This window comes from Dendrobates tinctorius, unplaced genomic scaffold (assembly GCF_039654945.1).
Source record: "Dendrobates tinctorius isolate UK_male_01 unplaced genomic scaffold, ASM3965494v1 ptg000083l, whole genome shotgun sequence".
Taxonomy (NCBI): domain Eukaryota; kingdom Metazoa; phylum Chordata; class Amphibia; order Anura; family Dendrobatidae; genus Dendrobates; species Dendrobates tinctorius.
Genome location: NW_027361751.1, coordinates 19836479 through 19908567, shown reverse-complemented (window position 1 = coordinate 19908567; position 72089 = coordinate 19836479).

Here is a 72089-nt window from a genome sequence, read left to right as displayed (position 1 = left end):
GATTCTCACATATCCCCCCCCTCTGCTCAGACCACTCTGGTCGAGCAATGACACCCGCCAAACAGTGCACTCGGGACAGGCCATCCTCATTCCTCATCTGTACCCCTGGGCGGTGCTCCACTGTAAAAGTGTAGGCCTGCAGGGCAAGGAACCACCGGGTCACCCGGCTATTCCGTTCCTTGTGCAAGTGCATCCACTTGAGAGGGGCATGGTCAGTGATCAGCCTGAACTTTCTGCCAACCAGGTAATATTTGAGGGCCTCTAGAGCCCACTTAATGGCTAGGCACTCTTTTTCTACTACCGCATACTTTTGCTCATGTTTATTCAACTTCCTGCTGAGATAGAGGACCGGGTATTCCACTTCGTCCCTCACTTGTGACAGTACGGCCCCGATACCGGTTTTAGAGGCATCCGTTTGTACCACAAACTCGCTGCGGAAGTCCGGAGTCACCAGTACGGGTTGAGAGCAAAGTGCCCGTTTTAGGCTATGGAAGGCCTCTTCAGCCGCTAAATTCCATTTAATCATGACGGAGTCTTTCCCTTTGGTAAGATCCGTCAGGGGGGTAGCGATGGCTGCAAAATTGGGTATGAACCGGTGATAATAGCTGGCGATCCCCAGAAAGGCTTGCACCTGCTTCTTGTTGACAGGTTGCGGCCAGTCCTGAACCGCTTGAATCTTATCAACCTGGGGTTTAACAACACCCCTCCCAATTACATACCACAAATACCAGGCTTCTTCTAGCCCGATGTGACATTTCTTGGGGTTCGCGGTTAGACCTGCCTCCCACAGGTCGTCAATCACAGCTTGTACTTTCTGGAGATGAGTCTCCCAGTCCAAGCTGTAAATGACAATGTCATCCAAATAGGCTGAAGCGTACTGCCTATGTGGCCTCAGGACTCGATTGATCAGTCTCTGGAAGGTCGCCGATGCTCCGTGCAGTCCAAACGGCATATACACATACTGAAATAGACCTTTCGGCGTAGCAAATGCCGTCTTTTCTCTGGCAGCCTCCGCCAGAGGGATCTGCCAATACCCCTTTGTTAGGTCTAGGGTCATAATATACCGGGCTTTTCCTAACCGATCTATTAACTCGTCGACCCGGGGCATAGGTTAGGCATCAAATTTTGAGACCGCATTCAGTTTCCTGAAGTCATTGTAGAACCGGATGGTGCTGTCCGGTTTAGGAATTAGCACAATCGGGTTGGACCAAGCTCTGCGATTCCTCAATGACTCCTTACTCTAACATTGCCTTCACTTCTCGGGAAACGACTTCACGGCACGCTTCCGGGATTCGGTAGGGTTTTATGTGAACTGTGACACCAGGTTCCGTTACGATGTCATGTTTCATTAGCGTAGTCTGCCCGGGTTTTTCTGAGAAAAACTTTTGGTTGTGAAGTAGAAACTGCCTGACCTCAGTCTTTTGCCGCTCCGAGAGAGTCTCTGCAACCCGTACCTCCGGTATCGTTTGTGAGCAGACGGGACGGGCCAGCTCCGCTGACAAGGCAGACCGATCTTTCCAGGGTTTTATCAGATTTACATGATAAACCTGCTCAGGTTTCCGTTTACCTGCCTGGTATACTTTGTAGTTTACTTCACCAACTCTTTCCTTAATCTCAAAGGGGCCCTGTCACTTTGCTAGGAACTTACTGTCCACCGTGGGGACCAGGATCAACACCCTATCTCCGGGTGCAAGCGTACAGATCTTGGCGCTCCTATCATAGATTCTTTTTTGGGCTCCCTGAGCCTGCATCATGTGTTCTTTGACGATAGGCATAACAGCCGCAATACGGTCCTGCATTTGGGATATGTGATCTATCACCGTTTTAAACGGAGTGACCTGACCCTCCCAGGATTCTTTGGCGACATCTAACAGTCCGCGAGGACGTCGGGCGTACAATAACTCGAAAGGCGAGAACCCCGTGGAAGACTGGGGCACTTCCCTGATGGCAAAAAGCAAATATGGAAGTAAATAGTCCCAGTTCCTCCCATCCTTGTCTATCGCCTTTCTCAGCATCTGCTTCAGAGTTTTATTGAACCGTTCGACCAACCCGTCTGTTTGAGGGTGATACACGGATGTGCGTAATGGTTTGATTTGTAACAACCGGCAGAGCTCCTTCATTATCCTGGACATAAAGGGGGTCCCCTGGTCGGTGAGTATCTGTTTTGGTATACCGACCTGACTAAACACATGCACCAGTTCCTTGGCAATCGTCTTGGTGGCCGTGTTACGCAAAGGGATGGCCTCCGGGTAACGAGTGGCATAATCCAAGATGACCAGGATATGTTGGTGTCCACGTGCAGACCGTGGAAGGGGCCCAACTAAATCCATCCCAATCCTCTCAAACGGGACTTCAATAATCGGTAGGGGTACCAAAGGGCTACAGAACCGGGGCTTAGGTGCAGAGGCTTGGCAGTCAGGACAAGACTCACAATATACACGAATATCGTGATGCATGCCTGGCCAAACAAAACAGTGTAATATCCTTTCGGTGGTTTTCTGGACTCCCAGGTGACTTCCCATCACATGTCCGTGGGCCAGGTCCAGCACTTATCGCCGGTAGGGTTTTGGCATGACTAAGAGTTGTACCGTGTCTTCCCCCTTTTTCTCTATCTCATATAGCAAATCATTCTCCAGGACCATGTAAGGATATGCCAGCCTAGAGCCAGGTTCTACAGGTACCCCATTTATCACTTTTACATTTGTCCTAGCCTGAGAAAGGGTAGGATCCTTTATTTGCTCGCTTTGGAAGTCATCTTTCTGGACTTCCAAATCCGGCAAACGGGGAGGTGGACAGCTGTCGGCCTCCTCCTCGTCCCTGGTCTCCTCCGTATCACCCGGCATGACTGAAAACGGGAACTGCAGGTCATTTCCAACAGACTCTTCCCCCGAGTCTTCCGGGGAGACCTGTTCCAGGGGTTCGGGACCCGCACGCGCCATGGGAGAAGAATCATGTACACTATTACCCGGGGGCATCAACTGATTCTCCCACAATTGCCAGAAGTGGGGAAAATCCCAGCCCAAGATAACATCATGTAATAACGCAGGGACGAGTCCCACTTTATGTTGCACAGACCCATAGGAAGTAGTAATGCATATGACCGTGGTGAGGTACGAACAGGTGTCTCCATGCACACACGTTACAGAAAATTTGTGTGATGGTCCAGTCGGGGCAGACACCAGACTGGCCTTCACCAGAGTCACCACACTTCCCGAGTCTAACAATGCCACCACATTTTTGCCATCAACAATTAAATCACACAAGTATTTTTCCACATCCTTTTGACCGGCATTCACACTCACTACCCGTGCAACCATAGACATGCGGTTTTTAGAGTCTGTGACGTCGCACTGCATGGGTTCAGTAGTGACCGGACAGTTCGCAGCAATGTGTCCCATCTCTTGGCAGCGGAAACACCTAACGGGCCCCTTGCTTAGACCATAGTTCGTTACTCTCGGCCTTGCAGTGCGGGCAGTCCCGTTTTCCTCCCCCACTGTCTTAGGGATTTTTCCTTCTCCCCTACTCCCTGGAACAGTCTTACCGGTTCCACGTGGAGATGATGAAGAACGAGGTGGGGTAGCATCATCTCGGAGTCCTTCCGCCACGGAGTAACGTTCAACCAGATCCACCAGTTGATCTGCTGTCATAGGATTTCCATGGCTTACCCACTTCCTCGGGGCTGGCGGTAGAGCTCTCAGGTACTTGTCCATGACGACTCTCTGGATTATCTCTGGCGCTGTCAACACCTCGGGTTGTAGCCACTTCTTCGTCACGTGGATCAGGTCGAACATCTGTGACCGTGGAGGTTTATCCGGCTGATAAGTCTATTGATGCACTCTCTGTGCACGGACAGCGGTCGTCACTCCCGGCCGGGCCAAGATCTCGGCTTTCAGTTTGTCAAAGTCCTGTGCGGCTTCAGGTTCTAAGTCATAATAAGCCTTTTGGGCCTCACCGGAAAGAAACAGGGCAATCAGGCCGGCCCATCGTGCCTTCGGCCATTTTTCTCGCACCGCCGTCCGTTCAAACGTGGTCAGGTATGCCTCGACGTCATCTTCGGTCTTCATCTTCTGCCAGTACCGACTCACGTGAATCACTCTCGACTCGGCTTCCAGGTTAACCTCAGGTAAGCTTGCCAGGCGCTGCGCCACCTGCTGGAGAAGTGAACGATCGGTAGCTGTCATGTCCACCAACTCCTTCAGCTGGGCCATCATCACCCGATTAGCTTCTTGCTGGATGGAGGTGGACTGTACCAGCGCTTTCACCACATCCTCCATGCTCATGCTTCCAACGTGATTCCCGTATTCTCCACCACAATGTGATAAAACACTCAGGGATCGCCTTTGCTGGGGTCAAAGGTCATGTGCGTTCAGCATGAAACTCAGGCGCACAGCCGGGATTCGGGTATAACTGACACTGGGTCAGGTTTATTAAAGGTGAAAGCAGTGCATAAAGGAAATAAAACATAAAACAAATCCTTGCCTGTCCGGCACAAACTAAACAAGGTACAACCTAACTACCAACTGGCGGGCTTCTCCCGTCCAGCCAAACCACAGTTGCAGTGTTGCAGTAGGCACTGCTTTCACTCACGTGTGTCTCTCACACAGACAGGCTCTCTGTGTTCCCAGGCTGAGACACTCACACAACCACCTGGCATCCTTTTATATCCGCCTCCCATTATTCATTAGTCACCAGGTGAGATACTGACCAGACTAGGCCACATAGGAAAGGTATCTGGGCGAGATATACCTGCCCTCATCAACTATTCCCACATGATTCTCACATTCTCTTTTTCTCGTTTTGGGTGCTCAGAAAATATGTTTGAGTCCCTGCGGCTGCATGTTGTTAGACAACCGGAACACATGGGGAGATTGCCTAACAAACAGTCTACTAAGTATAGTGAGAAGCAGAGTGAAAGAGACAGGCACAGGCACACATAAATGATGATGGTATCTAGCAAGTATTTTATCTAACCTCAGAGATGGATTTACAGCTGCACAGCTCAGTACTGCTATGTAATGTCCTCCATGGTGCTGATGATTCTGAACTAGTGCTACCCATAACCAAGAGAGCAATAATCCCTCCTATTTCTGTACACTGTGTATAGAAGACACCAAAGGATATAACCTCCACTTGCTGCGTCACAGACAAATGAAAAATAACATAGAGACTCCAGACGGGAAAACTGGTGAAAATACAGGATACAAGTCATATAATAGCTAAAGAAAGTGATAGTCCTCATGTACTTAGGAGTATGGAGTGTACATCCATGATGTTTCACTTACATTTTTGTATTAACTGATGATTCCTAGCCCATAGCTATAAATAAGAAGCATGAATTGCTTAGAAATGCATAAATGAATCTTCATGGATGATTCAGTTAGTGAAGTGAATATAAATATGCAATACATGACTCAATATTCATTTGAATGTTATGATATACTATGGCCGACGCAGGTGATATAATCTTTAGACTCAACTCTCATGAGCTATGATAAATAGCAGATAGATTGTCATTGTCTAAAGCCCCCGTCTCACATAGCGAGATCGTTAACTAGATCGCTGAAAAGTCACAGATTTTTTGACGCAACAGCGATCTCGCTACGTGTGACACATAGTGTCGACCGGGTCCCCGCTGCAATCTCGCTGATCGTGCTCGAATATCCTGGGTCATTTTTTGATCACTGATGTCCTGCTGGCCAGCATGCATTTTTGTGTTTGACGCCGATGAGCGACCTCGTTGGTGACTCAGAACTCATGGACGCAGGCGTTAGTCGTTAGAAAAGCTGCTGTGTGACAAGGTCCCAACGACTGCCGAGGTCATGATACAGTTCGCCGGATCGTTGCTACATCGTTGAGTAGATCTGTCTGTTTGACAGCTTACTAGCGACCATGTAGTGACGCACCAGCGATCTTTACCATGTCGTATCGTTGTCGGGATCGCTGGACCAATAAAAAAGAAGACAGCGCCCCAGACCATGGTGAAAAAATAAGTCTTAAATTTATTCTGCCTCCTGTGGCGATGTTTCGGTCAAGAGACCTTTTTCAAGGATCGCTGGAGCGTCGCTATGTGTAACGGTACCTTAACTGCTAACTGAGAAATGGTTTGACAAAATGAGATAACTTTTTTAAAGATAAACCTGCACTTTAGTGATGTAGGGAAAAACTGGAAAGAGGATTAGATTGATTAGGAAGGTGTTTAGGGCCCCACTAGTGGAATAGACACAATTTATGGATTATCTTTAAATCTCTTTGAATAGTCAAGGGAATAGTAATCATTAGAACGCTGATTGTCCAAGTGTGGGTTATTATCCTTTATCTCCGGAACTGAGATGGATGGGACACATTCTAAAACGCCTACCCTGGCCACCAAGAGACCTTTTTTTCATTCTTGTTGTCCCATGATACAGCGTGGCACATGATATTTGCAATAATGTCACCTGATATTACACAAGTTCATTGTTTTTAGCCTGTATTTTTTCCATTACTGTGGCAACTCAGCTAACTTCCCACTTGTAGCGCTATACGTCCAACAGTTTCATTCATGCTTCAATGGCAGATGGCAAAAATGTGACCCATAAATTGGAGCCAGCCACAACTTTACAAATATTACTAGAGAATATGCATTAGTCACTTACTGGAAAAAAAGGACTACATAGTCATTTGATCAGTCTCAGACCCAGTCACATGAACATGACACTGATGTTTGGCACATGGTACTTTGTGATTAGTGATATATCCTCTGTCTTCATTGCAATCAAGTGTTTATCAGTGTGAGAAAGAAAACCCATCATTTGAAGTAGTAATAAGCATTGTACACATTTATTTATTTTGTCCTTTACATTTGTGCTCTTCCTTGCATATTATTGGACATAATGGTTCCAGATTCATCAAAGCAATTGTGGCCTAAATTGCTTTGAAAAGTTGCAAAATTTTAGCGCAACTCAGAGCTTTGCCAAAAATTTTGACTTTTGGTGCTTTCATGTGAGGTTCCCAAGCTCCGCCAAAATGGGCAGAAATGGGGAGGGACATGGGCGTTACACTACAGCTTGTCTAATTCATGACGAGCGGTGGTGTTCCTTACTCCAAAAATCTTACTATAGTTTCAGACTGTACTAAGATTTGTGGTGAGGTGACCAGAGGCCCATGCCACTAATCAGAGGTGCCGGATTCAATAAGAGGTGTGTGCCTCAAGGAATCAGAAGCATCTGATTCCTACACAATCCCTCATCAAGATGAATGAGAAAATTGAACTGGGGCCATAGATTGAAAATGGAATCTTAACCAAAGGAAACATGGTGATTCATGTTAATTTATAATTTCGCTTTTTTATAAACTCATCAATTTATAAATTTTTATAAACTCATCAATTGCGACTTTTCAAAATGTCACAAAAAAATTGCTCAACTGTAATCCAGTAGCTTAGCTGACTGCAAAATCAAATTTTATTTTTGAGAGATTGAAGAATAATTTGTGTCATTTTAAAGGACCAGAAGACTTTTTTTTCCTCTAAACATGGTACAAAAAAAGTAAAAGGTAAAAAAGGGCATACAGTGGGTACGGAAAGTATTCAGACCCCTTCAAAATTTTCACACTTTGTTTCATTGCAGCCATTTGGTAAATTCAGAAAAGTTCATTTTTTTCTGATTAATGAACACTCTGCACCCCATCTTGACTGAAAAAAAACTGAAATGTAGAAATTTCTGCATGTTTGCAGAGCTATGGTTTTAGTGATAAGTTTTTAAAATGGGTGCGCATACTATATATGAAACCCAAAGCTTGCATAATTGTAAATAATTCCATATCTGAGTTATTTTCATTATATAGGGGACTCGTCAGGGGTGCCCCCTTTCCCCGGCCCTCTTTGCCCTTACAATCGAGGCATTGGCAATATGCATAAGGTCTTCCCCTGATATTAGGGGTATAGATATAGCAGGTCGTGTAGACACCATCGGTTTATATGCTGACGACATGGTGATATTTATGGACAGGGTGGAGGAAACACTACCACAGGTGATTGCCACTATAGATAAATTCAGTAAATACTCGGGCTTATATATAAACTGGAAGAAGTCTGCTCTATTGCTTCTCTCCCATACCCCGATGTCCCATCTTGAGACCCTCTCCTCGCTGACTATTGTATCTAACTTCAAATATCTAGGTATCCACATATCTGAATACAGTAAGCTTGACCCACAACTTAATGTCCACCCGTTGCTAGAACTAGTCAAATTTAAATTTGCAACTTGGAGTAAACTCCCGCTATCCATAGCCGGTCGTATTAATCTGATCAAAATGATATTGCTTCCTAAACTCAGCTATTCCCTTCAACATAGTGCTGTACTGGTACCTAAACCCTTCTTTGCGAATTTAAATTCCCAAATTACATATTTTATATGGGGGAAAACTAGACCCAAACTCAGGTTATACGCCCTACAAAGACCTAAACAAGGGGGTGGAGCGGCACTACCGAACTTCTTCCTATATTATCTGGCTGGACAGGCTGAAGCCCTAAGTAAATGGATGCCTGGTAATTATCTCTCCAATTCTGAAAGTCATCTGCTCCATGCTGCACAGATTGACTGCCCACTGGGTTTCCTAGAGTTGGAAAAAATAGTGTCCCTCGTCTATTGCCCCTTCTTCGGTTAGCACCATCAGTTTGGAGGCAAATTATAAAAAGTTATTAAATTTGAAGACATCATAGCTGAAATGCCCTTATCGAACAACAATTATCTTCCACTGCTGTTAAGCCACCCATCCGCTGAATTCTGGATTCCATACAATGTCTCCTCGGTACGTGATTTGTATGATCATGGGAATTTAATGTCTTTTGAACAACTACGGGCTAAATGTGGTGTCCCGAGATCCCAATTTTTTCGAAATTTACGGCTAAGGTCAGACTTTCAGTCACATATAAGGTGTATGGACGTGAACCGTGCTATTTCGTTTCTACCTTTGTTAGGAATCCTTAACTCGCAGGGTTCTCAGGGCCTTAAATCCTCCTTGTATACATACATACTATCAGTGGGAGCTGAATCGGCCACAAGGTCTATTAAGCGGAAGTGGGAAAGGCTCATCCCTGATGTGCAGGAAGACGAATGGGAAGAGATTCTGGAATCTCCAATCAGGGTGTCCCCATCTATTAATAACAGAATGACCCAGTTATATATAATATACTAATCATATTTGACTCCAACATGACTCTTTAAGATGGGTCGATTCCAATCATCAGAATGTTTGCGATGACACCCATCAGATGCAGATTTTATTCACATGATATGAAAGTGTCCTATCATATCCTACAATACTGGAAAGAGGTGACGTTATTATTGACATCCCTGGTACAAGCTCCTGTTCCTCTTGAACCACTGGTCTGTTTATTTGGGGTATGGGATGAGGAAACTTGGGGTCACTATGTTGGGATTTTTCTACGAGAGAGACTATTTATGGCACGAAAGGTATTGGCATTACGATGGATGGGGGGCTCATGGCCTTCCCTCAGAGCCTGGATTGAATTGGTGAACTCGGTTATCCCATATGAGTGTACACTATATCAGAACTGGGGATGTCCGGGTACATTTGATAAAATTTGGGATAGGTGGAAGTCTTCCCATCTTACTCTACAAATGCATACTGACTCGACATCAATATAAGCAGTCAAGTTTTTTCATTTTGGGGGCATCGCACAGGGGATATTGCAATGTAATGTATTAGACGGCGAAATAGCAGTTGCTGTAGTTGTAGTCGCAATTTATGTACTTTGCATAAGTAATATGTTTCCAAACATGTATAAGATGAAATGTTATTTATAGTTCAGTGTTTCTTTGTTAATAGGTTTATTATTTGTATAATAGTATAAGGACTTGTATAATTTAACTTACATAAATGTTTCATTGTATACGGCTTATTGTCCTTTTGCAAATACTCCGTTGGTTACGCATGTATCACCTTGGATATAAATAAGAGTGTGCATTTTGTTCTATGTTTAATAATATATATATAAGTATACGTGTTCTGTATCGTGCTTAATACTGTATGCAAATGTGTATATTGTACATTTTATTTTGTTTGTTTGGTTAATAAACTAATTGAAATAAAAACAAGAAATGTAGAAATTTTTGCAAATTTATTAAAAAAAACCAAAATATCACATGGTCATAAGTATTCAGACCCTTTGCTCAGACACTCATATTTAACTCACATGCTGTCCATTTCCTTGTGATCCTCCTTGAGATGGTTCTACTCCTTCATTTGGAGTCCAGCTGTGTTTAAGTAAACTGATAGTATGTGACTTGTAAAGGCACACACCTGTCTATATAAGACCTCACAATGCATGTCAGACCAAATAAGAATCATGAGGTCAAAGGAACTGGCCAAGGAGCTCAGAGACAGAATTGTGGCAAGGCACACATCTGGCCAAGGTTACAAAAGAATTTCTGCAGTACCCAAGGTTCCTAAGAGCACAGTGGCCTCCATAATCCTTAAATGGAAGAAGTTTGGTACCACCAGAAGTCTTCCTAGACTTGGCCGTCCAGCCAAATTGAGCAATCGTGGGGGAAGAACCTTGGTGAGAGAGGTAAAGAAGAACCCCAAGATTACTGTGATTGAGCTCCACAGATGCAGTAGAGAGATGGGAGAAAGTTCCACAAAGTTAACTATCACTGCAGCCCTCCACCAGTCGGGCTTTAATGGCAGAGTGGCCCAACGGAAGCCTCTCCTCAGTGCAAGACATATGAAACCCGCATAGAGTTTGCTAAAAAACACATGAAGGACTCCCAGACTATGAGAAATAAGATTCTCTGGTCTGATGGGATGAAGATAGACCTTTTTGGTGATAATTCTAAGTGGTATGTGTGGAGAAAACCAGGCACTGCTCATCACCTGCCTAATACAATCCCAACAGTGAAACATGGTGGTGGCAGCATAATGCTGTGGGGGTGTTTTTCAGCTGCAGGGACAGGACGACTGTTTGCAATTGAAGGAAACATGAGTGCGACCAAGTACAGAGATATCCTGGATGAAAACCTCTTCCAGAGTGCTCTGGACCTCAGACTTGGCCGAAGGTTCACCTTCCAACAAGACAATGACCCTAAGCACACAGCTAAAATTACAAAGAAGTGGCTTCAGAACAACTCTGTAACCATTCTTGGCTGGCCCAGCTAGAGCCCTGACCTAAACCCAATTGAGCATCTCTATAGAGACCTGAAAATGGCTGTCCAACAATGATCACCATCCAACCTGAAGCAACTGGAGAGGATCTGCAAGGAAGAATGGCAGAGGATCCTCAAATCCAGGTGTAAAAAACTTGTTGCATCATTCCCAAGAAGACTCATGGTTGTACTAGCTCAAAAGGGTGCTTCTACTCAATACTGAGCAAAGGGTCTGAATACTTTTGACCAAGTGATATTTCAGATTTTCTTTTTTAATAAATTTGCAAAAAGTTTCTTCATGTCTGTTTTTTTCAGTCAAGATGGGGTGCAGAGTGTACATTAATGAGAAATAAAATGAACTTTTTTGAATTTACTAAATGGCTGCAATGAAACAAAGAGTGAAAAATTTAAAGGGGTCTGAATACTTTCCATACCCACTGTGTATGCTTTTGCATTGAGTTCATCAACCTGAAAAATTAGAAGCAAAAAAACAGCAGCAAGTACCAAAAGTGATAAAAGTCAGTTAAAAATAATGCTTTCTACTGTCTGATTAACACAGTTGAGCTACTAACAAATCTAGTCTACCACTGTTCAACACTCCCAACATTAAGCATTAGCAAAGGATAGGTGATAATTTTAAGATCTATACTGTCCCGACTGCTGAGATATCCTCCAATCCCAAAAATGGGGATATGAAATAGAGTAGTAGAATGCCAATGCTCAATTTATTGTGTAATTAATTATTGCTCCATATATTGGTTATTGTAAAGTTCTCCTTTCGATCAATTTACCTTAGATCAAGGTATGAATTTTGAAGGTTGTTGATATGGTATTTTGCATGATCAATCTCTTCTTTTTTGGTTTCACTTGGACCAGAGGTGCTCCCATTTGGCCCAGGTATTTCTAATTAGGAAGAGACTGCATGAGGCTTTTCAGTTATTTTTACTCTCAGCTTTTAGCTTTAGTTATACCATGTGGAATATGAGTCTTTTAGTCCTATTAGCTTTGTATTGGAGCTGTGTGCTGGCTATTATTGCTGTGATGCTGTGTTTGAGGAATGGTGTGGCCTGGAGCCATGGGGGCTTTGCCTTGCGGCATGGGTGGTGTGGGGCACCAGATCACTTCCCCTGCTGGTGCATCAGTGCATAGCGCAGAGACCCACTGAGCAGTTCGGCAACATGTGGCAGTGGGCTTCATACAGTCTGATTAGAATGTTAAACTAATAACCTCACGTTCATTTTTGTAATTTTTTGCCTAATCATAAAAGATCAATATATACATTTGAGATATGTGGTACATGCCTTTTTCTTATAGGCATGACTCCTTACACTAAGCATTAACACCTATTCAAAGGACAGGTGATAATTCGCAGATTGGTGGGTCCCAACTGATGAGACCTCTTTCAATTCTGAGAAAGGGGTTTTGAAATGCCATATGAGAATGGATCTTTGGTCACCACACACGCAAGCCACTGCTCCATTTATTGTCTATGGGTCTGCTATAAAAAAAACAGAGTGCTGTACTCAACTATCACTCAGGGTCCCATAGACACAATGAATGGAGAAGTAGTGCAGATGTACAATCACGGTTCCATTCTGATGGTACATTTCATAGCCCCGTTCTAGGGATTGGTGAGAATCTCAGCTGTGAAACCCCAACTGATCGACAAGTTGTCACTTATCCTTTGTATTGGTGATAACTTTTAATTCTGGGACTAGCCCCTTATAGGTGTATTCTACTACTGTGATATTCATGACTAGTCATCAATATTAGATCAGTGATAGTCCAGCATCCAATGTACAGGAGATGTACCCAGGAGCAGACACCAAACAGCTTGTTAGTGCATTGGTGTTTTGCTACGTACCCTGTATGCATCCAGGCGCTAACCTAACTGGAAACAACTGATCGGTGCTATTGTCAGACTCTGACAATGCGATTCTCATAACTTGTTCAGTGGAAAACGATTCAGGAAAAATCTGGTGATGTATGTTCAGAAGCATTGTCCTATTTTTTGTTCCCTTTACTTTAATATATAAGATAGTGGCGACTTCCAAGTGGAAGTCGCCAAAAGAATGGTCAAGTCACTTCTTTTAGTTGCTTGGCGGTTTTCAAAGCCTGAAGTAGCTAAACGTTACAAAAATTGGAACATGTGTACAGCAAGTTGTTTTAAAATTGCAGTGGATACACTCGTTGCGTTTTTTTACAAAAAAAAAGCTTTTTCAGGGGAGTTCCAGGCAGAATCTGCCTAAAAAAAAGGATGTAGTGCGCACACACCCTAAACTATCTGAATATGACTCCCATTCTGGTGGAGATCAGAGACAAACATACACTAGGACCAAAATTATAAAAAGCCAAGAAACGAATGTGTATGATGCTATAGAACGAAAAGTTATAGTATTGTATGAAAGCAATGGGGTGGGGGATGGTCAGAGCCGTTCATGGTCCTTACAAAGTCTGGAGCATTTATCCCACAGAGACAGTCTGCTATAAACTAGCTTGTAGACTGTCAGCTGCAGGAAAACATTTAGGACAAAATGTGTAATTAGCTAAGTTTTGTGATCCTCCTGCTCTGCAATTAATGTAATAATCTTGCAATAAAAGAGCAACTTAATTACTGGGTTAATATAACAAAAAAGACATAAATGGCTTTTCAGTGGCAGACTTGAGCTAGTAACTCAATTACCATAGTGGAAACTCAAGATGACGGCAAACTACAAAATAAGCATAAATGTTTGTAATTAGAGGAATGGACCCTTGTCTCTTAGTTTTTCCTTGGAAACCCAGTTAAAGTTGAAATAGTAAGTCTTTAAAATGAAGGGTTGTAGTAGAGAAACCAGCCGTCATTTTTAAGAAGAACTCCTATTATTATAAAACTCAGTTAAGAAATTTTAGGTTAAGGTCCCAGCGATGAGTTTTTAACGCTGCATATATTTGCTGCACAAAAAGTGGAGCATCTTACAGTTCCAGGAAAGTGGATGGGATTTAGAGAAATCGGATGAGCACTGAGTTTTCTTACGCCTCGTAATTTGATCTGCGGTACGTCTTTTCATTGACATATGATATAACAGACTGGTATCCCCACACTGGTGACAATCCTACAGCTGTCAGTTGTACACTATAGCTGATAATTGCTGCATCAGCCACGATCGGGGTTGGCACCGATTATGGCTGTTTAACACCTGAATTGCAGCTGTCAATAATGACTACAGCATCTAGAGGCTTAAGAGAGTGTGGGGGCTTCCTCTTTATCCACATCGGCACACTGAGATCTTGATCGTGTGGTCCTGATGTTTTCCAGGGCAATTTACTGCCAAATAATGGCCTTAAAATCTACCGGATAGATCAGCCTGTTCAGAAGATATCAACATTTAGATGGTAAAAATTAAGTTCTTCATTGCTGTCATGCCACTTTGCATTCATTCCTGAAAAGCACCTGAAGGGTTAATAAGCTACCCGAAAGCAATTTTGAATGCGTTGAAGGGTTCTGTTTTTAAAATGGTATCACTTTTGGGAGTTTCAAATATCTCGGACCCCCAAAGCTGTTTCAAAACTGATAAAGGTCTCTAAAAAATATTTTTTGGAAACTTCCTTGAAAAAATGAGAAATTACTGCTACATTTTTGAGCCTTCTAAAATGTGGACAAAATAAAACAACATTTTATAGATAGTGCTGATGTAAAGGAGACATGAGGGAAATGTTATTTATTAATGTTTTTCTGTGGTGTGACTATCTGGATTAAAGGGATAATCATTTAAAGTTTGAAAATTGAAAATTTTATAACATTTTTGTCACATTTCTGACATTTTTATAAATAAATGCAAAACCTATCAACCTAAATTTACCATTATCATAAAGTATTATGTGTCACAAAAAAAACGCTTTAAAATCAATAGGATATGTTGAAGTGTTCCAAAGTTATTACCCCATAAAGTGACACTGGTCAGATTTAAAAAAAAAAATTGTCCTGGTTCACTAGAGGGTTAAAACACATAAAAAAGTTAATTTCACTTGCGGGTACACTGAGTATTATACCAATAAGAGGAAAAAATAGCAGCATTAATAGCCAGGGCAAAGGCAGTTTAGTGTCCCACCAAGAGTTGCCAACATACGGCAAAGCTTCCAACGGAGAATATTCTTGTAATGCTTCAGCTAATAAAACATGGCACGTTTCTACTTTATGAATCCGACAAAAAAAACCCTTCTGTATGAGATGGGAGGCATACAGTTGTGCTCAAAAGTTTACATACCCTTGCAGAATTTTTGCTTTTTTGGCCTTTTTTCAGAAAATATGAATGATTGATAACACCAAAACTTTTTCTCCACTCATGGTTAGTGGTTGGGTGAAGCCATTTATTGTCAAACGACTGTGTTTTCTCTTTTTAAATTATAATGACAACCCAAAACATCTAAATGACCCTGATCAAAAGTTCACACACCTTGGTAATTTTGGCCTGATAGCATGCACAGAAGTTGACACAAATGGGTTTGAATGGCAACTAAAGGTAACATCCTCACCTGTGACCTGTTTGCTTGTAATCAGTGTGTATGTGTAAGGAGAAGGCCGGTCCCCTCAGTTGGACCCTCTCCTCCTTCCGTGTCACCCTCGTGCCTCTTATGTGTTAACTGCCTTAACTGTAATGTGTTCTCCTTTATCTGTTGTTATCTGCCATGTTGTTATGCACTGTTGCTAGTTCAGGGACAGCAGTGGTTAACAGTAGAGTTGAGCGAAACGGGTCGGTCAAATTAAAATATAGCCGACTTTAGCTAAAGTGGGGTTTCGCCGATCGAAACCCGACCATAGCGTGAGGTCGTCCATGAGGTCGCCGATCAGAGCGCCAAAGTCGTGTTTCAAATAATGCTTCCAGTGCCTTTTCTCAGCCATTGATGGAGGATGCACACTGTGGGCAACGCGATGACATGGGCAGCGGCCACCACCATCTTAGAGAAGGGCATTGAAGTGATTGTCTGGCTTTGTGTGGGTCACAGTTGGTATAAAAGGCTGTGACCGCCGACCGCCATCTTACTTGTGCCGATCTTAGAATAGGGAGAGGTGCTGCTGCTGCTGATTCGGAATAGGGAGAGCGTTAGGCAGGGAAGAAGAAAAACAAAATTGCTTCTGCTGATAGAGCTTTTCACTGTACAGTTACTGTGCAGTGAAAGGAGAGGATTTTTGTTGTGTGCAGCAGGTGGTGGTGATTAGGCTGCCTTTTAAGGCTACCTGCTAGCTGCATTGCTGTGTGCACACTGCTGTTCAAACTGCTTTTTTCAAACCACTCCAACTTTTATTATTTTGTTCTGGTGAGTTACTGAGCGTTAATTTTTTCACACACCGTATAGCGGTGTATGCTCCTCACACACTACCGTGTACCGGCTGGTATCACAGACAAATAGAAGCTATCTGGGTGTGACGCTGGAAAAACAAGCGGAGATTTTCCATTTTTCCAGACCTACACCTTAGAGAGCTGTCCGCTTTTCAAACAGTTTTGTATATCTGTTGTTTGATTACTTTGAAAACTAGACTGAGACAGTGTGTGTCAGTCCATATATAAATAGATGGAGATTGACAATTTTCCATGCACACGCCGTATAGAGCTGTCCGATTCTTAAACAGTATTGTATATCTACCGATCGCATTACAGTCACATCTATACAGAGTCAGCGTGTGTTTGTGTGACACTCCGTAAATACATATACGGATATTGTTAGTTACACAAAAAATGTATACAACTGTACACTTCTGATACAGTTCCATATATCTGCTTGTTGGATTACGGTCAAATACATACTGTGAGAGCGTCTGTGACTAACAAAATATATATGTAGATTTAATTTTTTTAATACACCTTACACAGGTGGACACTCCTCATACAGTACCATCTTTCTGCTGGTATTTTTGGTACATTTTCCCAAACATGAGTTAGTATGGTGGAAGAGGCCGCAGACGTGGGCAGGGGGGCGCAGCTGGTACTGATGGTGGTGGTGCATCAGCTGGTTGTGGCAAAAGCACAATAGCAGCTAAAGCAGGAGGTGTTGAGCCTGCATCATCATCTGGCCCAAGAAGGCCTGTAAGGTTCCTTTTTCTTGGAGTAGGAAAACCACTTTTAAAGCCGGAGCATCAGGAACAGGTTTTGGCGTACATTGCCGAAACAGCCACCAGCTCTATTGCCTCCTCTTCTGAACGTTCTAAACCTGCAAGCACGGACTCATTAGTGCAGGGTTCTGGTCAGGAAAAACACTTTTCCTTGTGTCCTTCACCCCCAAAAGTTAAGGATGCGGCAGCCCACACTTCAGATTACTATATGGAGCTCTTTTCACATACCATGCCTGGGTTATCCAGTCAAATCCAGAATTCCCCAGTCCAAGATGAATCTGACATGGAGTACACTGATGCACAGCCACTGCTAGATAATTCTGCTGGTATATCGACCCAGAGCACTATATTGCCCTCGCAGTCTACTGAGCCAGAATCTGACCCTGATAAACCTCAGGTGGCCCTTCCCGCATACTGTACCACCTTACACGGTGACATAGAGGAAGGTAAAGAGGAAGGTGCTGATGACTTTGAAGAGGAGGTGATGGATGACCCAGTTCTTGACCCAGATTGGCATCCATTGGGGAGGGGAGGGTGGCGCTGGCAATAGTTCAGATAAGGAGAAGGATCCGCAGCAGGCATTGACATCGCAGCAGCGGTTATCTGTCAGGCCCATAGAGGTCCAAATAAAGTGGAACAAAAACTAAAAGAGTTGCAGGACAGCTTGGCCAGACGGTCAACTTAGCACAGCGTGCAAGGCCAGAAAATGTATACCATAGTAGGAAGAGTGCAGTTTGGCACTTCTTTGTCCAAAATCCTACTGATGAGGCATTGGTTACCTGTAAGAAGTGCGGAAGGACCTTTAGCCTAGGTAAACAACTCATAAATTTGAATACCAGTTGCATGCTTAGACATTTAATCAACATACACTTGCAAGTGTGGACGGACTACAAAACCTCAGGTAGCACATGTGCACCTTCTCCAACTGAAGGTAGCCAGCAACACTCCATCGCTTCCCCCACTGTAAGACCACCACCACCGTTAAGCACACCACCAGCACTAAATGTGGAGGTGTCGTCGCAAGGCCAAAGCACTCAGGGAATCACAATGGTTTTGCAACACAACACTCAACCTAGGCCATCAACACCAATACCATCACCAACCCCCTCTCACTCCATCCGGTCCACCACTACTTCCCCCATATGCAGCTCTCCTGTCCAGCTCACCCTACCAGACACTCTGAGTAGGACAAGAAAGTACTCATCCTCTCATTCGCGTACACTGTGCTTGAACGCCAACATTGCCAAACTAATTTCATTAGAGATGATGCCCTACCGTTTGGTTGAAAGCAAAGCTTTCCGCGAGCTCATGGCCTATGCTCTCCCACGCTATGACCTACCCAATCGGCACTTCTTTTCTCGAAAAGCCATTCCTGCTCTCCACCGGCATGTGAAAGACTACATTGTCCATGCACTAAAACAGTCAGTGAGTGGAAAGGTGCACCTCACAACAGATGCATGGACCAGTAGGCATGGCCAGGGCCGTTACGTGTCCATCACTGCGCACTGGGTTAATGTGGTGGATGCAGGCTCCACAGGGGACAGTGGCGGTGGAACAGTGCTGCCTAGCCCATGGTATAGGAAACAAATGGCTGTAGGCTTTCGACCCTCCTCTTCCTCCATCAGTGAAAGCTAATCCACAGAGCGCAGTCGCATGAGCACTCCATCCGCAGCTGGCAGTGTTGCACACGAGGTTTCCCACTATCGAACAGCTAGTGGTAAGCGTCAGCAGGCTGTGTTAAAGATGATGTCTTTGGGCGACAACAGACACACCGCGGAGGTACTGGCCGACTACTTGCAGCGACAAACTGAGTCATGGCTGGGCAGTCTACATCTTGAGGTAGGCAAGGTAGTCAGTGAAAACGGCCGTAATTTTGTGGCAGCCATAGCCCGTGCAAAACTCATACACATACCTTGCCTGGCTCACACTTTGAGCCTGGTGGTGCAGTGCTTCCTTAATAATTATCCAGAGTTAACATCCCTGCTACATAAGGTGCGAAGACTGTGCTCGCACATCCATCGCTCAAACGTCCACTCCACCCGTATGCAGAAGCTGCAGCGATTGCTCCACCTCCCCAAGCACCGCCTAATCATAGACGTTGCAACAAGGTGGAACTTTACCCTGCACATGGTTGAGAGGCTGTGCAAACAGAGGCAGGCTGTAATGTATTTGTGGGAGGATACACGGGCAGGCAGTTTGAGGGAAGACATGGAATTGTCGGGTGTTTCCTTCAGTGTTTTGAGGAATGCACACGGCTGGTAAGCGCAGACGACGCCATCATAAGCATGAGTATTCCACTTATGCGTCTGCTCATGCAAAGTTTGATGCACATTAAGGATCAGGCGTCTGCAGCAGAGGAGGAGGAGGTGACAGTCAGCCATTGTCTGGTCAGGGAACTGTACTGGATGAGGTGGATGAAGAAGAGGAAGAGGGGGAGGAGGAGGATGAAGGGGATGATTATTTTGGTCAGGAGGATGCTTCTCAGGGGGCAAGAGAAAAAGTTGGTGTTCCAAGGTCAGGTACAGTGTTTGTGCGTGTCTATAGGGATGTGAATTTGCCAGAAAGTGCTCCTCCACCCAGCAGTGGCAGTGCAGCATTAACACGTGGAACATTGGCCCACATGTGCGATTATGCCTTGCGGATCCTAAAAAGGGACCCCCGCATTGCCAAAATGATGAGGGATGATGACTTCTGGCTGGCCAGCATCCTCGATCCACGCTACAAAGGCAAATTACACAACATCATGCTACAAGAGAACCTAGAGATAATATTGGCTAACAAACAAGCAACTCTGGTATACCGTTTGTTTGAGGCTTTCCCAGCACACAGCAGCGATGCTGGTTCTCCCACGAGGAGTAGTGGGCACAATGGAAGAGGTGTTCGTGGTGCACACAGCCGAAGTGGCGTTGGAAACAGGGGTTTAATGACTATGTTGTGTAATGATTTCTCAAGTGCCGCTCACACGACTGTTAATACTGCATCGATTAAAAGTGACAGTAGACAGCAGTTGTCAACTATGGTTACAAACTACTTCTCCTCCCATATCGATGTTCTCCCTCACAGGTCATTCCCCTTTGACTATTGGGCCTCTAAACTGGACACCTGGCCTGAATTGGCACACTATGCCTTACAGGAGCTCCCTTGCCCTGCTGCTAGTGTGTTATCTGAAAGAGTCTTCAGTGCTGCTGGATCAATCTTGACAGAAAAAAGGACCCGTCTGTCGACCCAAAATGTTGATGATCTAACCTTCATTAAAATGAACCATGCTTGGGTTTCAAAGGATTTTGTCCCACCTTCCCCTAATGACACATAGGTTGCCAGAAAACTGCCTCGCTTTTGTCCTCCTCTTCCTCGGACTTGCCCAATTCCGCCCTTTGCAGCAGCTGAATGTCCAGCCAACACATCAACATTTGCCATTTTTTAAACCTCCCTAAGTGGGCTGCCCACCCACCCCCCAATGGCTGGGGTCAACACCTGGCGCACCCGGGCAAGTGTAATTGCTCTGAATAGGTGGATGGGCCCACTGATGGCCGATGGCACTGGCACAGGGCCCCTCATAGTACAATACAGTGTCTCTGACGGTGGGTGGGCCCACTCGCTGTCAAACACACCAGCATACTATGAGGGGCCCTGTGCCAGTACCGTCAACCACGAGTGTGCCCCCCTGCTTGGTCATGGCCACAGCACTTGCAACTTGCAATACTTACCTCTCCCTGCTCCACCGCTGTGTAGTCTGGGCAGTTAAATCCTTCACAGGCCACTAGAAATTTGATGTATTGATCGATGATGGTTAAGATGTAGCTATGGCCTGTCCTGCTGGCCTCTACCTTCAGATGATCAATGGCTACTAGAGTTGAGCGAAATGGATCACCGGCTTTCGCTAAAATCAGGTTTCATGAAACGAAACCCGACCATAGCGTGAGGTCGGCCATGAGGTCAGCGACCAGAGTGCCAAAGTCGCATTTCAAATGATGCTTCCAGCGCCCTTTTTCAGCCAATGATGGAGGACACACACTGTGGGCAACGCGATGACATTGGCAGCGGTCACCACCATCTTTGAGAACGGCATGCAAGTGATTGGCTTGCATTGTGTGGCATCACACGGGCTATAAAAGGGCATGCACGCTGACCGCCATCTTACTTCTGCCCATCTTAGCATAGGGAGAGGTTGCTGCTGCTGATTCTGAATAAGGGAGAGCATTAGGCAGGGAAGAAGAAAAAAGAACTGCTTCTGCTGGTAGTGATTTTCACTGTACAACACAACAGTTTGTGTGCAGTGACAGGGGAGGATATATTTTTGTGCATCAGCTCTGTTGGTTATTAGGCTGCCTTATAAGGCTCCCTGATAGCTGCATTGCTGTTTGCACACTGCTGTGCAAACTGCTTTTTTAAAAGCAAAAATACTTTTCTTTCTCTTTTCTGCACAGTTACCAAGCGTTCATTTTTCCACACTTTTGTGTGCAGCAGTCCTGCTTATTAGGCTGCCTGCTGCCATACTTGGGACTGAGAGCATCATTGTCAGCCTCCTAAAATCTCTAGGGAGCTTCCAATTCTCCCCAATACTATATACACACATTGTGCCTGGTCATACACCAGCCAATTTCAGCCTGTTCAATTGAGGTGTAATCTATAGTGGGCCTGAGATAATAGTTCAGCCTCCTAAAATCTCTAGGGAGATTCAGATTCTCCCCAATACTATATACACCTTGTACCTTGTTTTACAGTACCATATAGCTGGTGGTATTTTGGGTACATTTTTCCAAAAATGAGGAAGTATGGTTGAAGAGGCCGTGGAAGTGGGCGGGGGATGCCAGCTGGTACTGATGTCGTAAGTGGAGGCTCCTGGTCAGGAAAACAACACCTTTCCTTGTGTCCTTCACCCCTAGCAAAAGTGAAGGATGTGGATGGCCATACTACAGATTACTCCATGGAGCTCTTTTCACATACCATGCCTGGGTTATCAAGTCAAATCGTGAATTCCCCAGTCCAAGATGAATCTGACATGTAGTGCACTGATGTACAGCCACTGCTAGATTTTTCTGCTGGTACATTCACTCAGAGCACTACATTGTCCTCGCAGTGTACTGAGCCAGAATCTGACCCTGATGAAATTCAGGTTCCCGTTCCCGCATACTATATCACCTTACACGGTGACAAAGAGGAAGGTGCAGATGAAAGTGCAGGTTCCTTGAGCAGGTGGGGGGGCATACTCATGGGCGACGGCACTGGCACAGGGGGCCCACCCGCCATCAGACACACCACCGTACTATGAGGGGCCCTGTGCCAGTGCCGTCGCCAACGAGTGGGACCCCCCTGCTTGCTCAGATCACAGCACTTGCAAAGTTGAAATACTTACCTCTCCCTGCTCCACAACCGTGACGTCTTCCGAGTTTCCTGACAGTGACATTCTGGTCAGAGAGCGTGATGACTTCACGTCTGTACGCCCTCTGCCTAAACAGTTCAAGTGCAGAGAGATGGAAGATGGGGACGACGAGGAGTCCAGACTAGTACAGGGATTCCCTAGCGAGGAGACTTATTTAATTGTTTTAAAGGTTGGGAGCAATTTTTGGGGAGCACTATACTCTGGAGAATGATATATGGGGCCCACCATACGCTGGAGCATTCCAAAGGTGGACATCAGACACTGGAGCAGCATTTACGGGGCCCATTATACACTGGAGCATTAGAAATGGGGCCCATTATATATGGAGCATTATTAGGGCCCATCATACACTGGAGCATCATCCATGAGGCCCATCATATACTGGAGCATTCCAGATTGGGGACATCAGACACTGGAGCAGCATTTACGGGGCTCACTAACACTGGAGCATTAGAAATGGGGCCCATTATATATGGAACATTATAAGGGCCCATATTACACATCATACACTGGCGCATCATCCATGAGGCGCATCATATACTGGAGCATTATGTGGAGCTCATCATAAACTGTATGAAACATTATATGTGAGTGACCAATTATACTGTATGGAGAAATATATGGGGCTCATTATTGTACAATTTAAAATGGATCAGTCATGTCATGTAAGCAGTGAAGTATTTGTCATTGTACTATAACTATATTTCTGTGCCGCATCGGAGCATCATGAGTTGTGGTATGTGTTAAAGTGGCGCACTGACACTCTTTGGCCCAGGGCACACGAAAACCTGGAGCCAGCCCTAGCCCCCCACAACTTTAGCCAAATAACCCCCAGTTTTCAAAGGTAACTATTATTATGAAGTAAATTATGCTTGACAAGCTTCAGTAATAAGAATTGATTTTTTTGGCATTGAAATGGGCACTGTAGGTGTGTTTACTGTCCTCCACTCCCTGCCGACTTTGCTTCGCCATTGACTTGCATTGGGTTTCGTGTTTCAGTCTGCCTCCGACTTTACGCTATAGTCGGCCGATTTCGTTCGACCCGACTTTTGCGAAAGTCGGGTTTCATGAAACCCGACTCGACCCTAAAAATGGCAAAGTCGCTCATCTCTAGTTAACAGTTGTGGGCAGTACTTACAGCCACAAGGTGGAAAGGAAGCTACAGCTTCCTCAGAGCTGCCCGGATCGTTGAACTGGGCAGATGAATATGACACAGGGCACTCCCAGGCCTCCGGCCAGGAGAGAGCTGTTGCCTTGGATTCTGAAGGACTATGAAATAAGGACCAGTGGACTGCACCACGGGTCTCCAGGACTTCATGAGGGCCCCATGCTGGAGGGGTCTTAGGTGCCCAGATTCCAGTGTGTGGATTTTTGTGATCTACGGCTTCTGCAGTCGTTGTGGGTATGAATGTAGCCAGCGTCAGGGAGAGATCAGGACTCTAGTGATGTATTTTTGTCGCTTTATTCTTTATAATGATAACAATACATTTTATTTCTACAGCACCGACATATTCCGCAGCACTTTACATTTAAGAGGGGACTTGTACAGATGATAGACATTATGGCATAACAATAATCACATAGATCATAACAGATACCAACAGGAATGAGGGCCCTGCTCGCAAGCTTACAATCTATGAGGAAAAAGGTAGACACGAAAGGTGGGTGGTAACAATTGCCCTGATTGTATGGTCCAGCCATAATGTTAAGTGTGTAACAGTACAAACACAGAGGGCGAATGGATGCATAAAGCATGTGGGAACATGATGCGGGGAACCTGGTTATGGTAAAACCTTTGGCTGTGCCACACAGGGATAGATTAGGTTAATGTGTTGAGGTGGTAGGCCAGTCTGAATAAATGCGTTTTCAGGGCATGCTTAAAATTGTAGGGAATGGGGACTAATCATATTGACCTGGGAAGTGCATTCCAAAGAATTGGCACAGCACGTGTATAGTCTTGAAGACGGGAGTGGGAGGTTCTGATTATTGAGGATGCTAAGCTCAGGTCATCAGCAGAATGGAGGGCGCGGGAAGGGTGGTATACTGAAACAAGGAGGAGATTTGGGTGGTGCTGAGTTTGTACTGGATTCTGGAGTGGATGGGCAGCCAGTGTAATGACTGGCACAAGGTAGAGGCATCGGTGTAACGATTGGCGATGAATATGATCCTGGCTGCAGCATTCAAGATAGATTGGAGGGGGGAGAGTTTGGTAAGAGGGAGACCGATTAGAAGAGAGTTACAATAGTCAAGACGAGAATGAATAAGAGAAACAGTAAGAGTTTTTGTGGAGTCAAAAGTAAGAAAAGGTTGAACTCTAGGAATGTTTTTGAGGTGCAGATAACAAGAGCGAGCCAGTGATTGGATGTGGGGGGGCAAAAGAAAGCTCTGAGTCAAGTATGACCCCAAGACAGCGGGCATGTTGCTGGGGAGTAATAGTGGAACCACACACGGAAATGGCAATGTTGGGTGTAGGTACATTAGTAGCGGGAGGAAACTCAAGGAGTTCAGTCTTTGACAGGTTCAGTTTCAGATATAGTGAGGACATGATGTTAGACACAGCATTGAGACAATTGCTGGTGTTTTCTAGAAAGGCAGGCGTGATGTCAGGAGAAGAAGCATGTAATTGGGTGTCATCAGCATAGAGATGGTATTGGAAACCAAATCTACTGATTGTTTGACCAATAGGGGTAGTGTACAAAGAGAAGAGGATGGGGCCTAGGACTGATCCTTGAGGAACCCCAACAGTAAAAGGAAGATGAGAGGAGGAGGAACCAGCAAAAGATACAGTAAAGGAACGGTCAGAGAGCTAGGAGGAGAACCAGGAGAGAACGGTGTCCTTGAGGCCAACTGAACGGAGCATATTGAGGAGGAACTGATGATCCACAGTGTCGAATGCTGCAGAGAGATCCAAGAAAATTAGCATGGAGTAATGACCATTTGATTTAGCTGTTAGTAGATCATTAGAGACTTTAGTGAGGGCAGTTTCAGTAGAGTGTAAAGAGCGGAAATCGGATTGGAGAGGGTCAAGAAGAGAGTTATCAAAGAGATAGCGGATAAGACGGGAGTTGACCAGGCGTTCCAGGAGTTTAGAGATGAAGGGAAGATTAGAGACAGATCTATAGTTAGCGGCACAGTTTTGGTTGAGGGATGGATTTTCAAGTAGTGGATGTATGATGGAATGCTTAAATGAGGAGGGAAAGATACCAAAAGAGAGAGAGGTTAAATATTTTAGTTAGGTGATTGTTGACAGCAGGGGAAAGGGACTGGAGGAGATGTGACGGAAATGGGTCACTGATGCCAGTGGTTGGGCGAGAAGATGCAAGGAGCCTGCTTATTTCTTCTTCTGTGACTGGTTCAAAATCAGAGAGTGAGCTAGATGCAGTGGGGGAGGGAGGACAGTGCATGGTATGAGGTGATTGGGAGATAATTTCCTGTCGGATCTGGTCAATTTTTCCTTTGAAGTATCCAATGTAAATTTCACTGCGCTTACTCTCAAAAAAGTTACCATAAATAGGTATCAAGAAAAACGTTGCACCAAAGAGGTACCACGAATAGACCAGACCCTGTCCCTTCCAGATGGCAAATGGTTAGATAACATACAGTGGCTGTGCCGCGGAAGCGCTATGCAGACTGGCCCCATAACTAAACAAGTAAGTGCCTCACTTTACCACTGTCTATTAACAATAGCAGTTTGCATATCTAAACAATTTTTCTGTGGTGCCTAATTGAATCAGCAGGACCTAATTACTACACCTTTCATCCTTATCAGCGGAGATTATATCTCACCACTTTCTGCTGCTAATGGTGAGGGGCCAGTCTGCATAGCGCTCCCGTGGCACAGCCACTGTATGTTATCTAACCATTTGCCATCTGGCAGGGACAGGGTCTGGTCTATTCGTGGTACCTATTTGATGCAACGTTTTTCTTGATACCTATTTATGGTAACTTTTTTGAGAGTAAGCGCAGTGAAATTTACATTGGATCCTTTATTGTTGTTCATATAACAGGACTTGCACAGTGCCTGTCTTCACCTGAAGCTTCTTCAATAGGTGCATCTGTAGTAGGAGCGCCAGTGTGTATGATTGTCTGTTTTTCTTTGAAGTATTTGGCCAGATAGTCAGCTCGAAGCTCCGTGGTTGGGGCCTGTATATTCTGTTACATTAAACAAATTGTTTTCCCTGTTGGATAACGGTTGCCTCTTCTGCCTCTGTTTTGCCCGGACTACTGCGGCTGGAGCAAGAGTAAGGTACTTCGTGAGAAAGGTTGTGTTGCTTCCAACTGGCTATGTGCAAGGGACCAGGGGAGTGCTAGCTGACATTCAGCTTAGTGGACTCTATTCATGTACTGTGCCTTTAAGAACCAGGCTCTGACTACCCTCCCCTGGTCGACCTTGCTACAGTACATTTGGTGTAGTGGCGGCAGGATAGACCCCCGCAGCCTAAAGACCTATGAATCTGAAATGGCCGATGTGCTGCCTGAATTGGAAGGAATGCAGCTGTCGGCTGACAGCGATTCTGAATGTTATGACTGTGAATTTGGGACTTGTGCTTTGTTGCTCACCGTTACAGTATTGCAGGTGGATGATAGAGACTTTGAGCAGTTGACCGCTGCAAAAGAAGTAAAGATGGCGGTTGTCACGTATTTACAAATTGCGCCCGACCGCTATGGAGAAGATGGCGGCCGTTGGAGTGAAAAAGGGGAAATTGTTGCCTTTTGGGGGCGCCACGCAGAGAGTTTGATGCCAGGAGAAAATAGGCTGCACCCCGTTGTGATGGATGCCCGCCCTTACTGGGTGCGGGTGAAGACAGAGCTCCCGCCTCCACAATTGAACTTAGAGGAAGTGACCCCACCCACGAATGGGTGGGACCCAGGAAAGACAGACTACCTGGCATTGAACGAGGTGCCATTATCTGCTGACAGACAGAGACTCAACATGTCACACTGCGACGGTATGGGCCGCCAAGACTGGAGTCGATCCAAGGTCCAGGTGAAGGCAGGCCTGCAGAATGAGGCCTGGTGGACAAAAGACCTAGAGGAGCAGCCATCATCCCAACGACCGCCTTTGCTACCCTTGGAGACCGAGGACTAAGAGGAGGAAGAACCAGCAGTGCCACGAAGGAAGCCCGCAGATTCACAGGAGATGCTGGAGGCGATCCTGCAAGGCATCATGTCGGCCGCAATTGCTGGACCCAGCGGCCGCACCAGCCGGATAACATCGGGCGCGGTGGAGAGTAAAAATTCCCCATCGGACAGTCCTGTCGTGTCGTCAGCCACATACCTGCTTCCCGTTGTCCCGCCGTCCTCACTGGAGCTATTCCGTGAGTCCTCGTCGTTGGCTTTGGCGGCACAGGCCCAAGCACTTCCTCAGGCCGTGCCCACTTGGGCTAACACCTGTGGTGAAGATTTGGAGGAGCCCCATGCAGCTGTAGAGGAAGCCTACGTGCCTACGGAAGCTGAGTGAAATCACAAAGTGATCCGGGAGAAAAGGCGGCGGGAACACTGCATCCGCGAGGAACTCCAGCATCCGGGCAGAGGACAGGCAGCAGGACGGGTAACCCGTGGCCTCGTCATGTACCTTGATCTGCGACGGGGCTACGGCTTCCTGCAGGAGTTAAACATTGGGGCCAAGGTCTGTTTGAATGCCAGGTCCCTCATGTTCTGCGGTCCTCTCCGGCAAGGGGACTATGTGGATTTCATCAAAGAGCAAGGACACACGGGGGCCTTACGCTGTGGCCATAAGAATGACCTCTGACTTGGAAACTAGTCCACCGCAGGGGGCCCCACAGGTGGAATGACCAGCTGCTACGGCTGCAGTTGTCCTGACCGCACCAGAGCAAGCAGTGACTCAGAGCAGTGAGCTGGCAGCAGAGGTGTTTACAGAGCCAGAGGCTCAAGGAGCTGCAGGACCACCACTGGAGGGAGTGTGGAGCCGGAAGAGTAGTGGGGACTCCTCCTCTTCCAGTGGGTCCTCCTCCAACATGTACATCGTAGTGTAGGCCCCCATGCGGCCCACTATGTGACCCCATGGCCGTGTCCAGACTGATGTGGTTCCTTTAAGGAAATGCTGTTAATAGCTGCCGGTTGCACCCCAGCTGTTCTAAGTACTGTTCTACATCCCCAAGAGGGCAGTTAGCCCTGAATGGTGCAGGAAGAAAAATGGTGCCTGATGTGGTCTCATGTTAATAGCCGCAGCTGTTTGTTTTCCCCTCCTCCCAGTTTGGTTTTCACCCATTGGTGCCTCCCTTACTGGATCACGGGACCAAGACCCCATGGGTTTAGTGTTGGTGGACTCCGAATGTGGTTGCTCGAGTGCCAGCCCCTGAACTTTATCCCCATATGTACCCTTGGACTGACCCCATGTTTAAATGCAGCCCACCAATGTCAAAAAGAGCCCATGGTCCACTGAAGTGAGGGAGAGGGAGACTGTCCCCAGAAGGTGCAGGGTCACGTGGACCCCTACACAAGGATGGATTTTTGGGTCTAAAAGAGGCCCACTTCAGAGACTGTGGCCGCCCATGTTAAGGGGATAAACAGCTGTTAAAGTACTGTTTATGAACTTTTGCTTATTGTTTTTGACAATTTTGCCATGGCCGGGGATGGCCATGATTAAGGAGGGAGGGAATGTAAGGAGATGGCCCCATAGTTGCACCCTCTCCTCCTTCTGTGTCCTCTTATGTGTTAACTGCTTTAATTGTAATGTGTTCTCCTTTATCTGCTGTAATCTGCCATGTTGTTCTGCATGGTTGCTAGGTCAGGGACAGCAAGGGTTAACAGTGTGGGCTGTGCTTACAGCCACGATGTGGAAAGGAAGCTACAGCTTCCTCAGAACTTCCCGAATTGTTGAACAGGGCAGACGAATATGACCCAGGGCACACTAAGGCCTACGGACAGGAGAGAACTGTTGCCCTGGATTCTGAAGGAATACGAAATAAGGACTAAAGGACTGCACCAGGGGTCTCCAGGACTTAAGGAGGACCCTATGCTGAAGGGGTCTCAGGCGCCCAGATTTCAGAGTGTGGATTTTTGTGATCTCCGGCTTCTGCAGCCATTGTGGGTCAAGATGTAGCCAGTGTCAGGGAGAGATCAGGACTCCAGTGATGCATTTTTGCCACTTTATTCTTTATATCCTGTTACATTAATCAGGTTCCCCGTTAGAGAACAGTTGCCTCTCCTGCCTCTGTTTTGTCCGGACAACTGTGGCTGGAGCAAGAGCTCAGTGAATTCTATTCATGCACTGTGCCTTTAAGAACCTGGCTCTGACTATCCTCCCCTGGTCGCCCTTGTTACATGTGCATAAGAGCTGAGAGAGTTTCTGGGATCCAGACAGAGTCTTGTATCTTTCATCCAGCCACTGACGTTTCTGGATTGTGAGTCATGGGGAAAGCAAAAGAATTATTAATGAATCTATGGGAAAAGGTAGTTGAACTGTATAAAACAGGAAAGGGATACAAAAAGATATCCAAGAAATTGATAATGCCAGTCAACAGTGTTCAATCTGTGATTAACAAATGGACCTATCATTTCTACCTGTTGTCTGTTCCATTTGCACAACAGCAGGAGAAATTGATTCACATTCAGTGTTGCTTCATATTTGGACAGGATGATTTCATAGAAATGTGATTGATTTGGAGTTACATTGAGCAGTGCATATTGCAGTCATGATATTATCATATTATAAAACACTGTATACTTACAATTGCTCATTTTGCCCTTCTACCCAGTTAATTCTTCTGTTTTCTTTTAGGTCTATGACACCACGTGATTAAAAACTGACTAGCTGAATCCTTCTAAGCTCTAGGTAGCAACAGGAGGTCAATGTTATGTACAGAAATTATGAGTCACTGCAAAAGTCCCAAGCAGGGGCAAGGAGGGAGCAGCTAGATCAGAAGTTGAAGAGGGGATGATAAATGCAAGGACTATAGACTTTTTCATCCTTACTCCCCATACGGCGAGATGGAGTCCCAGACCAAGGAAAATTGACAGTCATCTTGTGTTTCTTCCATTTTCTAATAATTGTGCCAACAGTTGTTGCCTTCTCACCAAGCTGCTTGCTTATTGTCCTGTAGCCCATCCCAGCCTTGTGCAGGTCTACAGTTTTGCCCCTGATTTCCTTAGACTGCTCTTTGGCTTTGGTCATGGTGGAGATGTTGGAGAGTGATTGATTGAGTCTGTGGACAGGTGTCTTTTATACAGGTAACAAGCTCAAGCAGGTGCAATTAATATGGTAATGAGTGCAGAGTAGGAGGGCATGTTAAAGAAAAACTAACAGGTCTGTGAGAGCCATAATTCATGCTCATTGGTAGGTGATCAAATACTTATTTCATGTAATAAAATGCAAATTATTTAAAAATTACACAATGTGATTTTCTGTGTTTTATTTTTAAATTTTGTCTCTCACTGGTGAAGTGCACCTACAATAAAAATTACAGACCTCTCCATTCTTTGTAGGGGGGAAAACTTGCAAAATGAGCATTGTATCCAATACTTATTTTCCCCACTGTACATATATATTATTGCTATTATTAGCCTCCTTTATATTCAGACATAGCTTGGGGAAGGCATTTTTGCAGGGGGGGCATTTATGTACATTTAATCAAAGTACATTTGATCAAAGTATGAGGCAGTTATAACATGACAGTTAGACAGGGCAGGAGACAGGTAAGACATTTACATACATCTATTCCCTGTACATTTGGATTACAACAAATATATACCTTATGAATTTGTATAATTTATATCCTGGCCGCTGCATTCATACACATCCACCACCCTGGCATTAACTCTTTACACTCCATCCATATCAGCCCCTCAGTCCTTTCCTCTCCTATGTATAGCACTTACGCTCTTTTCACATTGCTAAATTGCGCAGATCCATTCTGTCCCACCATTCAACATCAGAGACGCTCTCACAAATCACTTAACCATCTGCTCACTCTTACTATCCTCATCCTAGTCGCAGGAGACATTGCTCCCAACCCTGGTCCCCCATGTTACAGAAAGTCAAACCCCCCAACTGCTACACTCAGAAACCGCTCTGTTTTTATTAATGTTCCCTGCATGTCTTCTGTCTCTCTTAATTGTGCCCTTTGGAATACTATCTGTTATGATCTATGTGATTATGGTTATGCTGTAATGTCTATCGCCTGTACATGTCCCCTATGAAATGTAAAATGCTGCGGAATATATCGGCGCTATAGAAATAAAATTATTATTATTGTTATTATTGTATTAACATGTGTTTCCAATGGAGTTGTCAGAAACTTAAGAGCTTTTCCTTTCCAGCATATAGACACTATTCTAATTTCTCTGATGGACAAGCAATAGGTGTATATTACATGCTTATAACATCTGCTAAACTCAAATTTCATTGAACCCAATGATTTCTCACTCTTGTATCTCTTCCAGTTTACAACTAGGCAAAAGTCAAACACCAACTTTAATCCCAAAAACAGAAAGCCAAAAATCAAAGATATTTTTAGCCTCTGTGGTCTGCTCATGAAACCACATGTTTACAAGTGCTAGAGATGTGAAAGATGAGAAGAGGAGCATGGAATTAGACATTAAACTGGACATTAGTAGCCAGAGTTTTCCTTGACAAAAACTAGCAATACGTAAGCCTATCTCAGTGGCTTCTAAAATGTTGTAAATCTACAGATGTGCATTGCCTTACCGGGAATTTTGGGAGGGATTTCAATTTTTCATGATACAAATTCAATATACTCTCATGCAGACACACATAGAGCCTGAATCATCAAAGCTTTCAACCAGAATTCTGCTGTTAAAGGTTTGAAAAGTCGCAAATTTAGGCGCAACTTGGAAACTGGTGACTTTTCAAGCTAGCTTCTCCCAGCTACGATGAAATGGGTTGCCACAGCTCATCTAATACATCATGAGCTGTGGAGCTCTCTACACCAGAAATGTCACTCCAGTACCTGACTAAAATAAGTTTTCTGGCTTAGCACACGGTGGTGCATGCCACTCGTCAGGTGCTCCAGATTCATGAGAAGATCCATAGAATAAACAATACCACTCAAAGTAGGTCTAAATTCTTTTCTAGCTGGAATCTCGCTTTGGATATAACTCAGCTCCCCTGGACCTAGCACTAAGTGCTCTGTCTTCCATCTGCAGACGGCAGCACTTTCTCCTCCCCTGACAACCTGCCACACGCACCCCTGTAATGTCGTTCACCCAAGCCATTTTGTCTGGCTCTCCAACTCTTTCTCTCTGTGTCTGCTGGCGTACTCTCCTATATAGTTATTGTGTACTAGCACGATGCTTTGCTATATCGTTGGGTTCTGCCACATTGACTCTGTGTGCTCTTCTGACAAACTTTGCTCACCACTGTGTTCTACTTTATTGTCACAGTGTACATGTAGGGGGGAGTGGAAGGGTCTATAAAGATGCTGTGTTAAGAAGGGGTTATATAATGATGTTTGCTGATTTAATGTATGATAAAATGTTTTATTGTATTCCTATGGTCGGTTTTGTGTTTCGGTTCTCCTCTAGATTTTGCCTAAAGGCCGTCCCTGAAAATGCGGGAAATCTGTCCACTAGGGGAACCCCATCGGATAGTTAATACTATTGGGATTAGCCCATAGTCTGGGAAGGGAAAGATGAGACTTTTTAAGAAAAGGTTTACAGGTTAGGGGAGTTCTGGAGGTGTATAGGAGGAAAGAGTCAAGTAAGGTGTCAGGGAGAAGATGAAAAACTAGACAAGTCAGTTTCAACAGGTGCAAAGAGAAGCAAATGCAGCATATCGGAACATGTGTCTTCAGTCCAGGTTTCAGTCCGTGAGAACACGTCCAAAATTTCGTCTGGTCGCTGAAACAGTCCTGAGCTTGAGATCCGTAACATGTATTAAGAGCCATACCCCTGTCACCCCGTGAGGAAGATGTTGGCCAGGTCACAGATAAAGTGAAGGATGGTGGTCAACAGGGAAGCTGTTATGCCAGAAGAAGGGTCCCTAGTGCTGGCTAGGCCAGTTTGGCTAGGAACAAGTCGGGCAGAAAGGATACGAAGACAGATAGGCCAGGAAACAAAAAGAACATCACTAAAATGGGACTCTGTTTTATTCTACATGCTGCAGCCTTGGGTAGCCGAATTGCACAGTAAAGCTGAAACTGTTAACCAGGACCCAAGATCTCCTGTCTTGTCTGAAACTACAGCCAGACCTGATCTCATGTATGGGGAGGTAGAAAGAACTCTGGAAGGAACAATGAATAAGGAACAAACTCTACAACATGACACCCTACACCTGTCAGGCTACTGCATAGAAGAGGGGTTTCAGGGCAACCAGGACTCAGTTCTTGCTCACAGCAAACCGGCCCTGTCCTCTACTTCATATATTCTGACATACTCAACTCTTCTATATCACTGGACTGTACAACATCGAAATAGTGTGATCTTGGACCTAGTCAACTCTACTACAGTACATCTCTATATACAGTGGTGTAAAAAAGTGTATGCCCCCTTCCTAATTTCTTATTCTTTTGCATGTTTTTCACACTTAAATATTTCAGATCACCAAACAAATTTTAATTTTAGACAAAGATAACACAATCAAACACAAAATGCTGTTTTTAAAAGAAGATATTTATTATTAATAGAAAATGAGATCCAAACCTACAGGACCCTGTGTGAAAAAGTGATTTCCCCCTAAAACCTAATGGCTGGTTGGGCCACCCTTAGCAGTAATAACTGAAATCAAGCATTTGCGTTTACTTGCAGTGAGTTTTTTTACAATGCTCTGGAGGAATTTTGGCCCACTGTTCTTTGCAGAATTGATGTAATTCAGCCACATCGGAGGGTTTACGAGCATGAACCACCTTTTTATGGTCATGCCACAGCATCTCAACCGGATTAAGGTCAGGACTTTGACTAGGCCACTCCAAAGTTTTAATTTAGTTTTTCTTAAATCACTTGGTGGTGGACTTGCTGGTGTGTTTTGAATCATTGTCCTGCTTCATAACTAGAGATCAACAAATTTGTTCGGATTCGGTTCCGAATACAATCGGAATCAAATATTGGTTTTGCAATAATCATCGAACACAGCCAAACGTCATTAGAGTCAATGCAGGTAGAATTTACCGAATATGTTAGGAACCAATCATAAGACATACATTTGGCACGAATATTGTTCGAAAATATGTCAAAATCAGATTCGGGTACAAAATCAGAACAAATTCGCTCATCTCTATTCATAACCCAAGTGTGCTTCAGCTTGAGGTCATAAACAGATGGCTAGACATTATACTTCAGAATTTTTTGGTAGATAGCAGAATTCATTGTTCTATTTACCACAGCAGGTCTTCCAGGTCCTGAAGCAGGAAAAGAGCCCTAGACCATCACACTACCACCACCATATTTTACTGTTGGAGTGATGTTGCTTTTCTGAAATGGTGTGTTACTTCTATTTCAGATGATGTAATGGTACATCAACCTTCCAAAAAGTTCAACTTTTGTTTCTTCAGTCCACAGAGTATTCTCCCAAAAGTCTTGGGGTTCAAGATGCTTTCTGGCAAAATTGAGACAAGCCTTTATGTTCCTATTGCTCAGCAGTGGTTTTCTTCTTGGAACTGAAAATTGCCACGCAGGCCATTTTTTCCCAGTCTCTTTGCTATGGTGGAGTCATGTACACTGACCTTTCACTGAGGCAAGTGGGGCCTGCAGTTCTTTGGATGTTGTTATGGGGTCTTTTGTGACCTCTTGGATAAGTTGTTGGTGCGCTCTTTTGGTCTACCGGCCACTCCTGGGAGAGTTTACAACTGTTCCATGTTTTTGAGCCATATGTGGATAGTGGATCTCACTGTGGTTCACTGAAGTCCCAAAGCTTTAGAAATGCCTTTATAACCTTTTCCAGACTGATCTTGATTACTTTGTTTCTCATTTGTTCCAGAATTTATTTGGATCACGGCATGATGTCTAGCTTTTGAGGATCATTGGATTTACTTTACTTTGTAAGTAGGTCCTATTTAAGTGACTTCTGGATTGACAAAAGGTGTTGCAGGAATCAGGCCTGGGTGTGGCTAAGGAATTTGAACTCAGCTTCCCAAAAATGTGATAAAACACAGTTAATTTGTTTGGGTTTACTTGTGTTATCTTTGTCTAATACTGGAATTTGTTTGGTGATCTGAAATATTTAAGTGTGACAAACATGCAAAGGAATTTGAAATCAGGATGGGGCAAGCAGTTTTTCAGACCACTGTATATTTAGATGACTCAGGGGAACAGCAGGCTTAAAAATAGAGCAACCTGGTGACAGGTCCTCTTTACGTTTCAAGAAACTAGTGATAAACCTGCATGTTACAACTGTCCAGTGGATGTAAAAAAATGTTTTGTTTTGATTTTTTTTAATAAAAATAATCATAATATTGAAAATTAGATTTAGCTAAACTCAATACTAGGTACTTAAAACTTTCAATATTTTGAAATCAATAAGGAAAGGTACATAGCTCATTTTTATTATTTATAATGAAAACTGACAGCAGGACCATCCAAAGGATCCTTTGTGGACCGCCCCACATCTGTAAAGAATATGTGCACCTTGGCTTTTTTTATCTTTTATCTTTAGGTACTATCACACTTAGCGATGCACCAGCGATCCCGACCAGCGATATGAAGTGGTCAGGATTGCTGGTGCATCGCTAAGTGGTCACTAGTGAGCTGCCACACAGGCAGATCTCACCAGCGACATAGCAGCGGTCGGGGGTCGTTACTTACCTGTCAGACGAGGCGATGAAGACATCCTCCCACCGGCGTCCACGCGTCGCTCGTCGGCGCCACAGGAAGCTGACGACGAGAAACGGCCCAGGACGTTCTCGCACGATCAGCGATAATCAGCGGGGGAGTTGGTCGGAGGTAAGTATCACACATAGCGATATCGCTAGCAATATCGCTGCTACGTCACAAAAACCAGTGACATTATAGCGATATTGCTAGCGATATTGCTTAGTGTGACGGGGCCTTTAGTCTTTGATCAATCAAGGCCATGACGTCTTGTACATCAGCTGTTAATTGGAGTAGACCCTAGTGGCAAGTCTTTGGCTCTAGAGTCACCTCCAAATGGGATTGTCTTCTGCTGGACATTTGAAGCACATTCTCTATATCTCGGATGGGCCAAATTGACCATACATTGAGTGCCATACCAAAACCAAACTAAAATGAGTCAAAGTGTCTCCCATCTGTCATAAACCAGCAGATCTGACTCTGTCTTCTGTTTAGGATTCCATTTTATCTATGTGACAGCTCCAATTTACCAGAGAAGGACAAGAATTTCTTAGCCGTAATATTATCAGGGAAGTTCGTAGTTCAGCACAAATAGAATTCTAACATTTATATTCAGGGTTGTACTTTCATGTTTGCAGATAATTCTGTTCTATTTTCCCAAAAGTCTCCCAGAAAGTCAGCACTTTAAAACAAATTAACCTAGAGGGGAACTGCTTGCCATTAGTTATCGAGCAATAAAGGCAAAGTGAACACAGATTGTCTCAGCTAATGTGGGAATGTTCCACTGGAAAATATCTCCAGGAAATCTTTATTTGGGTTCAAAACACTGTCCAAAGAAAATCTTTCTTGCAGATATATACAGCATGTGTATAAAGCTGGAGACATATGCTGTATATATAGCACTAGAACAGATTTTTCTATTTAATACTCAGACGTTTTATACTGTTTGCATTGTAACTTTGGCATGTTTTTATATTTTCATGCTATGGCATTTTTATGCGGTTACATTCTTGCTTTTCACAAAGGCATGAATATAGCACAAAAAGAATTTATCTTTTTGCTACTTACACATATTATACAGAATTATTCTCTTGTTGAATCTATTTTTTAGGCTTTATTACTTATTTCTTGGGATATATTAATATCCCATTGTGGACATAATCATGGCAGTATCCATCTTGCCTATGTAGCAGCTATCTGGACCTAAATGTGGCTCGTTGACTTCTACGGGGGAGTTTTCGAGCATGCTTTGTGTCCTGTGCAGAGAGGGGAAGGACGGAGAGGAGGTGAGCTGTCCCTAGGAATCTATTGTTTATAGAGATGAGCAGAAAAGATTCAAACTACCCTGTTTTTGCCTCCAGAGCAGTGTCCCATGGCAGCTGGACCAATGTTCACTCCTGCTCGGACAATCCTCTGACCAATGTAAGTAGGTCACTTAGATGCAAATATATATATAAATATATTCCAACAATGTGAAAAACATATAGCCAGCTCACCATAAAGGAGTTCCTCTTGATGCAGTAATCGGTGTTCACCCTATACTTTGCAGGGAGTATGCCCCGACAAATAAAAATATGAGGAAATTGGGATCCAGCAAAAGGATGAAAGTTCACCAGATTTGTAAAAACTTCTTCTTTATTAATAAATTATGTCATAAAAAGTATAAGGAACTCCAATCAATTAGTAGCATTCCAGCAAGGGACTACATGTTTCAGCACTATGTGCCTTCCTCACGGTCCTATCATCGATCCTTTTGCTGGATCCCAATTTCCTCATACTTTTATATATATATATTAATATATATATACAGTATACTGTATATATATATATATATATATATATATATATATATATATATAAAGCTCATTGGGTGTATGTTTGTGTGTGTGTGTGTATGTTTGTATGAGTGCATGTCCGGGATTGGCATCTGCACAGTCGCAGCTACAGCCACAAAATTTGGACAGTCACACGTCTGGACCCCGAGAGCGTCATAGGCTATGTTGTGAGGCGAAATTTTAACCCCAATTCACCAAATAATTGGCCTATTATTCTTATAATTTCTATGGTGTTATCGTCCTTCTGTAAAGTTGGAAATAACACAATTTATTACCGTGCCAACACAGACCACCCTCTGACACAGACTGCAGGGGGAACCCAGTATCACACAGGATAGGATTAGATACATGGCTCAGCAGTCAGTATCACACTGGAGAGGATTAGATACACTGCTCAGCAGTCAGTATCACACAGGAGTGGATTAGACACACGGCTCAGCAGTCAGTATCACACAGGATAGGATTAGATACACAGCTCAGCAGTCAGTATCACACAGGATAGGAATAGATACACGGCTCAGCAGACAGTATCACACAGGATAGGATTAGATACACAGCTCAGCACACAGTATCACACAGAATAGTATTAGATACACGGCTCAGCAGACCATATCACACAGAATAGGATTAGATACACGGCTCAGCAGTCAGTACCACACAGGATAGGATTAGATACACTACTCAGCAGTCAGTACCACACAGGATAGGATTAGATACACAGCTCAGCAGTCAGTATCACACAGGAGAGGATTAGACACACAGCTCAGCAGTCAGTATCACACAGGAGAGGATTAGACACATGGCTCAGCAGTCAGTATCACACAGGATAGGATTAGATACACAGCTCAGCAGTCAGTATCACACAGGATAGGATTAGATACACTGCTCAGCAGTCAGTATCTCACAGGATAGGATTAGATACACTACTCAGCAGCCAGTATGACACAGGATAGGATTAGATACACTACTCAGCTGTCAGTGCCACACAGGATAGGATTAGATACACAGCTCAGCAGTCAGTATCACACATGAGAGGATTAGACACATGGCTCAGCAGTCAGTATCACACAGGATAGGATTAGACACACAGCTCAGCAGTCAGTATCACACAGGATAGGATTAGATACACTGCTCAGCAGTCAGTATCACACAGGATAGGATTAGATACATGGCTGAGCAGTCAGTAACACACGATAGGATTAGATACACAGTTCAGCAGAAAGTATCACACAGGAGAGGATTAGGTACACAGCTCAGCAGACATTATCACACAGGATAGGGTTAGATACACAGCTCAGAAACAGGATGTGCCAAAGGAGAGGACATTTTCATTCCAAGAATTCCACTCATTCCATCTGATTTGTTTTTTGATTTTAAACGCCTCCAGTTTCCAGTTCAACTGCTATTTGCAATGTCCATTAACAATGCTCAGGGACAGTCCTTGAAAGTAGTAGGGATCGATTTGCAATCTACATGCTTTTCTCATGGTCAACTTTACATGGTCTGTTCAAGAGTTGGAACTGCCAAAAATCTGTTCATCTTAGCACCGAAAGGAAAAACCAAAAATCTTGAATGAGTTGAAAATAAAATACTATCAATACTTGGGTAATCATTTCATTAATCTGTGTTGCAAATCTGTAGTGTTGAATATAAGATGTGAAATATTTTCTGTGCAATATAATTATTATAATTTGTTATGACACAGTTGGTTACTATGCCCAGGCAACGCCGGGCTCTTCAGCTAGTGTATATATTATATATATATATATATATATATATATATATATATATATATATATTACTGTTGTGCTCAAAAGTTTACATACCCTGGAAGAATTTTAGCTTTCTTGACCTTTCCTCAGAGAATATCAATGATAACACCAAAACTTTTTATCCACTCATGGTTAGTGGTTGATGAAGCCATTTATTGTCAAAGTACTGTGTTTTCTCTTTTAAAATTATACCAAAACCCAAAACCTCCAAATGACCCTGATCAAAAGTTTACATACCCCATTTCTTAATACCGTGTATTGCCCCCTTGTAGGGGAGAGTTTCCACTGTGTAACCGGACCGGAACCAAGGAGACAGTCACCAAGGTTTCTAGGGGAACTGTTTCCGGGGGACATAATTAGAGGATGGACCAGGGACAGTTCTAGGAGTGGGGGCAGAGCAGGTATAAAAGAAACTCAGAACACCAGCAGGGGGCACTCAGCAGAGCGGGAGAGAAGGAGCAGGAAGCCTACGTGGCGCCAGAGAGCCGGAGGGAGTGAGCGTCGACCAGAGAGATTGAAGGGGGACTCACCACAATCAGGGAGCAGACGGCACCGAGCAGCCCAGCAGAGGGACGCCAACTGGACAACCGCACTCCTGCTCCTGGCACTTAGACCCACGGCCATCTGCGGCTGCCACAGCCCGACTCCAGCCTGCGGCTGCGGCCTGCCCACTGCCATCTCCGTCCGCTGCTGCCCGACTTCAGCCCGCAGCCCGCGGTTGCGGCCTGCCTACCGCCATCCGCTGTGGTTGCGGCCTGCCTGCCGCCATCCGCGGCTACCACTGCCTGACTCCAGCCCGTGGTTGCGTCATGCCTGCCGCCATCTGCGGCCACCACTGCCCGACTCCAGCCTGTGGCTGCAGCCTGCCTGCCGCCATCCACGGCCGCCGCTGCCCGACCCTAGCCTGTGGCTGCGGCTTGTAGATCCAGGCCCCCAGCCACCTCCATCCCGCCTCCGTTGGGAGGCCCAACACTGAGGAACTCTTCAGGGGCCTGCTGTGCCCTCGCTCCACCTGGGCATAGGAACGCCAGAAGCTTACATCAACTCCTCGTCGGCTGGGCCCAGCAGCTGAGACGCCGAATAGACACCTACAACCACTCTGCCGGAAGTCAGAGAAGGATAAGTGATAAGTCGTAGTTGATTAATCATAGTTCTTGGACTTGTAGTCGGCCATACAGCGGCCTTATAGTTACCGGTTCTGACCAGGTAGTTAATTTCGTGTTACCTGTGTATTAATGTTGGGATCCCTGCGAGGATAACTGTTGTCAGCTTGCTAGTTACTCAAAATAGCCCCTATATAAAAGTTGCATTTAAGCTCACTCCGGCTCCCGTCTCGTCACTGCATCCCTGCGAATACTACACCCTCTAATATCAATGACAGCTTGAAGTCTTTTGTGGCAGTTGTGGATGAGGTTCTTTATTTTCTCAGATGGTAAAGCTGCCCACTCTCCTTGAGAAAAAGCCTCCAGTTCATGCAAATTTCTAGGCTGTCTAGCATGAACTGCACGCTTGAGATCTCCCTAGTGTTTTGGTGTTATCTTTCTGACAAACTCGTTAATATTTTTTTAAATTCCCTAGATGTATTTGAATGCTACTCATCAGCCTGGTTGGGTTGGCTTTTGTACATTTAACACTGACAATTCTGCTCTCTGCCTTGGGGTAGATTGTGTTGGAGTCCGGCATTGTTTTTTTTACTTCATCACCAAATGTCCTCAGCATCACAAAGTCTGAACATCTTATCTGTATGAGCATGCAGCTTTTAGGTGTAATTTCCTACGCTGTCTGGTTTTTAATCTGTGTGTTGCACATACTGATCACTGATCACTGGATTTATATCATTTTTCCCTTTTTTACTTTGATTCTGCCAGAATGCAGTAAAGGTTAATGCACACTCTCGAGTGTAGAAGTGTCATCTTTCCAGGGTCTCCTGGCACAAACTTGAAGTGTTCTTGTAAACATGTTGGCTCCCAGGGCTCCACTGGGACTTAAGTCATTGCCCGAGGTGTCAGTAAGTAGATTTATTCTTATTCCTACAGGAAAGATGTATATCTTTGTACCGTGTTAGCCAGTAGATAGAAAAATATTCAGGATTGAGAGTCCTCAGTGGTAGATACCTTTTAATGGCTAACTGAAAAGATGGTAACACATTGCAAGCTTTCGAGACTACTCAGGTCTCTTCATCAGGCTAGACTAATACAAAATCTGAAGTCACATATTTATGCACAATACAGCCTAGAAAAAAGGCAATAGATAAGACAAGTGACGTGAAGCAGAACTATCAATATGGGAGAGGAAGAAACATAAATATAAACATTGGACCAGTTCATAGAAAAGGAGTCCGGATGTTTTATGGTCCTCTGATTGGGGTCTAGTTCTGTGTTGTGATGCCCCCACAAGTTTTTAAAAGGAAATTCCTTAATTGATGTAAAAAGACATAAATCCATGCGACACATTCATTCCAGCACTGAGAGTGTCAAAGTTCATCATAAATTTGTACTCCCAAACTCGTCTCGTTAGCCATTAAAAGGTATCAACCACTGGGGACTCTCAATCCTGAATATTTTTCTTATTCCTATAGATTTAAATATGCACGCTCAACAGGCATATACAGTATGTGCACATTTAGAAGAGAATCCTTAAGGAGAACCTGACAGATTCAGGCCACCCCGTACCTCAGAATCAGAGTCTGGCTGAGTAATTGTATTCAGGTTTGTCTTACCCTGAAAGGCTGTGGTGTTTCACAGAACAGAGAACACATTATAAGGAGAGTCCTAGCCTGTCCGGATCTGCCCTCAGTTGGCTTAGCTTTGGCCATATTAAGTTGATTGATGAGACTCTCTCACATGATAGAGACCTGTCAATCAACATTGTGGGGTGGCGCGTGAGGCAGGGATAAGCCATCTGAGAGGAGCACCGTACCGATCAGATCTCACCCTGTAATCCCCTGACGACTTTTGAAACTGTTTTTGAAGCATTTCAGTGAAAAATACCTGAAGTGAAGACCTCCTGGAGCACCAGAAAAATGACACAGAAACCTCTGAAGAGCAGCCGATAATTTGTTACACACTAGCAATGAGCGAACATGCTTGATAACATCTTATCCGAGCATACTACGTTACGGTGTAATCCAAGTATTTTGGGTGTGCTCGTATATTATGTTCAAGTCCCCGCAGCTGCATGTCTCGCGGCTGTTAGACAGACACAACACAAGTAAGGATTGCTTGTTTGTTAGGGAATCCCCACATGTGTTGAGGCTGTCAAACAGTCGCAAATCATGCAGCTGCGGGGACTCGAACATAATATACCAGCACACCCAAGATACTCGGATAACACATAAGAAGTTATCCGAGCACGTTCACTCATCACTACTGAGTACACACACATATAGGAGGCAGAAATGGAGCTTGACTTGTTAAAAGTATGTGGTTACGTCAAAAAAAGTTAGAAAACTTGCAGCAATTGGCTTACTATGCCACAAGGCACCAACAATCCAGAAGGCAACCTAATTTGGGGCTTTTCAGCCAATTGGTTGCGACTATGGTCTATTTATTTATTTTACTCACCTATACAAGGCCAGCGTCAGCACCCGGCGTACCCGGGCAAGTGCCCAGGCCCTGGCGAGACGGGAGGGCCCACTAGGCACCTGAACAAGTTTTTGTTTTTTTTTATTTATGAGTCCGGGGTCAGTCCCCCGCCCTCCGCAAAACATCATACTCACTACTATCTTTTTTCCTGTGAGAGTGCACGGTCCACATGTTACCGCTCATTAAGGTCATGAATATGGCCCCCTCTCCACTCCTATAGGCGTGGTGCCCATATTCATGACCTTAATGAGCGGTACCACGTGACCGCACACTTTCACAGGAAAAAGTTACCAGCGCCTGGACTGAGGTGAGCGGCATTAAGAATGAGTGGCGGCGGGGCCGGGGGGAGAATGACCGGGGGAGCCGGGGGGAATGAGCCCAGCCCCCGGGGGAGATGAGAGTGAGTCGGGGGAAAATGAGCCCAGCCCCCGGAGGAGATGAGAGTGAGCCGGTGGGGGTAAATGAGCCCAGCAGGGGAGATGAGAATGAGTGGGGGGAATGAGCCCAGCGGGGGAGATGAGAGTGAGCAGGGGGAGGGAAATGAGCCCAGGGGGAATGAGAATGAGCCCAGCGGAGATGAGAATGAGCCCAGCAGGGGAGATGAATCCATTATTCTCTATGGGGCATTATATGGGGCCCATTCTATATGTATGGAGCATTTTATGGGGCCCATTATCCTGTTTGGAGCATTATATGGGGCCCATTATCCCTTTTGGAGCATTATATGGTGCCTATTATCCTGTTAGGAGCATTTAATGGGGCCCATTATCCTGTATGGGGCATTATATGGGGCCCATTATCCTGAATGGAGCATTAAATCGGGCCAATTATCCTGTATGGAGCAATATATGGGGCCCATTATCCTGTTTCGAGCATTATATAGGGCCCATTATCCTGTTTGGAGCATTATATGGTGCCCATTATCCTATATGGAGCATTATATGGGGCACATTATCCTGTTTGGAGCATTATATGGGGCCCATTATCCTGTTTGGATCATTATATGGGGCCCATTATCCAGAATGGAGCATTATATGGGGCCCATTATCCTGTTTGGAGCATTATATGGGGTCCATTATCCTGTTTGGAGCATTATATGGTTTCCATTATTCTGTATGGAGCATTATATGAGGCCCATTAATTGTGGTACGTGGTGTTAAAGGGGCCCACTGAGACACTTTCACCTGGGGCCCACAAAAACCTGGAGCCGGCCCTGCACTTATATAGCATGTTAATTAATCAGCGTTTTACACACATCATCCTCATTGTCACCATTTGGGCTCACAATCTAAAATCCCTATCAGTATGTCTTCAGAATGTTTGTATGTATGTCTTTAGTCTATTTTTTTGTGAACCAATTTTTAAATAACTTGACTAATGAAATGTGTTCTATGTGCAAAAATTATGAATATACGAGCAGAAGTTCCCTATTGCTGATTGGTGGGCCTCCAGGATAATTTATTTTGCTGGTCCTGAAGAAATCAGTCAGTATGACTACAATAATTCAACTGCAAAAAAATAAATTGCACAATTTAACTAATTTATTGTTATTTTTTTAATTAAAAAGGAACCTATCATGTCCCAAAATGCTATTAATAGCAGGTAAGCAATTAATCTGCAGGTTAGTATAGCATTCCAAAGTTGTGCGGCCAACATACTAAAACCCTGGTTTCATGGGTGTGTCAGAGGCTGCAGACAGTCGCACTGCATCTAGCTGCAGAAGGTCTCTGCGTTTGGCCTTGAAGACTCCTTCTTAACCCTTCTGAATCTTTAACCCAGTGGCAACCTTTCTCCGGCTCTAATTGACACACATGGACCTGGGTGTTTTTACACTCCCAGCCTGCTGCTGGGAGTGGCCAGTGATATTTCCATTTCCCCCTGTTGAGGCTTGAAGCTATAGCAGTCGGCTATCTTCCTATTTGGTGTTGCTGGAGGACGTCTGTGTTACATCTCTGAGTCTACTTAAAATAAGGGTTCCCATTTTTCGTCTACCCCAGCTGTCTTTCGGAATAGTGGGGATTGACTAGTACTCATCTTATCATTCCCTAAGCAGGGCTTATTGCCAGGGTCAGGCAGGGATTAGGTTCCTGCTCAGTGATAGGTGCAAAACCTATACAAGGACGATAGGGCAGACAGGGTGACTTTAGATCTGCCTATGGGGTCTCCACTCCCCTCCTTCCCTAGTGGTGAGCTAGCTTCCCCTCATCCCTTTGTGTTGCACTTAAGGTACTGTCACACTTAGCAATGTACCAGCGATCCCGACCAGCGATATGACGCGGTCAGGATCGCTGGTACATCGCTAAGTGGTCGCTAGTGAGCTGCCACATAGGCAGATCTCACTAGCGACATCGCTGGGGATGGGGGTCACTACTTACCTGTCACACCAGGCGATCCTGCGTCCTCCCGCCTGGCTCCACGCGTCGCTCGTCCTCACAGCAGGAAGCGCAGCAGGAAGCTGACGACGAGAACGTTCAGGACCGCTTCTCGCGCGATCAGCGATTACCAGCGGGGGAGTCGGTTGTAGGTAAGTATCAGACATAGAGATATCGCTAACAATATCGCTATAACGTCACTAGTTATAGCGATATTGCTAGCGATATCTCTTAGTGTGACAGGCCCTTTAGTCTTCTCTATACTGTGTGACACCTGGCTACTGGGAGGAGTTAAGCTTACTCTTCCCAGCAGCCTCCGGCTTTCAGTCATACAGCAAGGAGTGGCTTCAATCACTGCTCAGTACACAGTGAGCAGCGGCTGTAATCACACCCTGGCACTTAGAGTCACAGCCATCTCAGCAGTGTATTATTGCAGAGACAGCTGTCAGTCAGTGCCAGGACATGGTTAGAGTTGCCACTCATTATGTACTGAGTGGTGACTGAAAGCACACCGGCAACGCCTCTATGACTGAAAGTCAGAGGCTGCCCAGAGGAAGAAACATCATTTCCTCCCAGTAGCCGGGCTCTCACTGCATCACCCACATGGCTCTGGAACACTATTAACCTGTGGATTAACCGCATATCAGCAGGTTAATAGCGTTTGGGGATATGATGGTACATTTCCGTGTAAAACTATTTAGTAATGATAATTCACAAGGTGTTAACTAAACAATCTAACTTGCAATCTAAAGGACACTCGTGATTCCCACACAAAAAGATAAAAATAACAGCAATAGTCAGGAGCAACATATCTGCTATTGCAAATCGCAAAGTTTAGTGACATGAGATATGGACTAGTTCCCGTTGCTGATTGCATTACATTTTTTTTTCTTTAGTTTCTGCTTGTTTTGGGTGTCCAATGTGTCAAGAAAGAACACTCTGTATCACTTTGTACCTCGGCATTTCTTAGAATCTGAAGTCGTCTTGCTTCACAAACCAAAGTTCGCGTCCGAGGGTGCTTATTTAGCAAGCAAAGAAAACAGTTGATTCTTAAGTCTTTTTTTTTTGTTTTCTCTTTTGACCTTGGGTTTTATTTCAGTTTGGAGGCATGGTAAAACGTATTGGGATTTCTACAAACTGAGGAGAATTAATACCCTGATCATAGTCAGCCAAGCTTCTAAATTAAACGTGATTCATGAGCATTTGTGGAGATAATAAAAATTCACCAGCATGAAGTTCATTACCATGCCAATGGACCGTAATTGTGTATCAAGTTTGATTTACCACGTCCTGTCCCTCCTGCCAGATTATATGAAAGAGCCTTAGCGTTTGTATTGTCGGAGGCTACGCCAATGTTTTAAGATTGCTTTTCTTTTTCACTTTTTCTTAGGAGACATTTCTAAATGCGTAGAATGTAAGCTGAATCAAGAGTCAATAATTAAGGATGATAAACAGAACTTTTAGGTCCCGAGATTCTTATTTTATGTGGAGAAATGCAGATTGGGAAGTTTACTCGCGTAAACTAGATTTGACAGATATATGAGCTAGTAAGGAAAAAACTGCCAGATCTGGTTTTCATCTCCTTCCACATTTATGTGAGGATGCTCGTTGTGAATATAGACTGTCTATGGAACTTAGGGCCAATGTCAGCTCAGAGATAAGGTCCTGAGAGAGTCGTAGTGGAGGTGTCGTACTGATCTGACACAATCCAGAGACATTTCTATCTGGAGGGCACATGTGAGAGCACATATAATGCTTGAGATAATGCGGAATCCAGCGTGCTACAATCAAAGACTATGGTCAGACCGGAATGACGATGCTTTATATCATCCCGTATATCTTGCGGATCCAACTTGCAGCAAACATGTGAATAAATACTATACTTAAGTAAGCGAATTTGATTCATTCCAACAGATTTGCAAACGATGCCATTTACATGCCAGAAATTCGAGATAATGATTTTTCCACTGAGTGCTCCAAAAAAAAAAAAAGTCTGAACTGGAATGGAGATGTTTCGCGGTATAAACGTTCGCTCGCTCTCATTGTAGCATTTCTCTCTTTTGTTTTTCAGATTTACTTTTGTTACAATGTAAATATCATAGCTGAAGAAAATGAAGAGGGTTAAGCTATTGTTACAATGCAAATATGGAAACTTTTCTAAACTTTGACACAATGTAAATATGGGTTTACTGAAAAGTGAATAGTTTAGCTGACCATAGAGGGGGAATTTTCCAGGTTCTTATTTATTTACTTATACACTACTGCAGTATTAAGCCCCCGTTACACACTGCGATATCGCTAGCAATATTGCTTTAAAGTCACCGATTTTGTGACGTTGCAGCGATATTGCTAGCAATATCGCTGCATGTGATACTTACCTCCGACCGGCTCCCCCGCTGGTAATCGCTGGTCGCGCGAGAAGCTCCTGGATCATTTCTCGTCGGGCGCTTCCTGTGGCGCTTCCTGCTGTGACGACGAGCGGGAGGACGCAGGATCGCCGCGTCTGACAGGTAAGTAGCGATGCCCGTCCCCAGCGATGTCGCTGGTGAGATCTGCCTGAGTGGCAGCTCACTAGCGACCACCTAGCGATGCACCAGTGATCCTGACTGCGTCATATCGCTAGTTGGGATTGCTGGTGCATCTCTAGGTGTAACGGTACCCTTATACTGGGAGTCCATTCACATCAGTCCTGGACCCCAGAGGGGCTCTAAATCACCCACAAGTATGTAACAATGGTTGCTGAAAAGTGAAGGGACCTAAGCTTTTACTGTGGAGGAAACGTACATATAGAATCATTTATTACAAACACAAATCAGTATATAACACACAATCATCAGTGTATAACACACACATTTATTTATTTATTTTACTCACTTATATAGCGCCATTAATTCCACAGCACTTTACAAACATTATCGACACTGTCCCCATCGGGGCTCACAATCTAGATTCCTTATCAGTATGTATTTGAAGTATAGGAGGAACCCGGAGGAAACTCACGCAAACACGAGGAGAACATACAAACTCCTTTCAGATGTTGTCCTTGGTGGGATTTAAACCCAGGACCCCAGCGCTGCAAGGCTGCAGTGCTAACCACTGAGCCACCGTGCTGCTCTCACATCAGTATACAGGGCTGCCAATAGGAATTTCGGGGCCCCATACTGGCTAAATTTTCGGAGCCCCCTTGAGACTCCGCCCAGGCTCCAACCCTTGAACTGTCCACAGCCCCACCACTCTCTCTTAGAAAAACCTCCACTTCTCACCAATCCAACATTAAGGCCGGGGTCACACTTGTGAGTGCATTCAAACAAAAAAGGAAGCACACTGTAGCGCCATAACATGCAAACATGAAATATGAAAAATATGAAAAATGAATTGCATTACTGCATTGGAAGTATGAAAAATTGAGAAAGTTTAGTGCATAAAACGGCCAATTTATGTGTACCTGGAAGCCACGGTAAGGCATTTCTCGTTTTCCAGGACCCTATCTATGCCAATCCTCACTTAGACTGACATCTTCATCTGAATGGGGACCTTGTGAGTGCAATGCGAGAAACTCACATCAATACCCGGCACTGCCACCGGTACTCGGACCAGAGCGTTCAGCTACATAGAAATACATGCAGCCGCACACTCCGGTCCCAAGTGCTGGCGGCAGGGCCAGGTATTGAGGCGCGAGTTTCTCGCATTGCACTCGCAAGTGTGACCCTGGCCTAACAGTTATTATTAGGGATGGGCGAATCTACTCGTTAGGACTCGTTACTCTGCGAGTAGTAGGGGACTCGCAGGAGTCGGTACTCTGCGAGTTTCCAAGCGATTACTCGCACAGTAACGAGTCCAATGCAAATGCTAGCGTTTTCCAAGCGATCTGTAACATCGCTTGGAGAACTGATTGACAGGTTGGTCACACTCGTCAAACATAGTGTTTGACAAGTGTGACCAACTTTTTACTACTGAGGCCGCCTATGCAGCATCAGTAGTAAAAGATAAAATGTAAAAAAAAATAAAAATATTGTTATTCTTACCCTCCGACGTCCCGCGCAGCCTTCCCGCCTCTCCACGCATCCGTTCCCAGTAATCCTTTGTGAAAATGCCCGCGATGACGTCCGTTCTCGCGGGATCGCGATGTCTCGCGGTCATTTGCGATGACGTCGCGCGAATGACCGCGAGACTTCGCGATCCCGCGAGAACGGACGCCATCGCGGGCATTTTCGCAAAGGACTACTGGGAACGGATGCGTGGAGAGGCGGGAAGGCTGCGCGGGACGTCGGAGGGTGAGAATAACAATATTTTTTATTTTTAAATTCTATTTTTTACAGGGATATGGTGCCCAAAGCCCGGAGGACAGTCTCCTCTCCTCCGGACCGTGGGTACCATCCGCAATTGTTCTGCTTACTTTCCGCATGGTGTGCACAGCCACATGCGGGAAGTAAGCGGAACAAAAAAAATGGCAGCACAGGAATCGCTGCAATACTCGCATCCCCATTCATTAACATTGGACTCGCTAGACTCGCAACGAGTAGCGAGTTTCCGAGTCGGACTCGTTAGAGTCTAGCGATTCCGAGTATTTCAGGATTCGCCCATCCCAAGTTATTATCTCACAAATTGACAATGGTCATAATTGTAAAAATTGGCTCAGTCATTAAGGTCTAAAATTGGATCTGTCATTAAGGGGTTAAAGAACCATTCAGGTATCTACAAATTACGTCTTTGTCCAACCTCTCTGTCAGGGATCCACTCAAAAATGGCAAAAAAAAACCACTTATAAAACAATCAAAACATTGGTCCTATGAATTTGTTTGGGATAATGACTTGCTGGAGCTATATTCAGGCTTCTGAACATCTTTTAAACGTTTTCAAAGATACCACACCTTTAAAATAAGAGATCTGTCCATTCTTCTGATGGTTTACACTAAGAAAACACTCAGTAGAGGGAACTTGTCATGTCCCCAAACGCTATTAGTCGGCAGATATGGGGTTAATCCACAGGTTAGGCTATGTCCCCACGATCAGGATATAGCAAAGTTTTGTACGCAGAGTATTTTCGCTGCATCCAAAACGCTATGTTCTAATCATGCAGGTAAATCCACGTGTTAAGTGAACCAAGCGGATTTACTGCATCAAATGAATGGCTATGGGTGAGAGTATGCAGACTAGCGTCTCCACTGCAGATAATCGACATGCTGCGGCTCGAAATCCCATGCCACGGGTGAGTTTACCCAGCGGTAACTAACAGCCGACTCAGCACTGATAAAGATGGCCCTCTATGACTGAAATCCAGCAGCTCCCGGGAGAATAAAGTTCATTTCCTCCCAGAAGCTGGGCTTTCAGAACAGCGACTGGACAGCTAGAATGATATCAACCAGCAGATTAACCCCATATCTGCAGATTAATATTATTTGAGGATATGAGAGGTTCCCTTTAAAATATAAGTCAATGGGAAAGCTAAAAAGATGTCAAAATCAAGAAGTCTTTTCAAGCGTAACTCAGTGCTTTCGTTTAAAAAAAAAAAAAGCTACTGTTTTCTTATTCCCTATAAAGTTATTTTTTTAAGTCGATCGAATGTCAGTAAGATGCCCCCCCACACACACATAAAGAAAAAACTCCAGCAAGAATAAAGTGTTGAAAAAGAGCTCAGGTAAAGTCCAGAAACTACTAATATAAAGGAGGTTTTAGATTTGCAAAACTCAAGAGAAAAGTAATGATTCCTGAAGAGTTTTCTTCTAGAAAAACAGATTTTTTTTCCTCTCGTAGGACATGTTCACACAGAGGGTTTTTGGCAGTGTTTTACAACACAAACTGTAAAACTGGTGTTTTTTTAAGGTTTTCTACTGCAAAAACTGAGAAAAAACACCTCAGTATGAGCCGACCTTAGAGTTAAGGCCCCGTCACACACAACGAGATGGCTAGCGAGATCGCTGATTTTGTGACGCATCAGCGATCTCGCTGTGTGTGAAACACATCAGCGACTGGCCCCCCCGCCGGGTATTGCTGATCGTGCAGGAGTGTCCTGGGTCATTTTTTGATCGTTGGTCTCCCGCTGGCCAGCACGCATCGCTGCATGTGGCAGCAGGAGACCAATGATCAGCGAGATCCCAGCGCTGTAAGCAGACGCTGGGAGCTGGTATCCAAGGTAAATATTGGGTAACTAAGCACGTGTGTCACTTAGCTACCCGCTGTGTACCTTGGATACCAGCTCCCAGCACAAGCACGCAGGTATTTAAGGTACACAGCAGGTGACTAAGCAACGCATGTGCTTAGTTACCCGATATTTACCTTGAATACCTGCGTGCTCGCGCTGGGATCTGGTATCCAAGGTACACAGCGGGTAACTAAGTGAAGCGCGCACTTAGTTACCCGATATTTACCTTGGATACCAACGTCCTCACTGGTTCTGATCGCTGCTGAGATCTGCCTGTTTGACGGCTCACCAGCGATCATGTAGCGATGCACCAGCGATCCTGACCAGGTCGCATCGTGGTCGGGATCGCTGGTGCATCATTTAGTGTAACGGGACCCTTAGTCTCCGCAGAGTAGATTTCTATATGAACTACCCACAAGTCGCCCCCTTAATCTCCAGTGGGTAATCTGCGCTGCTGGTCATTACGGTGGAATTTTTTTAACCTGTAACATGTCACCTAGTGAACAATCTTCCTGGACACTGCAGTGGGTGGCCGTACACAGTGGTATGGGGCATTCCACACGCAGACCCCACAGCAAGCACCACAGGCTCAGCCCCAGATTTTTTTGCTTCAGATTCTAGTACACTTACACCTCAGTGTGAACATGGCCTTAGGTAAACTAAGATGTGGTAAATTGCTAGAAATAACTCCACTTCTCAGGGCAATGGGAACAGAGCCCTGAGGAATGATCCTGCCAGCAGATTCCCCCTGCTGTACTCAGGAAAGGTGGGCAGCACAGGGGCACAGGAGGGACATGTGCTGTACCAGGGCAGAATGATTGGAGCCCCTGTGCCCCCAGGGCCCGGAGGGTGGCATCAGCAGTGGGCACAAGGGCTCTCATCCCCGCCTCCGGCACTCACTGGGGGATAGAATGTAAACCCGAAAGGACAGGGTCCTCTCTCCCCTCTATATCAGTCTGTGATTGTTAGTTTGTTTACTGTAAGTGATATCTGTAGTTTGTATGTAACCCATTCTCATGTACAGCACCATGGAATCAATGGCGCTATGTAAATAAATATTAATAATAATAAGTGCCCCCTGCAGCCAACTATTCAGGAGTAAGTTGGAAAGTTGCGCCCCCCATACCTGCTGATATAGCCATCGCCATCCCCATCACAGGTCTGGAAGAGGCGCCTCATCCTCTCCTCGCCGGTGCTGGAGATGTTGCTGCTAATGTGGCGCCCTGCATCTTTATCGCCACAAAAGGGTTAAATATGTACTGTTTTGTATGTGTCTTGTGAGCAATGGGAGTTATGCTTTCTCTGCTAGAGACCACAACACACAATTTGCCTCACTCCCTCACTTGTCTGAAGCTGAGAGCTTTGCAGACACACCCTAACTGGGAGGGGGAGGAGCAGAGCTGTTGTTTCAGTGAAGAAGAAGGAGGAAGAATGTTTGGAAGTCATGTTAAGACATGTGCTCTGTCCAGGAGTACAACTAAAAAGAAGCATCAGGGACCAGTCCCTAGACCATCCATCCTTTCAGAGCAGGGTGGTAAGCTGAGAGACTGTGTGGGATTATACAACCAGCAGAACAGTGTTTTCCCTCAGAAATACTGCAATAACCTAGGATCAGTGAAGGATAGTGCAAGTGGGAACTTGAGCTGCTTCACACAGGATTCACGCTGCAAGTTGCTGAAGGAGAAATACACAGTGAGTAGAGGCAATACTGGGAAGTTCTAAGCTACGGGAAGCCTTGGTTCCAGAAGGGATTAGAATAGCAGGAAGTTACACTGAGTCACAGCAGGGAAAGATAACTCCCATTCTGCAGAGCAGACTGTAACTTGGTGAGAGTTGTAATATTTCCTCTGAACTGCAGTAAATGATAAAGTGACTTTCTTTGTCTCCTGCCTGATTACTCCGTGCCTTCTACTTTCATCACAATCTCTGGGGGTCTGCCCTGATTGGAGAGGGTTTAACATCTGCACTACAATCACCATCTACTCCCCCAGGGATCATCTGCAGTGCCGGCTATACTACAGTCGAACACTCCAACTGGCGTCATGAATCACTACATAAACTTTATCCCCATCCAATTCTACCCCTTTTACATGACCGCCTGGGGCCACGGACCGGGTCACTGCCACTGTGACATTTCCCATTGAAGTTAATGGGCCTGGTGCCGAGTATCCCACGGCCCCTCGGGTGTCAATACCGTTGCAGCTGCTGCTCCAGGTGACTTCCACAACCGCCGCCATAGTGCATAGTTGGGTGTACACAGACTGCCCACTGTTGGATGAGGAACAGCCCTGAGCTAGCTGTGGACACAGCCACCGGTTCCCTGCACAGCTCTCCTCTCTCCCGGGGGCTGTTCCTTCCCCGCTCCCCTGCCACACCATGCTCTCATTCCCTGTGCTGAGTGCACTCCTTCACTGAGGTGAATAGTGAGGAGGGAGAAGTTAATGGTGGGTCCATGAGGTTAGGATGTGACCTGAAGAGACGGGGCCCGATGCGGGCCCCCTCTGTTCATCGGGTCCCATACACCAGTCAGGGCAGTAATGCCCTGATGGCGGCCCTCTCAGTATATAATACACACATCAGTATATAGCACACACATCAGTATGTAACACACACATATCAGTTTATAATAGACACATTGTAAAGCAGCCCTAAACCATGATGGCTCTTCCACGGGGTTTCAACGATACACCTGTTTCATACATTTAACATTGATGGTCCGAATATAGACTGTGATGTTAGGACTGGTCATTGGTCTCTCAACATCCCCAAAGACATACAGTATGTGCTGTCTCGGTGTTATAATTTGGGAACCATTGTTTTAAAAGTGAAAAACTTGTTTAAAGTGCTGGAAAATAAGTATCAGGATTGTGCTCTCTCCTTTATTTTTATCTAGTTCTTTGAGCAGTAGAATGGGAACCCGTAGTGGAGTACACCAGAGGGGTTGCAGCAAGTCAAGAGGGCACTTATATTATAAAATGGTTAGTGCCGCCACTCACTAAGTGTAAATAATACGACTCCTACTTTTCGCCTCTTGGTAGATGATCACAAGTCCTCATGTAACCCCACGCTCTTCTTTTTTTCTGGTTTTGGTTCAATAACAAGCAAAGATGTAAAGAATATGAAAACTGAATGCTATTGTGCTGGGTAAACTATTTTCCCAGTACTTAAAGTAAGAAATTCTATCCCAAGAGCTCTTGTGTAATAGTGACATTCAGAAGCTTTATGTTTGGTCCTTAGAGATCACATCCACACTGATATTTGTCAGTGACAAGTTCTACTATTGATATGAAATATGAGTAATAGTCATAAGTAAAAATCCAACATTCCTTGGCTGGTTGGACCTTCTTGGTCACAAATAATTGGTTTGCTCCCATAGCCACATGCATTATAGAAATGAACTTTATTATAATGTCTATAATTATAGGTCCTGTTGGCCCAATTATCATTGTGTCCATGGCATAATGTCTTTTCCAGTCTGATAATCTGACAGTAATCTGATAAATAACTCCTAATCAGAAGATAATAATTCTTTTATGCAAGCTTAAAAAATCTCTATGATTATCTCTAAGTTTATTTTATTCAATCTCTTCACATCGTTATCTCCTATGAATAATTAATAAATGCAGGCCAGGATTTTCACACCATTCAATAACATGTAATTTTTGGTCACTTATAGGTGCTAAAACGCAAGGGGCGCACCTACCATGAGGCACTCTGCCTCAGGCGGCGCTCTGTCCATGAGGAGAGGGGGCGGCAGATTCTGCAGTTGTAGTAACTGAACTTGTATCAGAGACACAGGTTCAGTCACTACTCTATCGCCTTGCGGGCTCAGGGGCTATCCCTGCCTTTCCCGCACTGCACTGATACACCGCCACGCTCCCCCCCATGCACCCTATCCTTGCCCTCCCAGACAGACCCACCACAACCTGAAGAGCTGCACACCACATATATGGCTGTGCACACAGGACCTATGATGAGGTCACAGGAGGGGAGGAGACGGGGGTCACATGATCAGGAGCCTTGGTGTCTGCAGGACTCTGCTGTGCTGGTTGTCATGGTGCTGGATGAGAGGAAGTTTATGTGTGGGGTCAGGAGGGGTTTACAGGGTGGATGTAGCAGAGCCATGTGGGGACAAGGTGTACGGAGCAGAGGTGTGTGGAGCAGAACCGTGTGTATGAGGTGTACGGAGCAGAGCTGTGTGTGTACTTGGTGTACGGAGCGGAGCCGTGTGTGTACTTGGTGTACGGAGCTGAGCCGCGTGTGTAGGAGGTGTACGGAGTGGAGCTGTGTGTGTACAAAGTGTACGGATCGGAGCTGTGCGTGTACAAAGTGTATGGAGCGGAGCCATGTGTGTACTTGGTGTACGGAGCAGAGCCGCGTGTGTACGAGGTGTGGAGAACGGAGCCGCGTGTGTACAAGGTGTACGGAGCGGAGCCATGTGTGTACTTGTTGTACGGAGCGGAGCTGTGTGTGTACAAGGTGTACGGAGTGGAGCCACGTGTGTACAAGGTGTATGGAGTGGAGCCACGTGTGTACTTGGTGTACGGAGCGGAGCCATGTGTGTACGAGGTGTGGGGAGCAGAGCTGCGAGTGTACAAGGTGTACGGAGTGGAGCAATGTGTGTGTACTTGGTGTATGGAGTGGAGCCCCGTGTCTACGAGGTGTACGGAGTGGAGCCGTGTGTACTTGGTGTACGGAGAGGAGCCGTGTGTGTACGAGGTGTGGGGAGTGGAGCTGCGTGTGTATAAGGTGTACGGAGGGCAGCCGTGTGTGTACTCGGTGTACGGAGCGGAGCCGCGTGTGTACAAAGTGTACGGAGCGGAGCCATGTATGTACTTGGTGTACGGAGCAGAGCCGTGTGTGTATGAGGTGTAATGAGCGGAGCCGTGTGTGTACTTGGTGTATGGAGCGAAGCCGCATGTGTACAAAGTGTACGGAGCAGAGCCGTGTGTGTACTTGGTGTACAGAGCGGAGCCGTGTGTGTACGAGGTGTGGGGAGCGGAGCCGCATGTGTACAAGGTGTGCGGACGGGAGCCGCATGTGTACAAGGTGTGGGGACGGGAGCCGCATGTGTACAAGGTGTGGGGAGAGGAGCAGCATGTGTACAAGGTGTGGGGAGAGGAGCAGCATGTGTACAAGGTGTGGGGAGAGGAGCAGCATGTGTACAAGGTGTGGGGAGCGGAGCCATGTGTGTACGGGGTGTACGGAGCAGAGCCGTGTGTGTGCCGTATGGAGCAGAGCCATGATGTAATTTTTATTTTTTGAGGATACTGTTTTGAATGGGTGGGCGGTCCTGTTAATGTGCAGAGCGACACTGTCGCTTTTTTTCTTCATCTGGTGTAGTTTAGAATTTGGGATAAAATTAAGTAATGTTTTCTGCAAGCGGTGTTATAGATAACTGTGTTATTCCCTGCAGAGATGAGCCCTGGCTGGAAAAAGTGACAGCGGTCTGTGCTGGATGAAAGATGAAAAGCAAAGGTGAAGGACTTCACCTAGAGACGTCACTGGTAGAGTTGAGCGACTTTTGGTTTTTTATGGTCGAGTTTTGTTTCGTGAAACCCGACTTTTCCAAAAGTCGGGTCGAGCAAGATCGGCCGATTATAGGGAAAAGTCGGGGTCGTCCCGAAACACGAAACCCAATGTAAGTCAATGGGGAATAAAAGTCGGCAGTGAGAGGAGGACAGGAAACACACCTACAGTGCTCATTTGAATGCCAAAAGCATCAATTCTTCTTACCTAAGCTGGTCAACCTTAATTAACTTCATAATACAAGTTACGCACTGAAAAATGGGGGTTATTTGGCTAAAGTTGTGGGGGGTAGGGCTGGCTCCAGGTTTTCATGTGCCCTGGGCGAAAGAGCGCCCCTTTAACACTTAATACCACAACTCATCATGCTCCGATACGGCAGAGAAATAGCGGTATAGTACAATGAAAAATACTTCACTTTTTACATCTCATGACGAGGCCCATCTATTTCTCCATACAGAATCATTGGTCCCATATAATGTTTGAAACAGTATATGATGAGCTCCACATAATGCTACAGTATTTGTTGGTCCCCATGGATGAAGCTCCACTGTCTTATGGGCCCAAATAATGCTCCAAACATAGTGGGCCCCATTTCTAATGCTCTAGTGTATAATGGGCCCTGTAAATGCTGCTCCAGTGTCTGATGTCCACCTTTGGATTGTTCCAGTGTATGGTGAGCCCCATCTATCATTCTCCAGAGTATAGTGCTCCCCAAAAATTGCTGTCCCAACATTGAAAACAATCAAATAAGTCTCCTCGCTAGGGAATCCCTGTACTAGTCTGGACTCCTCGTCGTCCCCATCTTCCATCTCACTGCACAGTATTTCAACCTTGCAAGTGCTGTGATCCTGAGCAAGCCCCCCCCCCCACTCGTTGGCGACGGCACTGGTACAGGGCCCCTGATAGTATGGTGGTGTGTCTGATGGTGGGTGGGCCGAACCTGCACTTTCATCTGCAGCTTCCTCTTTGTCACCGTGTAAGATGGAACTGTATATGGGAAGGGTAACCTGAGTTTCATCAGGGTCAGATTCAGGCCGGGTAGCGTGCGAGGGGAATGTAGTGGTCTGGGTCAATATACCAGCAGATTCATCGAGCAGTGGCTGGGCATCAGTGCACTTGTGTCGCCCCCAGGAGTACGGTCGCCACAGTGGCATTACCTTCCTCCTAGGGAGTGTGATGTCATGTTTGGGAGCAACGAAAGATCTCTCTAGCAGGTTAACTGATTGGGCGGCGTTATTCCCACGAGTCATGACCCTCCAAACAGCGTTCATGAAGGCAAAGTGTTTGTTTTACGTGGGCAGTATGGTTGCAAAGCTGAACCTTAAAGGAATGTCCAGAAGGGCACCACCAGGAGTGGAGCCAACGGCGTAATTTGACTCAACAAGGGCAACCTCAACCATGCCAGCTACAGAACAGATGCACACATTGCAAGCTTAATTCCGTTAACGAACGAGACTCCGTCATGCCCCGCGGTCCGAGTCCGGCTTACTAGAGGGACACGTGAGGCTCTGGCACATGAGATTGGCCAATAACTGGTGTGTCATGCCCTTACATGTCCGTGGCTGCATGTGCGCTACACTGAAAAGGCCAGCGTTTGTCGCTTACAGGTGCAGATAACCCGCTGAACAACGTTAGTGATGGGGATCACTGATTACAATTATTACTCGCGAATAGAGTTGAGCGATACCGTCCGATACTTCAAAGTATCGTATCGGATGGTATCGGCCGATCTTTAAAAAAAGTATCGGTATCGCCGATTCCGATACCGGAAGTCCCATTCAAGTCTATGGGACTTCCGGTATCGGAATAAGAAAAACCCTTTCCTGCCCTTGTACAGCCTCTCTGGGGTCTGTACGGGCCTTTCGGGGGGCTGTGCCGGCCTGCCAGGGGGTCTGTGCAGGCTCCGGTGGTCTGTGCCGGCCTGCCGGTGGTCTGTGCAGGCTCCGGGGGGCTGTGCCGGCCTGCCGGGGGGCTGTGCCGGCCTGCCGGGGGGCTGTGCAGGCTCCGGGGGGCTGTGCCGGCCTGCCGGGGGGCTGTGCCGGCCTGCCGGTGGTCTGTGCAGGCTCCGGGGGTCTGTGCAGGCATCGTCCGATGGGACTACAAGTCCCATCGGGCGATGCCTGCTACCATGACAGTGATTGACACATTAGCCAATGATGGGACAGTAGTAGTCCCATCATCCGGCTAATGTGTTAAATGTAAAAAAAAAAAAAAAAAAAAAAAAATTACATGCTACATACATACAACATGCATACTACATACATGCTACATTCATACTACATACTACATACATGCTACATTCATACTACATAAATACTACATGCAACATACATACTACATATATACTACATGCATGCTACATACATACTGCATGCTACATACATACCACATACATACTACATGCATGCTACATGCTACATACATAACACATATATACTACATGCATGCTACATACATACTACATGCTACATACTACATATATACTACATGCATGCTACATACTACATGCTACATACATACTACATACATACTACATACATACTACATATATACTACATGCATGCTACATACATACTACATGCTACATACTACATGCATGCTACATACATACTACATGCTACATACTACATATATACTACATGCATGCTACATACATACTACATACATACTACATATATACTACATGCATGCTACATACTACATGCTACATACATACTACATATATACTACATTCATACTACATACTACATATATACTACATACATACTACATACATACTACATACATACTACATACATACTACATACATACTACATGCATGCTACATACATACCACATACATACTACATGCTACATACATACCACATATATACTACATACATACAATACATTCATACAATACATACATAGACATACAGTACATATAACATAGAGTAACATACTTACCAATACTTGTCACATTGTTCCCCGAAGCCATTGTCTATTCCGGGATAAATATTAACATAACAAACCACAAAAATACTCACCCACGATCCGAAGCAGTCCACGAGTGTGTCCCACGACGATCTTGGGTAGAGAACTGCAGCATCAGATGATGCTGCCGTTCTCTACGGGCTGCAGGAATCCAATGACGGAAGGTAGGTATCCTTCCGCACTGTATTCCTCCGCCACTTAAAAAAAAAAAAGTCCCTAGTCTCACTTTATGCCATTGCTGTGTGGGAAATTCCCACACAGCAATGGCATAAAGTGAGACTAGGGACTTTTTTTTTTTTAAGTGGCGGAGGAATACAGTGCGGAAGGATACCTACCTTCCGTCATTGGATTCCTACAGCCCGTAGAGAACGGCAGCATCATCTGATGCTGCAGTTCTCTACCCAAGATCGTCGTGGGACACACTCGTGGACTGCTTCGGATCGTGGGTGAGTATTTTTGTGGTTTGTTATGTTAATATTTATCCCGGAATAGACAATGGCTTCGGGGAACAATGTGACAAGTATTGGTAAGTATGTTACTCTATGTTATATGTACTGTATGTCTATGTATGTATTGTATGAATGTATTGTATGTATGTAGTATATATGTGGTATGTATGTAGCATGTAGTATGTATGTGGTATGTATGTAGCATGCATGTAGTATGTATGTAGCATGCATGTAGCATGCATGTAGTATGTATGTAGTATGTATGTAGCATGTATGTAGCATGCAGTATGTATGTAGTATATATGTAGCATGTATGTAGTATGTATGTAGCATGCATGTAGTATATATGTAGTATGTATGTAGCATGCATGTAGTATGTATGTAGCATGTAGTATATATGTAGCATGCAGCATGTATGTAGTATGTATGTAGTATGTATGTAGTATATATGTAGTATGCATGTAGTATGTATGTAGTATGTATGTAGCATGCAGTATGTATGTAGCATGTATGTAGTATATATGTAGTATGTATGTAGCATGCATGTAGTATGTATGTAGTATGTATGTAGCATGCAGTATGTAGCATGTATGTAGTATGTATGTAGTATGTATGTATGTAGTATGTATGTAGCATGTATGTAGTATGTATGTAGTATATATGTAGCATGCATGTAGTATGTATGTAGCATGCATGTAGTATTTTTTTTTTTTTTTTTTTTTTTTTTTACATTTAACACATTAGCCGGATGATGGGACTACTACTGTCCCATCATTGGCTAATGTGTCAATCACTGTCATGGTAGCAGGCATCGCCCGATGGGACTTGTAGTCCCATCGGACGATGCTTGCACAGACCCCCGGACATCAGCACAGCCCCCCGGCAGGCCGGCACAGCCCCCCGGCAGGCCGGTACAGACCCCCACAGGGTGCACAGACCACCGGCAGGCCGGCACAGCCCCCCGGCAGGCCGGTACAGACCCCGGGCAGTCCACACAGCCCCCCGGCAGGCCGGCACAGCCCCCCGGCAGGCCGGCAGAGACCCCCGGAAGGCCCGAAATGACGGCGCATCATGATGCGCACACACCGCGCATCATGATGACGTCAGGCCGTCAATCAACTGAACTTCCGATTCCGATGCCGAATTCCGATATTGAAAAAATATCGGAAGTCGGTATCGGAATTCCGATACAGCAAGTATCGGCCGATACCCGATACTTGCGGTATCGGAATGCTCAACACTACTCGCGAACGATGATTTCCCAGTAAGTGCAGGTCAACCGCAATTCCGGAATTAGGCCTAACCGTCATTCCTGAAAAAAATGAAAAACTTGCGTGTGCAAACCACAGGTGCTGTAGCTTGCTTAACAGCTCGCCAGCCATTCTCACGCCCAGTATGGATTACACGTGATTGCACAAAGGTTAGAAAGGGTACCGTATCCCCGGATAACATGTATGGATAGCGTACACATTCAAAAGATATGTCTATACATCAGGAGGAAGGCTCAGACGGTGTAAGGCCCAGTATGGCTTGCAAGTGATTGCACAAAGGTGAGAAAGGGTACCGTATCCCCGGATAACATGTATGGATAGCGTACACATTCAAAAGATATGTCTATACATCAGGAGGCAGGCTTAGACGGTGTCAGGCCCAGTATGGCTTGCAAGTGACTGCACAAAGGTGAGAGAGGGTACTGTATCCCCGGATAACATGTATGGATAGCGTACACATTCAAAAGATATGTCTATACATCAGGAGGCAGGCTCAGACGGTGTCAGGCACAGTATGGATTTGACGGCCCAGACTACACAGCGGAGGAGCAGGGAGAGGTAAAGATTGCAAATGCTGGGGCCCTGCCCAAGCAAGGGGGGCCCACTCGTGGGCGTCGGTACTGGCACTGGGCCCCTCATAGTACGGCGGTGTGTCTAAATGGTGGTAATTTAGGAAGGCTAGGTGGTGGTACGTGCCCTGCAGGCAAAGTCACAGGTCGAGCCCCCTGAGCTGCCATTTGTGTACTGATGTCCTGGAAGTTTTGTCCACACTGGGTCTCCAATCCAGTCAATCTGCTTTCCTGTGCTGCAACTCGAGCGTCTAAGTCCTGCAGGTTTTGCCCAAAAACCCGTTGACTACGTTCCACGCTTTCAACTTTCTTTTGCAGAACATTCATATCCTGCTGCAGGGAACGGAGCATGGTGTACACCTGTTCCATCTTGCTGTCTGACATAGCTCCTGCAAACCCCTCTTTTTGGGCTGGAGTATCCTGTAACAACTATAGTGGATACTACAGGGGTTTCTTGGCAAGAAGCACAATCACAGCAGAGTCCAGAGTTAAGTGAATCGAGTTTATATAAGAACACAGCAAAACCATGCGTGCACAGTGTGAACAAGGCAAACACAAAAGTCAATAAACTGCCGCTAGGGGTCAGCGGCCAGTTGCAGGGTATACGCCTTTCAAAGTATCGAATGCTTGGAGCATAGTTTAGAAACAAAGTCCAGAACGTTATAACCGGCCACTATGGAAACAGATGCCGTTATCAGTACGGTATAGTTCTCAGAAAGTCTATCCAGTGGGTACCCTAACCCTGGTCCGGTTAGGGCACGGCAGGGCCGCTGAGTCAGCCGGAATCGCAGAACCACAAGTAGCAAGCACACGGTAGATTCTTTAGGACGGAGCAAACAGTAATTCTCACCGATCAGGTGGCAGCAGGTAACGGGACAGCAGAGCAGCGGAGACAGCCAGCGGCTGTGGAGCGGGCAGCAGCAGAGGTGTGCAGTAAAGTCTCTTGAAGCAACCACGAATGGAACAACCTCAGCAAGCTACAGCAGCTGTGAAGCCAGGACAACCCAGTACTCAAAGGAACACAGGCAGAATACTCCAGCATTGATTAATGACTGGGGTGGAGTCTTAAAGGCAGCAGACAGGAACACATGAAGGCCAGACCACCATCTTGGAGAAGGGCAAAATTCCAGAACATAGCAAAAGTGTCCAGAGTCCTGACACCTTTATAGCGTGGATCCAGGATGCTGGCCAACCAGTAGTCGTCATCGTTCATCATTTTGGCAATGCGGGGGTCCCTTTTTAGGATCCGCAAGGCATAATCTGACATGTGGGCCAATGTTCCCGGTGTCAATGATGCACTGCGAGTGCTGGTTGGAGGAGCACTTTCTGGCAAATCCACATCCCTCCAGTCACGCACAAACCCTGTACCAGACCTTGCCACGCCAACATTTTCACTTGCCCCACGAGATGCATCCTCCTCCCCTAAGTAATCATCCCCATCATCATCCTCCTCCTCCTCTTCTTCCTCCAACTCGTCCAGGAGAGGTCCCTGAGCAGACAATGGCTGAATGTCATCAAGGATTCCCTCCACCTCTTCGTCAACATTGGCTGCAGACGCCTGCTCCTTAAGGTGCGTCAAAGTTTGCATGAGCAGACGCATAAGTGGGATGCTCATGCTTAGGATGGCGTCGTCTGCGCTTATCAGCCATGTGCATTCCTCAAAACACTGAAGGACTTTACAGAGGTCTTTCAGCTTCGACCACTGCACACCTGTCAACTCCAGGTCTGCTCTCAAAGTGCCTGGCCGTGTATCCTCCCACAAATGCATTATGGCCTGCCTCTGCTCGCACAGCCGCTCCACCATGTGCAGGGTGGAGTTCCACCTTGTTGCAATGTCGATAATGAGGCGGTGGTTGGGAAGGTGGAGCAATCGCTGCAGCTTCTGCATACGAACGGAGTGTACAGGCGACCGGCGGATGTGCGCGCACAGTCTTCGCACCTTATGGAGCAGGGCTGTTAACTCCGGATAATTTTTGAGGAAGCACTGCACCACCAGGTTCAAGGTGTGAGCCAAGCAAGGTATGTGGCTGAGTTTTGAAAGGGCTATGGCTGCCACAAAATTACGGCCGTTATCACTAACTACCTTACCTGCCTCAAGATGTACACTGCCCAGCCATGACTCAGTTTGTCGCTTCAAGTACTCGGCCAGCACCTCGGCGGTGTGTCTGTCGCCCAAACACATCATCTGCAACACAGCCTGCTGACGCTTTCCACTAGCTGCTCGATAGGGGGACACCTCGTGTGCAACAGTGGCAGCTGCAGATGGAGTGCTCGTACGACTGCGCTCTGTGGACGAGCTTTCGCTTCTGGAGGAGGAGGAGGAGGAGGGTGGAACGCCTACAGCCAACTGTTTCCTATACCGTGGGCTAGGCAGCACTGTCCCACCACCGCTGTCCCCTGGGGACCCTGCATCCACCACATTAACCCAGTGCGCAGTGATGGACACGTAACGGCCCTGGCCATGCCGCCTGGACCATGCATCAGTTGTGAGGTGCACCTTTCCACTCACTGACTGCTTGAGTGCATGGACAATGCGGTCTTTCACATGATGGTGGAGGGCTGGGATGGCTTTGCGAGAGAAGAAGTGGCGACTGGGTAGGTCATAGCGTGGTACTGCATAGGCCATGAGTTCGCGGAAAGATGCGCTTTCCACCAACCGAAAGGGCATCATCTCAAACGAGATTAGTTTGGCAATGTGGGCGTTCAAACCCAGTGTACGCGGATGAGAGACTGAGTACTTTCTTGACCTACTCATAGTGTCTGGGAGGGTGAGCTGGACTTGAGAGCTGCATATGGTGGAAGTAGCGGTGGACAGGGCGGACTGAGAGAGGGTTGATGATGGTGATGGAGTTGGTGTTCTTTCTGATGGCCTAGATTCAGTATTTCGTTGATATAACAGTGGGATTCCCTGACTGCTGTGGCCTTGCAACGACACCTCAACATTTGCTGCTGTGCTAACCGGTGGGCTTACAGTGGGGGAAACAATGTAGCGTTGCTGACTACCTTCTTTGTGATCAGTTGCACATGTGGCACTTGAGGTTTGGTGTTGTGTCCACGCTTGCAAGTGCGTGCTGGTTAAATGTCTAAGCATGCAACTGGTATTCAAATTTTTCAGATTTTTCCCTCGGCTAAAGGTCTTTGCGCACTTCTTACAGATAACCTTGGCCTGATCATGAGGATTTTGTTCAAAAAAGTGCCACACTGCACTCTTCCTACTTTGGCAGACATTTTGCGGCCTAGCACGCTGTGATCTTTTGACCCTCTGGACAAGCTGTCCAGCAACTCTTTTGATTTTTGGAACCTGTCTTTTGAGTGCTCTGGGCCTGCCAGATAACAGCTGTTGCGATGTTGATGTCTGCTGTGGATGCTCCTCATCTGAGCTATTGGAAGCAGCACCCTCTTCCCCCAATGGATGCCAATCTGGGTCAACAACTGGGTCATCCATCACCTCCCCTTCAATGTCATGTGCACCTTCCTCTGTGTCACCATGTATGGTTGTACTGTGTGCGGGAAGGGGCACCTGAGTCTCATCAGGGTCAGAATCTGACTCTGTACACTGCGAGGACAATGTAGTGCTCTGAGTGAATGTACCAGCAGAATCATCTATCAGTGGCTGTGCATCAGTGCACTCCATGTCAGATTCATCTTGGCCTGGGTAATTCACCATTTCACTTGATAATCCAGGCATGGTATGTGAAAACAGCTCCATGGAGTAATCAGTAGTATGGCCTGCGTCATCCTTCAATCTTGGTTGTGGTGAAGGACACAAGGAAAGGTGTGGTTCATGAACATGAGCCTCCAATGACGACTCAGTACTTTTACTTTTTACAACTTCAGAAGAGGAGGCGATAGAGCTGGAGGCTGAGTCAGCAATGTAAGACAAAACTTTGTCCTGATGCTCTGGCGTTAAAAGCGGTTTGCCAACTCCTAGAAAACTAAGCCTTCGAAGCCTTATGGAGCCAGACGATGACGCAGGCTCAACACCTCCTGCATTCGGTCCTATTTTGCTTTTGACACTACCATCAGATCCACAACCAACACCATCATTACCAGCTGCTAAACCCCGCCCAATTCCACGGCCTCTTCCACCAGCCTTCCTCATTTTTGGTAGAAATGTAGACAAAATCCTACAAACTATATAGTAATGTAAAACAAGGTACAAGGTGTCTATAGGACAGGGGAGATTTAGATTTTCTGCAGACACTTATGGACACTGGACACTTGGATTGTGTGAGGCCCACTGAATATCATAGCGCTATGTCACAGGCTCGATGGCACAGGTGTGAAAAAAGTGACTACAGGATAAGGGAGATTTTGAATTTCTGGGAGATTTTGAATTTCTGCAGACACTTGTGGACACTGGACACTTGGATTGTGTGAGGCCCACTGAATATCACAGCGCTATGTCACAGGCTCGATGGCACAGGTGTGAAAAAAGTGACTACAGGATAAGGGAGATTTTAAATTTCTGCAGACACTGGACACTTGGATTGTGTGAGGCCCACTGAATATCACAGCGCTATGTCACAGGCTCGATGGCACAGGTGTGAAAAAAGTGACTACAGGATAAGGGAGATTTTAAATTTCTGCAGACACTTGTGGACACTGGACACTTGGATTGTGTGAGGCCCACTGAATATCAGAGCGCTATGTCACAGGCTCGATGGCACAGGTGTGAAAAAAGTGAATTGTAGAATTGGGCAGAATAGGAATCTCCCTAGAGTGTAGGTCTGTAAGAACAGAACAAGTCCTCCACTTATCCTTCCACAGTGACACACAGATAGCTTCACTGTGGCTGTGATAACAGCCGTTACACGGTACTGTGTGAGGAGCGTACACCGCTGTATGGTGTGAATAAATGCACGCTCAGTACCTTAGCAGGACAAAAAAAAAAAATTGGGATTGCTTTTAAAAAAGCAGTTTGCAGAGCAGTGGGGAAACAGCAATGCAGCTGTCAGGAAGCCTTAGAAGGCAGCCTAACAACCAACACCGCTGATCCACCCCAATATAGCCTCCCCTTGCACTGCACACACAGTGACTGGTGTGTTGCACAGGAAAAATCACTAGCAGCAGAAGCAGTTTTTTTGTCTTCTTCCCTGCCTAACGCTCTCCCTACAGAATCAGCAACCTCTCCCTATGCTAAGATCGGCAGAAGTAAGATGGCGGTCGGCGTGCACGCCCTTTTATAACCCCTGTGACGCCCACCAAAGCAAGCCAATCACTTGCATGCCCTTCTGAAAGATGGTGGCGACCCCTGCCTATGTCATCACGTTGCCCACAATGTCCGTGGATCCTGATTGGCTGAAAAAGAGCGCTAAACAAACTTTTGAAATGCGACTTTGGCGCGTAAGTCGCCGACCTCGTGGCCGACCTCATCCTAGGGTCGGGTTTCGTTTCATGAAACCCGACTTTGCCAAAAGTCGGCGACTTTTGAAATTGTTCCACCCGTTTCGCTCAACTCTAGTCACTGGTGAGTTAATTTGTTACCTGTACACTAACACTATACACTGCATACTATATACAGTGGTCTGGTGTATAGTGTCACCGGTGATCACTGTATTACCTGTACACTGACAGTATATACAGAGCTCCTGTGTATAATGTCACCGGTGATCACTATATTACCTGTACACTGACATTGTATACAGAGCTCCTGTGTATAATGTCACTGGTGATCACTGTATTACCTGTACACTGACATTGCATGCAGAGATCCTGTGTATAATGTCACTGGTGATCACTGTATTACCTGTATACTGACATTGTATACAGAGATCCTGTGTATAATGTCACTGGTGATCACTGTATTACCTGTACACTGACACTATATACAGAGCTCCTGTGTATAATGTCACTGGTGATCACTGTATTACCTGTACACTGACACTATATACAGAGCTCCTGTTTATAATGTCACTGGTGATCACTGTATTACCTGTACACTGACAATATATACAGAGCTCCTGTGTGTAATGTCACCGGTGATCACTGTATTACCTGTACACTGACACTATATACAGAGCTCCTGTTTATAATGTCACCAGTGATCACTGTATTACCTGTACACTGACACTATATACAGAGCTCCTGTTTATAATGTCACCAGTGATCACTGTATTACCTGTACACTGACATTGTATACAGAGATCCTGTGTATAATGTCACTGGTGATCACTGTATTACCTGTACACTGAAATTATATACAGAGCTCCTGTGTATAATATCACCAGTGATCACTGTATTACCTGTACACTGACATTGCATACAGAGATCCTGTGTATAATGTCACTGGTGATAACGATATTACCTGTACACTGACACTATATACAGAGCTCCTGTGTATAATGTCACTGGTGATCGCTGTATTATCTGTACACTGACGCTATATACAGAGCTCCTGTGTATAATGTCACCGGTGATCACTGTATTACCTGTACACTGACACTATATACAGAGCTCCTGTGTATGTCACTGGTGATCACTGTATTACTTGTACACTATACACTATATACAGAGCTCCTGTGTATAATGTCACCGTCTCCACTTGTTATCGGCGCCATCTTGTGACTGCAACTTCTGTCTGCGGGAAGTCAGAAGTAGTAGAAACCCTCTATCAGGCCACGTTCACACGTTCAGTATTTTACCTCAGTATTTGTAGCTAAAACACGGAGTGAGACAATCAGAGGAAAAGTATAATAGAAACATGTCATCACTTCTGGATTTCTCACCCACTCTCGATTTTGCTTACAAATACTGAGGTAAAATACTGACCAAATACTGAACGTGTGAATGTGGCTTTAGGCTGGTTGCACACATCCTGATATTTCCGGTACCAGAAAAACCAGTACTGGAGATATCCGTGTCCGTGTGTGTAATACGTGTGGCAACTGTGTGCCGCATCAGTACCACACAGATGGCCGCTGGGGAAGAATCGCTACAGTAAGCACTGGTACCTGGCCTGGGGCTCACCTAAAATGAAGCAAGTTGATCTCACTTTGCCTCAGGGGGCATTGAGTCCCTGAAGAAGTGTAACGATCGATGTTTCAAATATATTCCTATTTAAAAGTGTATGTATTTTACATGTGCATCAGGTTAGGCTAGTAAACCAGATTTATTTGTACTGATCTTACTATGGGGGGGGGGGATTTTACATTTCACCTCAGGCAGCGGAGAGGCTAGGTCCACCCCTGCTAAAACGCTTACAGAAACCATGTAAGAAGCTTCATTGGAGAAATGAAAGGGAACCTATCTGCACATTTTTACTGTACAGATAGGTTCGTGTGCCCCAATAAGAATTATACCTTTTTTTGTAGAGCTCTGATGTGCCAGTTATGAGAAATCTAAAGCAGAAGCCGTATGTAAATCAGGCTGGAAGTGCACTGGGGCGTGACTCAGTCCCAGCGCATTGATACGCCCTCAGTGCACCTTCAGTATGAAATGCTTCTATGCTAGATTTCTTATGACTGGCAATTCAGATCTCTGCCAAAAATATCATTTTTATTGGCCTATATAGCCATATCATTCTTTCTCTGTGTAAAAATGTGTTTATAGGTTCACTTTAAAGAGGATCCATGAACTTTCCTGATCTGTTTATTTAAAGGGAACCTGTCTTGAGATTCTTGCTGCCCGAACCACGAGCATGAATCCATACCTGGCTTTGTTATTGCAGCCAAATATCTATTCCAAGAGGCCCGACCCTGGTGGCTTTTTCCTCCTCCATTCCTTTTGACTTGCAGTTCTCCCTTCTCTCTGTATATAATCTGTCAATCAAGGGAAGTAGGATGGAAAGAAGGCACCAGGGATCGGCCTCTTGGACAAGTCTTCTCAGACACATAGTTCTCGACCAACTTTTCAAAGTATGATTTCTTTGGAGTGCCGTTTTCGGGGTAAACCATAAACAACTACTGTGTTGTGGTGTTCCTTTTAGAAGCGCATGAATGCATTGACAGTTGGCTGTTACCCTTCCCTTTGTCAGCAGAGTGTCTCTGAAACAAAGTAGCATAAGGCCATGTTCACACATTCAGTATTTGGTCAGTATTTCACATCAGTATTTGTAAGCCAAAACCAGGAGTGGGTGATAAATACAGACATGGTGACGTGTTTCTATTATCCTTTTCCTCGGATTGTTCCACTCCTGGTTTTGTCCCACAAATACTGAGGTAAAATACTGACCAAACACTGAACGTGTGAACATGGCCCAATGCTGTTCAATCAATGCTGGCCATGTCAGATTGCATAAACTTATCATTTATCCATACATTAACATGAGAAATCAAAGCACAACTCTAATGAAAGGTGCTGGGTTTACATATTATTCCTTTTGCAAACAATTGCAGCTCAGCAACACGCACGCTAATCAGTGGATGATTACTGGCCTGTGTAGACAGGCTGACCACAATTCTATGTGCAAAAAAAAAATTAAAACAATGTTTCTGCACCCATAGAAATTCAAGTTATCGGCTGTACATGACATGACATTTCATGTGCTGAGCACAGCAATTTTAAAGTCATCTTAAAAAACCATTACACCCGACGAACAAGCGTATTGCTTTTTTGCTGTGTGTTTGCTGGCTTATTTGAATGGTCAATTAGGAACAAGCAGTCATAGGAATGTTCATTCTCCACTTTTGTGCCCCCATTTCTTGAGTTATGATGCTCCACAGGAATCTATTTATATAATTGCCTTGTAATGTTTTCATTTCCTGTTCTGTCCAGATGTCACCGTATCCCAGAATTCCAAGTGGAGGAAGTTCACTGACCACTATAATGGGACACCCAAGTGATGGGTGTCTCAATAAGAAAACTGCTGCTGGTATCAACCTATTGCGCGGTACCACCAACGGAACACCGTCGCACCTCACACACAAGCACACACTCTATATGCCGTACGCACCATACACAGACTCACACACATACACACTAACACTCATTCACATTCACACTCACACTCTCTCACACTCACTCACATTCACTCACATTCACTCACACAGCCTCTTGCCTGGTACCACCAGCAGAACACCGTCGCACTGCGCCTGCGCGAATTCCGCACAGGCGCAGTGAATCATTCGGTTGATCCCGGAGGCAGATGCGGGAGGCAGAGGAAGCCGGTCACATTAAAGGGGTTTTCCCATGAACGAAAGTTCATTTTAAAAATTGTCTGTGTCTGACCATGTACGGCGCATACCACATCTCCTGGGCAGGGGAGGAAGCAAAAGACAATACTGACATTACAGCAGAGGATCACAGA